Genomic DNA, 72089 nt, shown 5'->3' on the forward strand with positions numbered 1-72089 from the left:
CCTGCATGTGTTGAGTGTTGTAAAATTACCATACTCATTAGTATGGTAGTTTATACCATATATATATAAATATATATATACCATTATAGTTTCAAATACTTACTGAAATTTTTCCAAAAGAGAGAGCAGTGGGAGATGGCAATCTGCAGGTACCAACCGACGACCACCAACTGCAAAGCCCCAAAATTCAAAAACTTGCAGTTTATGCTCAGCCAACTTTTTGGACAATTTTGGATTTTTACTGTAGCTTTTTATTTATTTATTTATTTTATTTATTTATTTAAGCTAATTTGCTTTGTTTTGTTAACTTCAAAAGTAAAACTATTTTAAATATCTTCAGGTTCAGGATAGGTGAAGTAAAAGGTTAAAATAAATCCTATTTCAGGCTGTTAAGTATAATAAAAACACTGTCAAATGAACTTTTTTTTGCTCTTTTTGACCATAGATGGTCAAGATGTTATAAAACATGACAAATAACAATTTCTGGGGTCAGAATTGTATTGAAAAATGTGTCCATTTGTCTCTGCAAGTTGGTTACGTCAAAAGTTATGCCACTTTAAATCATATTTAGATTTTTCTGGTTTGGTGCAAAGGGTTAAAAATTAAGCATTTTGGACATTATTTCAGCTTGGTACCCAATTTAATCTTATAATAGACACTTGAATGATAAAGAAATAATATGTTGTGGGAAAAAAATCATCCCATGCGCTTGAGAAAACGAAAAAATAGTTGATCCTCTACACATCTTTGGCCATTTTTTTGCTATTTTTGTCCAGAAATAAGGTCAATATGTTGTCAAATGTCAAAAATAACCATTCCATTAAATTCTTGGGGTCAGAATTGTATGGGAAAATGTGTTCATTTGTCTCTGTATGTTGTTTACCTCTAATGTTATGCCACTTTCTATTTCACTTTTAGATTTTTCGGGTTCCGGTCGGGTGCAGCAAAGGGTTAAAAAATAACCCTTTGGGACATTATTTCAGCTTGGTAGTCAATTTAATCTTATAATAGATACTTGATGATAAAGAAATAATATGTTGTGGAAAAAAAATCACCCCATGCGCTTGAGAAAACGAAAAAATAGTTGATCCTCTACACATCTTTGGCCATTTTTTGCTATTTTTGTCAAGAAATAAGGTCAATATGTTGTCAAATGTCAAAAATAACCATTCCATTAAATTCCTTGGGTCAGAATTGTATGGGAAAATGTGTTCATTTGTCTCTGTATTTTGTTTACTTCTAATGTTATGCCTCTTTCTCGATTTTTCGGGTTCCGGTCGGGTGCAGCAAAGGGTTAAAAAAGAACCCTTTGGGACATTATTTCAGCTTGGCACCTGGCAGATTATGAAAATAAACACTTTAAGGATTTTAAAAAATCAGGTGGCATAAAAAAAGCCGGGGGGTGCGCGTGGACCCCTATTTCCGTCTAGACTACTGAGTGAGTGTGTGCATTTCAACCTGTGCCTCTAGAAGAACACGTATGTGAACCACATCACTGACCCACAAGCTGACTAGAAGCTGAAGACTCAACTGCATTCACTTTACACTTCTGTTTAATGTGGTAAACTACGTGACATCTAGCACTCATTAGATTTAGAATTAGAATTAGTAGAAATAGATGAATAGCTGTTAACATTTTATTGTGATGCTCCCAAACAGACATTCAGCTGACTAAAAATGTGCAATCTACTGTACACACCAGCTAACTCTAATCAGAGAATTAGTAAACTGTTAGGTTAGGGTTTGGTTTAGCAGAAGAAAATTAGATTTTTACTTGCAGAGTGACTGGTATTCAGATCTGGGTAGATTACTTACAAACTGTAGGTAATTACTCATTTACTCATTTTAATTCATGTAATCTGGCAACTTTTTTAGATTACTTTTAGATCACTTTTTATCAAACTCGTTCTAAACAAAACATTGATACAAAAAAGGAAAGAGAAAGAAAATATATATTCCATGTTTTGATGTCAACATCATTGTTGATAGTGAATAGTGAGTTCATAAAAAAACTAAAAATGAATTCAATTATTAAAATGCCAGATAAAATCAATTTAAAGACCTGACAGTGTGAGATTTAAGGGGTGACAAAAATGTTTGGGTGTCTCTGCATTAAACTCAAATAAATAAACATGAAAACAACAACGACACGGCCAAAGTCTTCCAGGTTTAATCAAAAGAAAATATATGAATAATTGACTGCCGTCATGTGAATAACGTAGTCTTGTAATCCATAAAAGGAATTATGATTACAAGCATTTTAAAAATATGAAATATATACTCTAAGTAGTACATATTCTAAACTTTTGGAATCTGATCACATGTAATCATTACTTCCCCAAGTGTGAGCAGATATTAAGCAGACAGAGTTTCTGACGATCAGTATAAAGTGTAGGTCTGCATTCTTAGACATAATTCTGCCATCCTCTAGTTATATCTTCTGTAAGTGATAACAGTAACCAAGGCACTGATGTGTGTGTGTGTGTGTGTGTACCATTTAAAGGGAATTTCCCCTCACCTAATAACCATCACATCAAATGAAATGATCATCAACTCTTGTCTGAGGCAGGAATGCCTGGGTGTTCCTCCAGGGCTGAATAAACAGAGTGTTATGTCATCTATGTAGTCCTGGTTTCCTGCAGTGCTGTCGCTCCTGACTCTCACGTGGTGTGTTTCTCTGCTGATAGGAGAGTTCAGAAGGTTTGTAATGAGATGATTAGCAGTAGTGGAGCAGCTGTGGCAGAGCGGCACACATGAGAAGCCAGCAGGCATGTGAGCTCACACACTTCCCCCGTCCCGACCCATCAAAGCCAGACAGCAGATGTTCTCAGCGCTGCTTGGGAAGTCCTGCTGGCACCACTTGGGGCAGAGGGCAGGGGAAGCACACACTCCTGCAGGAGATACTCCTGAAATAAAGACGGCACGCTCATCACTGTCTTACGCAGCAGCTGTTATAGAGGCGAGGGGAAACAGGAGGCCAAGAGAGAAATCCCTTTGTCAAGAAGAGCCAGTGAGTCTAAGGGGAAACTGATCTGGCACAGCAAAAGCTTGAAAAGCACAGAGAAATGCTCATGAAGAACCACTTCTCAATATTATTAACTCGTCGTTATCTTTAGGTTACGTCCCAAAACCATTCAAGCTGGCTGTTATTAAGCATCTTATTAAGAAACCAAAACTAGAACCTAGTGAACTAGTAAATTATAGGCCTATTTCAAATCTTCCATTTATGTCTAAAATTTGAGAAAAAGTTGTGTCTGCTCAATTGAGCTCCTTCCTGCATAAAAATGATCTGTATGAAGATTTTCAGTCAGGTTTCAGGCCCCACCATAGCACAGAAACTGCACTTGTTAAAATTACAAGTATTCAAGGGCAGGCTCTAAGATGGTTTAGATCCTACCTGTCCGATCACTACCATTTTGTTTACTTAAATGGGGAGTCATCTCATTTATCATCAGTAAAATATGGAGTGCCACAAGGATCCGTCCTAGGTCCCCTTCTATTTTCAATATACATGTTGCCCCTTGGTAATATTATTAGAAAATACGGAATTAGCTTCCACTGTTATGCTGATGATACTTAGCTATATATCTCAACGAGACCAGATGAAACTTCCCAATTATCTAAGCTAACAGACTGTGTTAAAAATGTAAAAGATTTGATGACCAATAATTTTCTCCTATTAAATTCGGATAAGACAGAGATATTAATTATTGGACCAAAAAACACTACACAGAATCTTGTAGATTACAATCTGCAACTAGACGGATGTACTGTTACTTCCTCTACAGTCAGAAATCTGGGTTTTATATTAGACAGCAACTTGTCTTTTGAAAATCATATTTCCCATGTTACAAAAACTGCATTCTTCCATCTTAGAAACATTGGCAAGCTACGAAACATGTTATCTGTTTCTGATGCAGAAAAGCTAGTTCATGCATTCATGACCTCTGGACAGCACGCCAAATATGCATACCATACCTCAGCTAATTATATGTAAGCATGAACTCATGAATAGGCAGTTGTTGGTGACCTGCCAAAACATTAGACTGTAGGAGGAACCAGATCTGAACATCCTGACCCGCGTGGGACTCACAAACAAGCCTCATTCACATCACTGACACAGTTAAGGCATTCATTCATCTATGTTTAAAGTCAGTATTATCTGCTGTCCTTAATGCACACACACACACAAACACACACACACACACACACACACACATTTACATATGCATGTAGTACAAATACATACATAACTTAAATCGAGTGATTACTGCTCAATAATAAATGTGTCTATAAGCATTTTTATCTACTTACATTAGTTTGCTTATGATTTAGTTCATGTTTTAAGGTTATAAGTGGCAGAAGATCATATGTCTGGACAGGGAACATGATGAACAGCTCAGCAGTCGTCTGGTGTTGTGAGAGTGTGTGAGCTCACACACTTCTGTGTGCAGTAACAACTCTTTGAATTTACTCAAAAATAACAAATCTACTAGTCACATTTATTTGGTTGTTAAGCTGTAATAAATTCAACTCTTTTAGTGAAAACATCAAAGATGTCCGTTAAAATGATTTGAAATAGCATGGAGCATTGGAGTCAGATTATTAGTCATTAAAACAGACAGCTACTTCTTTTTGAGAGTATCTATTATCAAATGATAGGACAAAGAATTAGTCCACAGAAAAAAAACAAGTCTATTTATTTTATGTGAAAATGATCCATCTGTTAAAAATAAATAGTAGCAGTTTAATGATGGATAATTGAGAGAGAAGAAGATCAGTCTGTACAGAATAGACAATACACCCTCTTAATATAAGAGTTCAGTCTAGATGGGACTTTTGTGGAAGTTTAAGTTTGTTGTAAATCAGAGTAGATATCATTGACAACTGAAATCCATGGTCTCTGTCAAATATGAAATGCTTTATCAACATCACAAAATGACTTAAAAAATATTTTATTAATCAATGTGTACAGCATAAAAAAAAACATTAGATGATGAAGCACAAGCTAACAATGTGGCTTGCATCATAAATATTCAGTAAAAGGCATGCCAACAGATGGTTTTCTGTAAAACTGCTTTGAAACTCCAATGAAGTGTGACAATCTCAATACTGTCTTACAGTTTTATCAGTCAGTAATATGTCTCCATTATTTAAAATGACTCAAACACATTTGTCTTGAAAACAGTTTGCTGCATTTCTGTGACCTCAGTATACAGCAGATGAATATGCTTCTCTTTACTAGACTGTTCAGTGGACTATCTACAACAATCTTTTGGAAAAGTACAGTTATGGCACAAACTATAGATAATACAGATAATATTAGCAAAAAAATACATTACATTATTTTGCATGTTCAAACAACTAAAATCTGCTCACGTTTTATTGCTTATTAATATAAACATTCACAAAGAAAAAAATGGTCACTGATTTCCTACAAAACTGCTTTAAATAAAATATTTTACTTTGGCAAAATAGCTTTTTAAAACATTTATTTGAACATTTTTAAAAACAAAAGTTTAATCTTAAACCTTTACAGTTTTAAACATGGTGAAATAATTCATTCATAGTGTGTTCAGTTATTCCCTCATTTTGGTGAAGTCTTCTTCACATGTGCCACTGAGAGAGTCTGTTCCTCAACAGAGCACAGTCATCATGAACAGAAGGGGCAGTGAATTCCTCCCGTGAGGTCGTTGATAATGCCAGACATCACCAGACTCTTGAGGAAAGCCGTCTCGGTCTGAACATTATGCGTGACTTCCTTCAGCATGGATGACATGAGTCTGTGGTCGTAGTAATGCAGAGGAGCGTGCGTCTGGCTGAGGTTATAGCCAAAGCCTGCTAAACTCACCTCATCACACAGGTATGTTGCCAGATTGAGCGCAGACACCCCTAACGTAGGGACATTCTGGAGAGGAAACCCAATTTAAGAATTGATTTTAAACACACAAACACAAACACACACACACACACTAGATGCTATGAAATATTTCATATGCAAAAAAATTACAGATTTGAAGATGGAAATATATATATATAAAAAAATGAAAAGTAAATAAACTCTGTCAAAACTAAAACCACCAGATTACAACTTTTCAGTCTTTCATTAAACTAATTCTTTCACACAGCGGAATAATATTTCATTCATTCATATTCAGTAATGAAAGATTACTGTTTGTTGATCAGAGATGCTTTACAGCACGGCTTGAAAACGGAAAAAATTAAAATAATAAATTCAACCAGTTCACTCCGAGCAGAATCTACATTTTTATCTTTCTGTTCCCGCGTCCTGCAACAGACTATTATTCTGATAGCGGCTGCTTCTGAAACTGATCTGTCATTACAGCAACAGTTACTCACAATCACTTCATCTTTGGTGATTTTGAAAGTATGAGAACGTTTTGCAGCAGTGCTTTACATTGAGTTCACTTCCACCATAATAACCACAGTCTATATTCCACCGGATGCTAATGCCAAGCTTGCTTTAAACGGACTTCATGCAGCCATTAGTAAACAACAGAATGCTCACCCGGATGATTCTTTTATTGTTGCGGGTGATTTTAATCATTGCAGATTATAGGCAGTGCTCCACAAATTCCACCAGCATTATTCCTGCCACACAAGAGGAGACAAAACTCTGGATCATGTTTACACAAAAATTGATGGAGCTTACATCGCGACCCCCCCCAACCCCACCTTGGACAGTCTGATCACCTTTGTTTGCTTCTCACCCCTAAGTATTCACCCCTCATCAACCGTGTGAAGCCATCAGTGAGGACCATCAAAGTGTGGCCAACTGGAGCAGACTCTGTACTTCAGGACTGATTTCAATACACTGACTGGAGTATGTTTGCTTCTCAGGCTGCCTGTGGCTCTCACAATGACATTGATATACATACCTCCTCTGTATTGAATTACATCAACATCACCATTGACAGTGTAACAACAGAAAAACAGATCACAAAATACATCAGAAGCCATTAATAAACAAAGAGGTGCGACTTCTGCGGAAACCCTGCTTTCAGGTCAGATGACGCTCAGGCCTACAGTAAATCCAGGGCTAACCTGAAAAGTGGCATCAAAAAGGCCAAGTACTGCTACAAGCTGAAGGTAGAGGAACACTTTTCCAACTCTCACCCCCAATGCATGTGACAGGGCATCCAGGTCATCGGTGATTACAAGTCAAGCAACTCCACTCCAACGGTCACAGACGTCTCCTTCCTTAATGACCTAAATGACTTTTATACTCACTTCAACAACGACAGCAAGGAGACGGCCACCAAAATCACACACTCAGCAGACCACCAACCTCTCAAACACACCTCCACAGATGTCCACACTGCACTGAGCCGGATCAACGCATGCAAGGCTGCTGGCCCTGATGGCATTCCTGGACGTGTGCTTAGGGCATGTGCAGAGCAGCTTGCAGGGGTCTTCACAGACATTTCCATCCTGTCCCTCACCCAAGCAACTGTGCCAACAAGCTTTAAGTCCACATCCATTGTGCCAGTACTGAAACACTCCTCCCCTATGTGCGTAAATGACTACATGGACAATAACAACATGTATGTTAGGATGTTGTTTGTTGACTTCAGCTCAGCATTTAACACTGCCAACTAACGTAGGGACATTCTGGAGAGGAAACCCAATTTAAGAATTGATTTTAAACACACACACACAAACACACACACACACACACACACACACACTAGATGCTATGAAATATTTCACATGCAAAAAAATTACAGATTTGAAGATGGAAATATATATATAAAAAAATGAAAAGTAAATAAACTCTGTCAAAACTAAAACCACCAGATTACAACTTTTCAGTCTTTCATTAAACTAATTCTTTCACACAGCGGAATAATTTTTCATTCATTCATATTCAGTAATGAAAGATTACTGTTTGTTGATCAGAGATGCTTTACAGCACGGCTTGAAAACGGAAAAAAATAAAATAATAAATTCAACCAGTTCACTCCGAGCAGAATCTACATTTTTATCTTTCTGTTCCCGCGTCCTGCAACAGACTATTATTCTGATAGCGGCTGCTTCTGAAACTGATCTGTCATTACAGCAACAGTTACTCACAATCACTTCATCTTTGGTGATTTTGAAAGTATGAGAACGTTTTGCAGCAGTGCTTTACATTGAGTTCACTTCCACCATAATAACCACAGTCTATATTCCACCGGATGCTAATGCCAAGCTTGCTTTAAACGGACTTCATGCAGCCATTAGTAAACAACAGAATGCTCACCCGGATGATTCTTTTATTGTTGCGGGTGATTTTAATCATTGCAGATTAAAGGCAGTGCTCCCCAAATTCCACCAGCATTATTCCTGCCACACAAGAGGAGACAAAACTCTGGATCATGTTTACACAAAAATTGATGGAGCTTACATCGCGACCCCCCCCAACCCCACCTTGGACAGTCTGATCACCTTTGTTTGCTTCTCACCCCTAAGTATTCACCCCTCATCAACCGTGTGAAGCCATCAGTGAGGACCATCAAAGTGTGGCCAACTGGAGCAGACTCTGTACTTCAGGACTGATTTCAATACACTGACTGGAGTATGTTTGCTTCTCAGGCTGCCTGTGGCTCTCACAATGACATTGATATACATACCTCCTCTGTATTGAATTACATCAACATCACCATTGACAGTGTAACAACAGAAAAACATATCACAAAATACATCAGAAGCCATTAATAAACAAAGAGGTGCGACTTCTGCGGAAACCCTGCTTTCAGGTCAGATGACGCTCAGGCCTACAGTTAATCCAGGGCTAACCTGAAAAGTGGCATCAAAAAGGCCAAGTACTGCTACAAGCTGAAGGTAGAGGAACACTTTTCCAACTCTCACCCCCAATGCATGTGACAGGGCATCCAGGTCATCGGTGACTACAAGTCAAGCAACTCCACTCCAACGGTCACGGACGTCTCCTTCCTTAATGACCTAAATGACTTTTATACTCACTTCAACAACGCCAGCAAGGAGACGGCCACCAAAATCACACACTCAGCAGACCACCAACCTCTCAAACACACCTCCACAGATGTCCACACTGCACTGAGCCGGATCAACGCATGCAAGGCTGCTGGCCCTGATGGCATTCCTGGACGTGTGCTTAGGGCATGTGCAGAGCAGCTTGCAGGGGTCTTCAAAGACATTTCCATCCTGTCCCTCACCCAAGCAACTGTGCCAACAAGCTTTAAGTCCACATCCATTGTGCCAGTACTGAAACACTCCTCCCCTATGTGCGTAAATGACTACATGGACAATAACAACATGTTAGGATGTTGTTTGTTGACTTCAGCTCAGCATTTAACACTGTCATTCCCTCCAAGCTGACCAATACCGTTGGAGACCTGGACCTCAGCAACTGGATTATGGACTTTCTGACCAACAGACGTCAGCATGTTAGGTCAGGCCATGCCCACTCCACCACCATCACACTCAACACTAGCGTACCACAGGGCTGTGCGCTAAACCCATTTCATTACTCCCTTTAGACCCACAACTGTAACCCTGTGCCTGGATCAAACTCTATCATTAAGTTTGCAGATGACACCACGGTGATTGGACAATGATGAGACTGCCTACAGGGAAGGGCTACAGCACCTGGCCACATGGTGTGCTGACAACAACCTACTCCTTAACACTATTAAGACAAAGGAGCTCATTGTGGACTTCAGGAAGAAGAAAGGAAACACACATAACCCCATCCACATTAACGGGATGATTGTTGAACATGTCTCCAGCTTCAGGTTCCTGTCAACCACCATCTCGGAGGACCTGTCCTGGGCCACAAACATCTCCAGCCTGGTCAAGAAGGCTCACCAGCGCCTCTTCTTCCTCAGGACACTGAAGAAGAACCAGCTGTCTTCATCCATCCTCGTGAACTTACACCAGTGTGCGATCGAGAGCATCCTGACCAGTTGCATCACAGTCTGGTATGGGAACTGCTCAGTGGCTGACCACAAGGCACTGCAGAGGGTGGTGAAAACTGCCCAACACATCACAGGGATACCACTTCCTGCTATTGAGAACATCCAGAGGAAACGCTGTCTACGTCAAGCTCGAAGCATTCTCAAGGACTCCTCTGACTATGAACTGTGTCTAACTTCCTGCCCTCTGGGAGGTCCTTCAGGAGACTCCGGACAAGGACCACAAGATTCAGGAACAGCTTTTTCCCTACAGCTGTCACCTTACTGAACTCCCCTCAACACCCCCCCCCCACACACACACACACCACACACATACACTTCTCACCCCTCCTCATCACTACATCTGATTTAATTACAATTTTGCAATCCATTTGCATACTGAAATATTTTCTATGCATTTTACTGTCCATTGCACTAGTGCAAATGATGTTCATATGTTCATAGTCTCTGCTTATAGTTAACATACACTTACATAATCGATCTGTATTGTATATGCATAGTACATCTATCTGTATGTCATGCCGATAGTACAAACCCGATTCCAAAAAAGTAGGGACACTGTACAAATTGTGAATAAAACATTTCAGATTTCAATATTTTATGCAAAATACAACAAATAATAAATGTTTAATCTGAGAAAATGTATAATTTTAAGGGAAAAACAACAGGAAAAAGAATATACGTTTGGTAAAGGTTATTCTCCGTGTGTGAATATAAGAGTTACTAGTGTTTGAGCAAAGAAGTAAAGAAGATGTTTTTCTGTTTTGTTTTTTGAATCGGGTATTTTTCAAGTGAACTCATTCCCTCTTGGTTATACGCAGCCAGCGAGGTATGCGTATTGAAATCAATACCAAAGGACGGGTGTGCAGAAAGTGTCAAGGACATGGATATGGCTTTGGGAGAGCCACTTGTGGAAAGAGTTCTTGGCGTTAAATGGTGTGTATCCTCTGATGAATTCCAGTTCAGAGTGATCATCAAGGAACACCCAAACACCAGAAGAAGAGTGCTCTCTACAGTAGCATCCATCTACGATCCATTGGGGTTCGTAGCTCCTTTTATTCTCCGTGGAAAGCAGATTCAACAACAACTGTGTCGAGACAAAGCAACTTGGGATGAGCCACTCCCAAGAGCTAAGAGCAAAGTGGGAAATTTGGCTACATGATCTTCTAAATTTATCTAATGTAAGGATCAGAAGGTGCTTTATCCCAGGTAACTTTAAAGATGTCAAGCAGTACGAACTTCACCACTTCTCGGACGCAAGTGTCATGGGTTATGGTGAATGTACTTACCTCAGAGCAATCGATGTCAAGGGAGATGTTCACTGCACACTAGTCATGGGAAAAGCACAGGTTGCTCCTACCAAGGTAACCACAGTGCCACGGCTTGAGCTATCAGCTGCAGTTGTAGCAGCAAGAACAAGTGTTATGCTGAGAAATGAGCTTGAAATAGAGGGTCTTCAAGAACATTTTTGGACTGACTCAAAGGTTGTCCTCGGCTATATAAACAATGATGCAAAACGGTTTCATGTGTTTGTAGTGAACAGAATCCAAAGAAACCAGTCTACTACAGATCCTGCACAATGGCACTTTGTAAAATCTGAAGATAATCCTGCGGATCATGCATCAAGAGGTCTCTCCGCAGATCAGCTTGTTGCTTCAAATTGGTTTACTGGCCCTGATTTTTTTATGGGAAACAGAGCTACCCAGAGGAGATGTTATGGTGGGAGAAGTCTATGATGATGATCCGGAACTTCGAAAGGCCCTGGTACTCAACACCAAGGTGAGAGAGGAGAGGTCATTGTTAGACCGCCTAACAAAGTTCTCTGACTGGAAAAGAGCTGTCAAGGCTATTGCTCTTCTAAAGCGCCATGCTAAGCAGATCAAGGGCATCAAAGATAAAGTAAGTGGAGCTACAAGTATTGAGGAAAGGAAGGAAGCAGAGCTTTTTATAATTAAGTTGGTTCAGAGGAAAGCATTCAGCAGTGAAATCAGAGGTATAGAACAAGGCAAGGAAGTAAAACCCAAAGACAAAGTAAACAAACTACACAAACTGAGTCCGTTTGTAGATGAGCATGGTGTGCTTTGGTTTGGAGGACGTTTGACAAGATCTGTTCTTCATCCACATGTCAAGCATCCTGCCATTGTGCCAAATAAGTGTCATGTATCATCGTTGCTTATTAAGCATTACCATGAAAGGGTGTATCATCAATGAAGAGGAATAACTGCCAATGAATTACGATCCAATGGAGAATGGGTCATAGGATGCAGTAATGGAGTTGCCTCACATATTTACAAGTGCACAACATGCAGAAAGTACAGAAGGAGCACACAAGATCCAAAAATGGCGTATTTGCCAGAAGAAAGAATGGAAATGACACCTCCTTTCACATATTGTGGCATAGATTGCTTTGGACCGTTCTATGTGAAGGAAGCAAGAAAGGAACTAAAGAAATACAGTCTTCTTTTCACTTGTATGTGCTCTAGAGCCATACATATTGAAATTCTTGATGACCTCACTACAGATGCCTTTATCAATGCATTGCGTGGATTCATTGCGATAGGCGGAATTGTAAGACAGCTGAGATGTGATCAAGGCACTAACTTCGTAGGTGCAAGAGGAGAGTTCTTGAATGCAATGAAGAATTTGGATCATGAACGGTTGAAGGAACATGGATGTGAGTTCGTAATTAACTTCCCTTCATCGAGCTATATGGGAGGCATATGGGAGAGACAAATAAGGACTATCAGAAGTGTTTTAACTGCAATCCTTGATCAGTTTGCTAAACGACTTGACAGTGCCTCGCTCAGAAACTTTCTGTATGAAGTGATGGCTATTATAAATAGCAGACCTCTGACAACCGAGCATTTAAATGACCCAACAAGCCTTGAACCTCTCACCCCCAATCATATTCTTATGATGAAGTCTAACATAATATTCCCACCTCCAGGTGAATTTGTGAGTCAGGATCTATACTTACGCAAGAGATGGCGTCAGGTGCAGTTTTTGGCAAACAAATTTTGGTCAAGGTGGAAGAAGGAGTATCTCCTTAATCTTCAGCAAAGACAAATATGGCAGAAAGAGAAGAGAAATGCAAAGGTTAATGACATTGTCATCCTGCAGGAGGACAGTTCTCCACGTCACCAATGGAGATTGGCAAGAGTGACAGAGGTGTATCCGAGCACTGATGGAAAGGTTTGAAAGGTGGAACTATTAATTAGTGACTCGACCTTAGGCAGCCAGGGAAAACGAATTTCCAAGCCAGTCTACCTTGATAGGCCTGTGCAAAAGACAGTTTTGCTGCTTGAAGCAGTATAAAGGTTACAGTTGCCATTCCATGAATACAGTATTTTATGTTAATGTAAGGTTTAAGGCATACTACATGGTTGAAATTAAGGTATGAAAAGGTTTAAATTGTTAGGTGAAATGACAAAATAGTAATTTGGTGGGAGTATAACTGCCATACATATTGTTTCTGTTATTGAACATGTTTTGTTATATTGTTAACTAGGAACTAAAGTACAATTGCGTTGCACGCGAACACTTTTTTACGGTGCAACAGGAAAAAGAATATAGGTTTGGTAAAGGTTATTCTCCGTGTGTGAATATAAGAGTTACTAGTGTTTGAGCAAAGAAGTAAAGAAGATTTTTTTCTGTTTTGTTTTTTGAATCAGGTATTTTTCAAGTGAACTCATTCCCTCTTGGTTATACGCAGCCAGCGAGGTATGCGTATTACGTTTGATGGATGACATGAGTCTGTGGTCGTAGTAATGCAGAGGAGCGTGCGTCTGGCTGAGGTTATAGCCAAAGCCTGCTAAACTCACCTCATCACACAGGTATGTTGCCAGATTGAGCGCAGACACCCCTAACGTAGGGACATTCTGGAGAGGTTAACCCAATTTAAGAATTGATTTTAAACACACACACACAAACACACACACACACACACACACTAGATGCTATGAAATATTTCATATGCAAAAAAATTACAGATTTGAAGATGGAAATATATATATAAAAAAATGAAAAGTAAATAAACTCTGTCAAAACTAAAACCACCAGATTACAACTTTTCAGTCTTTCATTAAACTAATTCTTTCACACAGCGGAATAATTTTTCATTCATTCATATTCAGTAATGAAAGATTACTGTTTGTTGATCAGAGATGCTTTACAGCACGACTTGAAAACGGACCTAACATGCACAACTGTAACCCTGTGCCTGGATCAAACTCTATCATTAAGTTTGCAGATGACACCACGGTGATTGGACAATGATGAGACTGCCTACAGGGAAGAGCTACAGCACCTGGCCACATGGTGTGCTGACAACAACTTGCTCCTTAACACTATTAAGACAAAGGAGCTCATTGTGGACTTCAGGAAGAAGAAAGGAAACACACATAACCCCATCCACATTAACGGGATGATTGTTGAACATGTCTCCAGCTTCAGGTTCCTGTCAACCACCATCTCGGAGGACCTGTCCTGGGCCACAAACATCTCCAGCCTGGTCAAGAAGGCTCACCAGCGCCTCTTCTTCCTCAGGACACTGAAGAAGAACCAGCTGTCTTCATCCATCCTCGTGAACTTACACCAGTGTGCAATCGAGAGCATCCTGACCAGTTGCATCACAGTCTGGTATGGGAACTGCTCAGTGGCTGACCACAAGGCACTGCAGAGGGTGGTGAAAACTGCCCAACACATCACAGGGATACCACTTCCTGCTATTGAGAACATCCAGAGGAAACGCTGTCTACGTCAAGCTCGCAGCATTCTCAAGGACTCCTCTGACTATGAACTGTGTCTAACTTCCTGCCCTCTGGGAGGTCCTTCAGGAGACTCCGGACAAGGACCACAAGATTCAGGAACAGCTTTTTCCCTACAGCTGTCACCTTACTGAACTCCCCTCAACACCCCCCCCCCACACACACACACACACACACCACACACATACACTTCTCACCCCTCCACATCATTACATCTGATTTAGTTACAATTTTGCAATCCATTTGCATACTGAAATATTTTCTATGCATTTTACTGTCCATTGCACTAGTGCAAATGATGTTCATATGTTCATAGTCTCTGCTTATAGTTAACATACACTTACATAATCGATCTGTATTGTATATGCATAGTACATCTATCTGTATGTCATGCCGATAGTACAAACCCGATTCCAAAAAAGTAGGGACACTGTACAAATTGTGAATAAAACATTTCAGATTTCAATATTTTATGCAAAATACAACATAGATGACATATCAAATGTTTAATCTGAGAAAATGTATAATTTTAAGGGAAAAACAACAGGAAAAAGAATATACGTTTGGTAAAGGTTATTCTCCGTGTGTGAATATAAGAGTTACTAGTGTTTGAGCAAAGAAGTAAAGAAGATGTTTTTCTGTTTTGTTTTTTGAATCGGGTATTTTTCAAGTGAACTCATTCCCTCTTGGTTATACGCAGCCAGCGAGGTATGCGTATTGAAATCAATACCAAAGGACGGGTGTGCAGAAAGTGTCAAGGACATGGATATGGCTTTGGGAGAGCCACTTGTGGAAAGAGTTCTTGGCATTAAATTGTGTGTATCCTCTGATGAATTCCAGTTCAGAGTGATCATCAAGGAACACCCAAACACCAGAAGAAGAGTGCTCTCTACAGTAGCATCCATCTACGATCCATTGGGGTTCGTAGCTCCTTTTATTCTCTGTGGAAAGCAGATCCTACAACAACTGTGTCGAGACAAAGTAACTTGGGATGAGCCACTCCCAAGAGCTAAGAGCAAAGTGGGAAATTTGGCTACATGATCTTCTAAATGTATCTAATGTAAGGATCAGAAGGTGCTTTATCCCAGATAACTTTAAAGATGTCAAGCAGTACGAACTTCACCACTTCTCGGACGCAAGTGTCATGGGTTATGGTGAATGTACTTACCTCAGAGCAATCGATGTCAAGGGAGATGTTCACTGCACACTAGTCATGGGAAAAGCACAGGTTGCTCCTACCAAGGTAACCACAGTGCCACGGCTTGAGCTATCAGCTGCAGTTGTAGCAGCAAGAACAAGTGTTATGCTGAGAAATGAGCTTGAAATAGAGGGTCTTCAAGAACATTTTTGGACTGACTCAAAGGTTGTCCTCGGCTATATAAACAATGATGCAAAACGGTTTCATGTGTTTGTAGTGAACAGAATCCAAAGAATCCAGTCTACTACAGATCCTGCACAATGGCACTTTGTAAAATCTGAAGATAATCCTGCGGATCATGCATCAAGAGGTCTCTCCATAGATATTCGGTCCGTTCAGGAGCGCCCAAGATGGCTGCCACATGTGTTTGGGTAGCAAGATGTGCTCCCTGCAATCTGATAAGAATCTTTCTTTAGGATAACCATCCGTTTGAGCTTCTGAAACTTAGTTTTCCTACATACTTAACTGGAACAGTTTGGAACATCCTTTTAAAGGGACAATAAGTAACTTTTTAGGTATTTTATTATCAAAAATCAATATTTTTATTCATAAATATGCCCTCAATGGTGTACAAATACCTATGCCAATGTTTAAACTAATCCTTGTAAATGAAGAATTTATTATCTTTATATACATGGGACGGGTAGGTCGACGGAGGCTTCCATGTAGTTCCGCCATCTTGCAAAACTATAATAGCAGAGAGGGACAAAAAGTACTAAGCCAACGCGTTTCCACAGCGCGTTTTCGGTCAGAGCCAGAAACGCAGGTGCAGAGCAGTGAGAGGCGCTTGAAACTGCACAGGCAAGTATAAAAGTCTGGATTGCATTCTTATTATGGACCATACATATGCCGCACCACAGGAGAAGAAAACATAGTCGCCAAAACAGTCAAAAATAGAACGTAAAAGGAAACGTGACCGTAGATTACAGAAAACAAGAGTTAATGTCGGGGAAGCTTTTTCTAGGTGGAAAGAGCTAATGCTTGATAAAGATTTCAAAAGAGACGCTGAAGTGGCCAGTTTTCTTCTCGACAGGTAAGTCAGTGTTACAATCTATATTATAATATTTTTTTTATATCTAACAATGCATATAATTCAGAAAATATAACGATTAAATTAGACATAACTACTAATTACAATATTTCATGTTTTCCACAGTCAGTAATTCATACTGTAACATTCGTTTGTTAGTTGTCATGTTGCAGTTTGTTTGAAATAACACACCTGTTCACCTGAAGGAAAACTCGACGAAGTGCTATTAGAAGACATCATGTCAAAGCTTTTTGGTACATATCGCCTACCGTAGATGCAACGCGCATTTGAAAAAGCGAGGCGCTGGAGAGCAAAATTAGTTTGAATGCAAAATACAATTTCACCACTAGATGGGAGTAATTCCTCCTTAGTGTCCCTTTAAAAAATGGAAGAAAAGAAACCCATATTTAAGTATTCCATGGATTTCCTGAAAGGCCTCAAGCAATCAGCTCCTCCACCAAGCTCTCAACTAAGAAAGCTCTTATATAATGAAGGACTCGCACAGACACCAGTCAGGAAAAGAGGATGCAGAGGAGGTAAGAAGACTTTGCACAAAATTAAGACCATTGTTGGTAGAAGATTTGATTACAAAACATCATGCTTGCTTGGATTGAGAAAAAGAGATGCACTCAAATCCAGTTTAATACAAGTCAGAGTAGAGCATAAAAGGTCAACTAATCATGCTATGCTTCCAACTCTTTTAATGACGAACCCTAGATCTCTTGTAAATAAGATTGATGAGATTCAAGCTATTTTGATGGAAAATGATGTTCACATAGCTGCAATTTCTGAGTCCTGGTTCACCCCCCACATGCCAGAGGATTTATTGGGTATCGATGGATACACTTTATTTTCTAAATGTAGAACCACACGTCGAGGTGGAGGAGTTGCATTGTACATCAAAGAAAGTGTCCCATCTTACCCTTTAACCTGTATTAGTGTTCCCGATCACCTTGAATGTCTGTGGTAAAGGTGAGACCATCGAGGCTCCCACGACACATATCTGCTATTGCTGTGTGCGTTAGTGTATTCACCGCCTCAATCACCATATCAAGAAGAACTCATTGACCATTTAATAACATCATCTGATCTGCTGTGCACAAAGTACCCTGATATTGGCCTCATTATACTTGGAGATTTTAATCATCTCAGAATCCAGGACATCTGTTTGGATAATAAACTCTGCCAGGTTGTCCAGAATAACACTAGAGGTGATGCAATACTTGATATGATCATCACTAATATGAAATCAGTGTACAAGAAACCGGAAATTCTCCCCCCAGTCAGCTCATCAGATCATAATTGTGTTTTGTGGAGTCCTAAAGTACATGTAAGACCACCTCAGTGCATTAAGCAAGTAATTCGACCCATGCATGGGTCCAGTTTGAATGAGTTTGGTAGATGGATTCCTACTCAATCATGGCAGCAGGTAAATGAAGCTACAGGTACCAATGAAAAGGCTAACGCTTTTTATAGTACCATCATGCCTGAAATTGACCGTCATTTTCCTACGAAGACAGTAAAAATGTATCCCTCAGATAAACAATGGATTACTCCAAAAATTAAGCATTTAATCTGCCTGAGACAAAAAGCTTTCAAGATTCGGAAATCAAGCACTCTATCAAAATTATACAGGAACAAAGTCCAAAAGGAAATAAGCGCTGCAAAAAAACACTACTATAAATCAAGGGTAGAAGGTACAATCAAAGGGAGTCCGAGGGCTTGGCACAGGAAATTAAATATATGTGCGGATCTGTGAAAAAGGTGGATCGAATTGAAGTCCCGGGAATTAACCCCCAAGATTTTGTAACAACTGCTAATGTGAACACAAAGTTGGTCAAGGTGTCTCAATCCCTCCAGCCTCTCAAGTATGCAGACCTACCGTCTTATCTTCCATCTCCACCATTGCCCACCATTCCAGAATGGGAAGTGTACAGAAAATGATCTTCCCTAAATTGTCACAAATCCCCTGGCCCTGACATGATTCCCCCAAGAATATTGAAGGAGTTTGAATGTGAAATCAGCAATCCTATTTGTGACATTATTAACAGCTCCCTTGTAGAAGGTGTAGTTCCCATACAATGGAAAGAGGCCATTGTCATTCCCATACCAAAATCTTCTCCTCCGAATATTGAGGAACTAAGACCGATCTCACTAATATCCCAATTGTCAAAAATTTGTGAAAAATTTATTGAGCAATGGATCGTGAATGATATCACACCAAACCTAGATCCTATGCAGTTCGGTAGTCGACATAATCATTCCACAACACATAATTTAGTTAGCCTGATGGACTTTGTGTATAAAGCTTGTGATGAACCAGGTTCAGTGTGCACATTAGTTACAACAGATTTTGCAAAAGCTTTTGATGCTGTCGACCACACAGTAGCAATAAAGTGCCTCCTGGATCTAGGAGCGAGACCTAGTCTAATTCCATGGATCAGTAATTTTATGTCTAATCGCCGTCAAAGAGTGCGTTACCATGGATGTTTATCTGATTGGGAGTATCCTTCATGTGGAGTTGCCTAAGGAACCATATTGGGACCCATAATCTTCCTAGCACTGATTAACAATGCTCTTCAAGATCAAATAAATCACTGGAAATACATGGATGACATGACTATGGCCCAAAGGTGGACAGTTCAACAGCCCTGCTTACATTAAATAACCTTGGCATTTGGGTTGAGGACCATAAAATGAAACTCAACTCAAAAAAATGTAATGTCTTACATGTCTCCCGTATGAAACACTTGCCAACTTGGCCACAACTTTCTATAGATCAGAATATTCTAAACATCTGTGACTCTGTTAAGATCTTAGGAGTAACCATTCAGAGTGACTTAAAATGGGACGGACAAGTGGACCACATGTTGTCCTCAGCTAATAGAAAGCTTTTTGCTTTTCGTCGGCTAAAGAAATTTGGAGTTCATGATCAAGAACTGGTTACCATCTATACTGGGTACGTACGTCCAGTGTTAGAGTATGCAGTCCCAGTTTGGCAGAATTCCTTGACCACTGATCAAATTAAAAGGTTGGAAAGAGTGCAGAAACGTGTTTGTAAAATCATACTGGGACGAAGGTACGAAGGATATTCTGATGCCCTCTCTTTTCTTGGATTGAGTACACTAGCAGAGAGACGAGTCCAATTGAGCCTTGATTTTGCTAGGAAGCTATATAAGTCTAGCTTTAGAGATTGGCTACCACCACTCAGGGAGCAGCTGACTGGACGCCAGATGAGGAACTCTGCTAAACTGACAACCCCCAGATGCCGAACGGAACAATTCAGGAGATCACCTATTCCATATATGTGTAGACTCTTAAATGATTATGGATTTTAAATGGACTTCGCATACCTTTATTAAGTATTTTATTCTTCTTTTTCTTTTAATCTTGTATTTTAACTTGAGTAAATATGCTTTGACAATTCACTGTAACAGCAAAATGATTCAGTGTTCCCCTACGACAAACGTCTTTGGGTACCTGTAATGAAGCTGATAAAGTCAATAAACAAACAATAATCATCATCAGCTTGTTGCTTCAAATTGGTTTACTGGCCCTGATTTTTTTATGGGAAACAGAGCTACCCAGAGGAGATGTTATGGTGGGAGAAGTCTATGATGATGATCCGGAACTTCGAAAGGCCCTGGTACTCAACACCAAGGTGAGAGAGGAGAGGTCATTGTTAGACCGCCTAACAAAGTTCTCTGACTGGAAAAGAGCTGTCAAGGCTATTGCTCTTCTAAAGCGCCATTCTAAGCAGATCAAGGGCATCAAAGATAAAGTAAGTGGAGCTACAAGTATTGAGGAAAGGAAGGAAGCAGAGCTTTTTATAATTAAGTTGGTTCAGAGGAAAGCATTCAGCAGTGAAATCAGAGGTATAGAACAAGGCAAGGAAGTAAAACCCAAAGACAAAGTAAACAAACTACACAAACTGAGTCCGTTTGTAGATGAGCATGGTGTGCTTTGGGTTGGAGGACGTTTGACAAGATCTGTTCTTCATCCACATGTCAAGCATCCTGCCATTGTGCCAAATAAGTGTCATGTATCATCGTTGCTTATTAAGCATTACCATGAAAGGGTGTATCATCAATGAAGAGGAATAACTGCCAATGAATTACGATCCAATGGAGAATGGGTCATAGGATGCAGCAGTGGAGTTGCCTCACATATTTACAAGTGCACAACATGCAGAAAGTACAGAAGGAGCACACAAGATCCAAAAATGGCGGATTTGCCAGAAGAAAGAATGGAAATGACACCTCCTTTCACATATTGTGGCATAGATTGCTTTGGACCGTTCTATGTGAAGGAAGCAAGAAAGGAACTAAAGAAATACAGTCTTCTTTTCACTTGTATGTGCTCTAGAGCCATAAATATTGAAATTCTTGATGACCTCACTACAGATGCCTTTATCAATGCATTGCGTGGATTCATTGCGATAGGCGGAATTGTAAGACAGCTGAGATGTGATCAAGGCAATAACTTCGTAGGTGCAAGAGGAGAGTTCTTGAATGCAATGAAGAATTTGGATCATGAACGGTTGAAGGAACATGGATGTGAGTTCGTAATTAACTTCCCTTCATCGAGCTATATGGGAGGCATATGGGAGAGACAAATAAGGACTATCAGAAGTGTTTTAACTGCAATCCTTGATCAGTTTGCTAAACGACTTGACAGTGCCTCGCTCAGAAACTTTCTGTATGAAGTGATGGCTATTATAAATAGCAGACCTCTGACAACCGAGCATTTAAATGACCCAACAAGCCTTGAACCTCTCACGCCCAATCATATTCTTATGATGAAGTCTAACATAATATTCCCACCTCCAGGTGAATTTGTGAGTCAGGATCTATACTTACGCAAGAGATGGCGTCAGGTGCAGTTTTTGGCAAACAAATTTTGGTCAAGGTGGAAGAAGGAGTATCCTTAATCTTCAGCAAAGACAAATATGGCAGAAAGAGAAGAGAAATCCGAAGGTTAAGGACATTGTCATCCTGCAGGAGGACAGTTCTCCACGTAACCAATGGAGATTGGCAAGAGTGACAGAGGTGTATCCGAGCACTGATGGAAAGGTTCGAAAGGTGGAACTATTAATTAGTGACTCGACCTTAGGCAGCCAGGGAAAACGAATTTCCAAGCCAGTCTACCTTGATAGGCCTGTGCAAAAGACAGTTTTGCTGCTTGAAGCAGTATAAAGGTTACAGTTGCCATTCCATGAATACAGTATTTTATGTTAATGTAAGGTTTAAGGCATACTACATGGTTGAAATTAAGGTATGAAAAGGTTTAAATTGTGAGGTGAAATGACAAAATAGTAATTTGGTAGGAGTATAACTGCCATACATATTGTTTCTGTTATTGAACATGTTTTGTTATATTGTTAACTAGGAACTAAAGTACAATTGCGTTGCACGCGAACACTTTTTTACGGTGCAACAGGAAAAAGAATATACGTTTGGTAAAGGTTATTCTCCATGTGTGAATATAAGAGTTACTAGTGTTAGAGCAAAGAAGTAAAGAAGATGTTTTTCTGTTTTGTTTTTTGAATCAGGTATTTTTCAAGTGAACTCATTCCCTCTTGGTTATACGCAGCCAGCGAGGTATGCGTATTACGTTTGTATTTCCCGAGTGTATTTGCATTTATTTCTTTATGGTTTATGTGAACGTGTTTCTTTTACATTGTCATACTGTAGTTTGACGTTGGAATTCATTGACGATTAATAAGATGGCAGAGAGAAGGATGACAAGGGAAATAATTCCATCCGTAACCAGATCCACGGTCTCGTTTATTTCCTGGAGGGAGTGATAACCCGGATCCTTCTTCTACACAGCCATGATGTTGTAATTGATGCAGTATGTGGTCTGGCATTGTCATGTTGCAAAATGCAAGGTCTTCCCTGAAAGAGATGATGTCTGGATGGGAGCATATGTGGATCTAGAACTTGGATGTACCTTTCAGCATTGATGGTGCCTTGCCAGATGTGTAAGCTGCCCATGCCACACTCACACATGCAACCCCATACATCAGAGATGCAGACTTCTGAATTGAGCGCTCACAACAACTTGGGTTGTCCTTGTCCTCTTTAGTCCAGATGACATGGTGTCCCAGTTTTCCAAAAAGAACTTCAAATTTTGATTTATCTGACCACAGAACAGTTTTCCACCTTGCCAAATGAGCCTTGGTCCAGAGAATACGCCTGTTCTTCTGGATCATGTTTAGATATGGCTTCTTTTTTGCCCTATAGAGTTTTAGCTGGCAATGGTAGATCATATAGCCCAATTATCAATTTCTAATTTTTTTATTAAATTGTATTCATGCTAATTACAAATGAAGTTCCATTAAACATATTTTGTAAGCCTACATAGGGATTTTTGATAAAAGCATCTGCTAAATGACTAAATGGAAATGTACATGACACCCATGTCTGGTTGTTGCCCAAAAAGATGGGTTACATTTAAATATTTGTATGCTTTTAGCCTGACCCTGGAGTTGGTTCACCCTCCGTCTATGACTCTAACAGTCTGTCACAGGCAATTCCACTCACATATTTCATCAGTTAATTTCTTAAATTAACCTTTGACTATGTTCTGTCCTGCCATCCAGTGTTGAATTTAAAAAAAATTTGGCCTGATGACAAAGTTACTTGCCGACCCCTGGTGTAGGATAATATGCTGCTAAAGCTGAATGTTTACAAACATTATGAAAAAGTCATTAGTTTTTCTCCACAACAAATCCTTCAAAGTTAAGGCTATGCATTTAAGCTATAAAAACGTCAATCCAAAAACAAATTACTTGAAGGTGAAACTGAAGCCTACCTCTGTAATTCGGCATGAATCCAAATGTTTCCATATTCACACTGTATCTGGATGCTATAATATGAACAGGGTTCCCATTCCTTGATGAACTTCAAATTCAAGGACCTTTCAAGGACTTTCCAGGTCCAATACCCTCAAATTCAAGAACTTAATGTAGGGACACATTTCAAGTGAGAGAGAGGTTACATTGTGTTATCTTGTAAGATACATTGATTTTTCATGTTTTCATGAGTTTTCATGAGTTTTCACTATGCAAAAAAAAAAAAAAGAGATCTGATATTCTATTTGTTGTATTTCTGTTTTGCATAAAACTGAAGAATATTCGGTACATCCTATACTGTCTTCTAAAATGATCTGAGATTAATTTTTGCATGGATTTTATTGAAAAGAGCTTAAGCTCATGTAACCAGACGTTTTAAGATATATGAACATGCTTTTAAGTTTTTCTTGCTTCATGGGTTTACATTATCTTAACCAGCAAAGCAATGCAACATTGATTTCTGGGTGTGTCTATGAAACATAAAGGTACCATCCTAGTAGTTTTGTGTGCGCATGAACCATATTTTGACCATATTTTAGTTTTATATTTTAGTGGGTGTGGGCGGGGCAGGGCTGGGGTGTGGTTTACTGGTGGTTAAAGTATTTCCCAAAGTTGTGCAATGATCATTTCCCAAATATCAAAACTGAAAATATGTAATTCCCATACCTAAAATACATATTTTACAGTCACTGTTATGCATATTGATCATAAACACAGCTAAGGCTGATTTATACTTCTGCTTCGGACCTACACCGTAGCCTTCAACTCAGGTTGAGAATGAGGAGAAATGACTGATGAGACCATGCTGGAGTATTTGCTGCTCAAAAGATCCTGAACTCATTGACAAATATCTGATCTTGTAAGATGTGCTCACTTTACACAGAGCGCGTGTAATCACAATTCGAAAGGGGAAATAAACAACGCAAACACTCATTCAAAAATATTTAAAAACACCACATCCTGAGAGCGGCTCCCTGATGGGCCAATGTATATACAATATTAGAAAGACTGGACATGAAAATCACGGAGCAAAACACATGTTGCGGGAGCAGGCAATAATGGTCAGAGATTCAGTCGAGGGAGATTAAGAAATCAGCCTAATCCTGGACATTTTGGGCAAATAAGTAATACCATCTGGATGCACTTTTGTAGGTCCAAAAAGAGGACATATCCAGGGAAAAAGGGACGCATGGTCACCCTATGATTAGAAGTATTTTCCTTTGTGAAAACTGTTTATCAAACTGTTGTGTAAAATCAATATAACAGCACTCTTGCTGGTGAGATATTGCTAACTTACATCATATGATTTATATAAAAAGGTGATTTTTTTGTCTTCATTTCTAGAATTCTAGACTAATATAACTGCATTCTAACAGATTCCATCATGCAGTCAGTCGTCCTGTATCATGTTCATCAGACACTGTAAGATGATGGAACGAGGTTTTGCGTTAAATATGTTCAACATTTGAACACGTAAAACCTAAATATATCCCCCTATAAAAGAAATGAAAAGCATCCCACCTGGTCCCAGTCCGAGAGTCGCTCTTTTACACTGGGATAGTGAAGCAGATCCAAAGCTGTCTCTCTAATAATCTCTGGATTCAGCAGACGGTACTGGGAGGCCTTGAGAGGGAGACTCCCTGGAACATTCTGCCAGAAATTCATCCAGTCCCACAGCGACTGAAATTGGAAAAGTTAAATGTGACATTCAGATATACTGCCCTGATCAAGTAAATCATCTGCCTGATGCACACTCACAACGGACGTCTTGGTAATCATGGCACGAAGCCAGTGGAAGTCAACAGACTTATAGATCACAGCCACAAATCTAAGATTTGAATCCATGTCTTCCCAGACCTTCGGGGAGCCCTCAGGATAACTCATCCTGATGGAGGTGCGGTTCCCAACGTCTGCACTGAAACCTCGCACAGGACCGCTGTTCAATCTGCACAAAAACAACAGTCCTGTATATATATATATATATATATATATATATGCAAACTCACATGCACACGCTTTAGGTAAAATCAGACAAAGCAGAGCAGATTCTCACCTGATGATGGTATCAAACTGGTTAAAAAGAGGTCCGAGTCCTAGTCCTTTCAGTATTCCTCCATTTCCAATCACTAGACATCGACGACAGTCCCTTGCTCCACGTCTCTCCTCAGAGGAGGCTGGTAGGAGGTCCAGAATCTCCTGAAGATAGGTCTCCATGTTCAGGAAACCAAACGGTAAGGGATACTGGAATATTTGTTCATTCAGATGAGTGTTGTCCAAGAAGGGCTCTAGCACTGGTGTGGAGCTGTAATGTTCAGCCACCATTCTCTGCCGGGCAAAAGAAGGTCTGCATTCTTGGGCCAGTATGTCTCGGACATAGGACTGGACACGCTGTAAGTGAAAATACACTGCTTAATGCATACACACGTTAACCCTACTGAAAAATGAGTTTTGAGCAATTTAACGGCATCAGCCAACATAGAAAATTAATTTCATGCTTTGGCAATCATGGACAGGCGCTAGTCTGGTTTAGATCCTACCTGATATTGCTTAAAAGGGGTCATATAATGCAATTAAAAACAAGAACAAACAACAAAACAGCAATGCATTTTATGAACGACTGGTTCATAGGTTTCCTGAACCTAAGAGAGGAGATCATTCTGACTTTACTACGACAATCTGCTGCTTCTGAATCAACTACTGTAATTATGCTTTGTTATTAGTTTAAGTATTTGCATTTGAATATCCCCATGTTAAGAAATAGGTGATAAAATGTATTGTGTAAAATTAGTGTGGTCAAGGTAAATTTTTCATATTCTTATTTGACGTTTAATATCTCATGAAAGAAATAAGGTAAGAAAAATTCTACTTGTGCAGTTTCATATGCGTTATAAATTCACGAGTAAAATCAGATATAAATGACGAAATTATAGTCTTTTGGGACAGAAGAATTTTTAATCAGAAGAATATGCTCTAAATATTGTTGTCATATTTGATCATGTTTTATGAAGTTACAAGCGAAATGGTGACATCAATATAAATACATCCCGACCTTGGTACACTTCAGTTTAGAGGGACTGCTCAGCGCTCCTTAAGAGTTAATCCAAATGATCACAGTCATTATTTCGCTGAAATTCTAAGCTTTAAAATGATACCTATTTGTGTTATTCTATTCAGGGGTTGCGTTGTAATTCGTTTTTTTTTTTTTTATGTGGAAGTGTGTGGAAGGTGTTAAGCTAAGAGTGTGCACTTTAAGCCCTGAGTCCAGATATATATTGGCCTAACTATAAATAAAAATAGTATTCAAAAAACTTTGAGACTTTTATTTGGCTGCTACTATGGGCTCAAGTGCTAAAACATATTTTCTAAATACAACCAAATTACAAGCAATAGCAGAAAAAAAATACAATAGAACAGACAAATTAGAGCTTGGCAGGTTTTTTTCAGTAGGTCTTTTTTGCAAGTAATTTAATTATCAAATTAAAATGACACTGCATAGTCTTAACTGTAAATATTAAATATAGATTATCATTATTAAGGTTACAAAAGTTATTCAGCCTCACCTTGTGCCTTTGGAAGTTTTTAAAAACATGAGAATGAAATGAGATTAAAAGATTTCACATGTTTGTGGTAAGGCACAGACATATACATTGCCTATTTTTAATATATATATTGATGTTTAACTTGTCACATCGAAACATTGTTGACATTTGATCAACTGATCATTACATCCCTATTGTTTAAGTGCTATGGTAAGACTTAAGACACAGTTATATCATAATAAGTTTATATAGCGCATATCTTCACTTCTGACATGGGTTTGCTAATGTAACTGTGGTTTGATATTAGACACTCATTCAAGCGCTCATTCACTGCAGTTCAACATAAACTTGCATATAGTAAAAACAAACAGATCTGCATTCAATCATTAAACTTCTGGCAGTCACTAAAACACCTGCATAATAAGTTTATTTTTAGAAATACTCCATGCTATATTTTTGAAAACAGAAATTAGAAAGAGCAAGGAATCAAATGTTTTCTTATTTCTATGATTTTCCATGCATTAGTGTGCACTTCTAACAGAGCTGAACTTCTGATCTTGACACCAAAGCAGGCACTGTGCACAAACTGCATACTGTGTGACCTCCAGTATTACACTGTGCTGTTAGCTTAGGCTTCATCAGAGCAGACACGACTCGTCCTCTCGCCCTTCAAACAGGAACTGACAGCGTGCCTGCAATTCTCCAGAGAGGACTATATACTGAGCTCCTGGTCACATCCTTCAGTTCACTGAACTTCACCATCATCATTTATCAAGACAATAAAAAGAACTAAAGAAGTCAATCAGAAAAAGCAGTTATTTTAGGGATTTTTAGATTTTGGCAGATTTCGTTATGTAATTTTCAACACTGTAGAATAAAGTCATAAAAACTATAAAATATCACTCATATCATATCAGTTAATAATTAAACTCATGTATAGGCACATAAAAATTTTTTGAGAAGCTATCTGAACTCTAACAGTCGAAAGGAAGCACAGTTTTAGGAGTTCATGATTTCTATCACAGGAAATGGGAAGTCGTGGCCTAATGGTTAGAGAGTCAGACTCGCAATCGAAGGGTTGTGAGTTCGAGTCTCAGGCCGGCAGGAATTGTGGGTGGGGGGAGTGCATGTACAGTTCTCTCTCCACCTTCAATACCACAATTTAGGTGCCCTTGAGCAAGGCATCGAACCCCCAACTGCGCCGCAGCAGAAATGATGCCCACTGCTCTGTGTGTGTGCACTTCGGATGGGTTAAATGCAGAGCACGAATTCTGAGTATTGACCATACTTGGCTGAATGTCATGTCACATGATCAGGTTGGAAGAGACGGATTAGATGTGGGTTTCTCAGAATAGGCTTGGTCACAAGTTCAGCACAACTCTATTAGCAACAACAGAACTTGAAATCATAATGTTCTGCTTTTATGTGCCAGCAAACAGAGTCTGAATTTGGCACCATGAATACCAGACAGTCAGACAGAAGTCAACAGAAGCTAAGTTCATGATGATCCCGGACATGGTGCAGATACTTCCTGAATCTGATGTAAAGACAATGTAAAAGACAGACAGATTCACCTTTCTATAGACGGGGTCCACCGGCACCTCCACAGGCTTTGGGTCCGAGTGAAAGACAGGCAGTTTCAAAAGAGCCAGCGAAATCAACACCAAGCTCAGAAGAGGAATCAGCAGCCTTCTGCTGGAGTAAAAAAAGGGTCTGTTACTAAATGTGCACAAACTTACAGCATCAGTGACATGACACTCTCAGGTGAATTCCTCCTAGTATTCTCCTGTCCTGTGTTTACCTGGGTTGACACTGCCTCTGTCTGACGGCTCTCCACATGGTAGCAGAGCATTCAATCCTCTCTTCACATCTGCTGCCTTCAAACAGTGGTGCACGCTTCCGCATGTGGTTGTCTGCACCATAAAAGCAGAAAAAAAAACAAGTTGTTTACTTAAAATAGCACACAGTGCAGTACTGAAACAAATACTGAATACAAGGCTGCATTCTCTCAGTCCTGTTAGCAAACTGTTCAATTCAGCAGTTCCTCTTTAATCAGAAGACATATTATAGTGCTCTTCAGAGCAAGTCTGTTTGATCTGTTACCAAAGAAGCATTTTGGGTTGCAATAATGAGAATTCTTTCCTGAAAGTTATGAAATAAAACTAAACAAATTTTCCAATAGAGGTTTACGGGCATTTTTGATCAACAGGTAAGCATATTAATAAAATATTATTTTATGCAAATGAGATTAGACTGTATCATTTTTATTAAAGGGGATACTGAAATTATTCTGTCCCAGCCACTGTTATTTTCTTACAAGAGTATCCTACTGAACCAGGATAATATAATATAATATAATATAATATAATATAATATAATATAATATACACATTTTAAAAATAATTTAAATGTTACATAATCTATTGGTCATTTACATTTACCAATTTTACTCAATGAAAGAACTATTCATGAAGGAATAATTATATATATATATATATATATATATATATATATATATATATATATATATATATATATATATATATATATATATATATATATATACAGTATACACATTTTTTCTTTTTTTTTTTTACAAAACATAGACATCTGGCATTTCTAGAGGAGGAGTGCAGTGAGACGTTCAGAGGTATTAAAGCTCTTCTATCGAGATGAATGAGTTCTGAAGGTGTGAGAAGGGGACTTCTGCTTTATCATTTCATTGCTGACATCAGTTCACACACCACTGTCTTATGAAATACAAAAGATGAAAGTGAAAAAGTGAAAGTGACATTCAGCCAAGTATGGCGACCCATAATCAGAATTTGTGCTCTGCATTTAACCCATCTGAAATGCACACACACAGAGCAGTGAACACACACACACACACTGTGAGCACACACCCAGAGCAGTGGGCATTTATTTATGCTGCGGTGCCCTGGGAGCAGTTGGGGGTTCGATGCCTTGCTCAAGGTCACCTAAGTCGTGGTATTGTAGGTGGAGAGAGAGCTGTTCATGCACTACCCCCACCCACAATTCCGTCCAGCCCAAGACTCGAACTCAAAACCTTTCGATTGAGAGTCCGACGCTCTAACCATTAGGCCACGACTTCCCCAGATGAAGATGAAGCAGAAGATGCTCTGAATTCCTCACATCATAAGCAGGTTGCAACATCACAATGACTATACATTCCCCCCATCCATGATTTTAATAATTATTAAGAAATAATATTCATTTTCTTGTGTTTCTTTAGAGGAGTGTATTCATTTATGCCAAGTACTGTATATAGACCCTTAACAGTTTTTCTCAAATGCTAAAACACATTTCACAAACGTTTCCTCCATGTTCCCCAATGTCTAAACACAACACCCTTTTCTAAAGCTACATAAACACCTTCTCACTTCAAAACTCAAACTTTCACACCAAAAGAGCAGCTCGAAGCTTCCAAAAATGCAAACACTATACACGTCATTACACACAACAGCAAAACAATTGAAAACACAATGCTCAATTTGTGAGAAGGTTCTTTGTTTCATAATAATATTTTTAAAAACTTTACAGTAATGGGTCTTCGTAGATCTCTGCAGAGGATTAGGCATTTAGATTTGGGAGTTTCATATGAAGAGTATAAATCTATAGTAATTTCTGCATGTACACTACTATAACACATCGATGCAAAAACAGAATCTATTGCACACAACAGTACTCGCACAAAACATGATCAGGGTGTGAAGTTTTTTATTTACTTTATTCACACCACAATCACTATGCGGCATAATGTCGCTGAGCTGCATCAGGCCACATCACCTCATCCACATCGCAGGCTATATGGCCTCTTGCCAGGCACAGCGGGAAAAACGCCCTGGAATGGCGAATCCATCCTTTGAAGGCCTCCACTGGGATGTCAACACAGGCCAGCTCAATTTCCCTTAGGAGGTTCTCTCTAGTTTATGGTTGTCTGTCATAAACCTTCCATCTCCACGATGAGAAGAACTCCTCTATAGGGTTCAGGAAAGGGGAGTAAGGTGGCAGACAGATGTTCAAAAAGTGGTTACTTGTTGGTGGTGAACCACTCTCTTATTTGGTTTATTTTGTGGAAGCGTACATTGTCCCAAATGATCACATAAATGTGATGTGCGGGCCCAGGATGGTGTTGTTGGCGGTCCAGGAGGATGTCTTTTAGCTCCTCTAGGAAGGTGAGGAGACGTTGGGTGTTGACCCAAGGACAGCATGCCGGTGGACAAGCCCCTCCAAACCCATGGCCGCACAAAGAGTAGTATTCCTTTGTTTGTTTTATTTTTCAACAGTTTTTATATATGTGAGAGTGTGTTTTATGTTGAATGTGAATGTATCTGCATAATTACCATCTGTTTGAGTGCAAATCATCCCAAATCAGCTCGCTATGACTGTATGATCATGGCTATCAAAGTGAACACGTCTATATGAATAGAGAGAGTGGATTATTTACTTTATGGCACATTTTTGTTATTACCATCTGTATAAGTGGCCATCAGCACATCAGCACTCATTTGCATAAGTCATTGTAAAAGCTGCATTTCTAGCAATCTCAGGATTTTCTGTAATTGGCAAACAAAGTTAAATCTTTTTTAATTTTTCTTATTATTCTTATTGTATTTTTCTAGTGCTCAAATAAATCACTTATATGATGTCTAAGTTTCTGTCTAGTGTTTTATAATTGAAAATAAACAGTGGTATGTTTAATGACTAAATAGTTTGTAGAAGCCTTCAATACTGTTGGGAAATATATTTTCTTATATTGGGGGGCGGGGGGTCTAGACATAGCCTCAGAAAAATATTTGCATTGCAAATATTAAGGGGTAATCCAGAGAGAATAAACAGTCCAAGCAGGGGTCGATACCAGAAAAAACCAAACCAAACATAAACAAACAAGGTCAAAGGGCAAGAGCACGACAAGATGACAGACATGAATTAACAAGGACTCCGTGACACATACTAAGACAGACCGGGTTAAATACACAAGGAGAGACAAACGCTAAAGGGAATTAGACCGAGTGTAATGATTAGTAACTAGTGACAGCTGGGTGCAAATTAAGCAGAGGACGTGAGGAATGATTAATAAAGTGACAGACACCGTAGGGAAGGAGGACACCTAGTGGATTCCCAGGGAATACAACCCAGACACTGTGACAATACCCCCCCTCTACGGAGCGGCTCCCAGACGCTCCACGACAAGACTACAAATTAGAGACCAGGAGGGAGGCGGACAGGTGGAGGCTCAGGGGGAGGGATGGAGAGGGCAAGAAAAGAAACATGGGAAACAGACACCAGAAGTGTAAAACAGGGAGACCAGGAGGGAGGTGGACGGGAGGAGGATCAGGGGAGGGACGGAGGACCAGGCTAACAGAGGGGAACCGACACAACAGAAAACGAAAAACACAAAACATGAAGGACATCACGTGGCGCCCACCAGGGCGGAGCAGAATACCACCACAACCGTTTGGTCAGGGCGGAAGCCCCCCAGGGCGCAGCAGAAGACCCCCACAGCCATGTGGTCAGAACGAGAGCCCCCCAGGGCAGAGCAGAAGACCACCACAACCGTGTGGTCAGGGCGGACGCTCCCCAGGGTGGAGCAGAAGACCACCACAACCGTGTGGACAGGCCGGAAGCCCTCCAGGGCGGAGCAGAAGACCACCACAACCGTGTGGTCAGGGCGGACACTCCCCAGGGTGGAGCAGAAGACCACCACAACCGTGTGGTTGGGACGGATGCCCTCCAGGCCGGAACAGACGAACACCACTTCCTTGTGGTTGAGGCCAGAGTCCCCCAGGGCGGAGCAGAAGACCACCGCATCCTTGTGGTCAAGGCGGAAGCCCTCTAGGGCGGAGCAGAAGACCATCACATCCTTGTGGTCGAGGCTGAATGCCCCCCCCCAAACAAGGGCACATGGCAAGAGCACGACAAGATGACAGACATGAATTAACAAGGACTCCATGACACATACTAAGACAGACCGGGTTAAATACACAAGGAGAGACAAACGCTAATGGGAATTAGACCGAGTGTAATGATTAGTAACTTGTGACAGCTGGGTGCAAATTAAGCAGAGGACGTGAGGAATGATTAATAAAGTGACAGACACCGTGAGGAAGGAGGACACCTAGTGGATTCCCAGGGAATACAACCCAGACACTGTGACAGTTAAGCAATGGACTGATATTCATTTAGAGGTCTTTTTGAGTTCATTTGGTGCATCTACATCTATAAAAGACAGTTCCTGTGCCATTCCTTGACATAAGGATGTTCAGTGGAGACAAGAGTTTAAGTTGAGTTTGAGTAAGAGTTGAGTTTCAGTCTGGTTTTGCTAGGTGGGAGGAAGTCAATCCAAAGATCTTGTTTACTCTCATGGGTTTACATGTGACGGTCAGGCTGTGCATCTCATTTGACCATCAACCTTGATTATTTGCCCCAAATTTGACAATCTCTTTTCCGAGTTGAAATTTTCAATGATTGTTCTAATGGTGTTAATGTTGAAAGCTGTTCTGTGAAAGAGTTGATTGGTTAGTGGACTTGCTTCTGACTTGTGAAATTAGGAATTGATCTACAACATCCTGTTGCCTTTCTGAGGAATTCAGCTCCTCATGTTTATACCATGGTCCTGATCAGACCTTTGTCTTGTCTGGTTCGGGTCTGCTATGCTACAGTTACACACCTAGTTAAGGGTCTTTCTCACGGTCACACATCTGGTTAAGGGTCTATCTCACGGTAGTACACCTAGTTGAGGGTCTTTCTCGCGGTCACACATCTAGTTGACTAGTTGAGGGTCTTTCTCGTGGTCACACACCTAGTTAAACGTACAGTATGGGATTTTTGGCCATCAGGGGTCACTCAATCAAAATAATAACATAAGACGTACTTTGATGATGTCGGGAAAGAGCCTAGGCTCATGGGAGTTGTTGTTCATTGGAACACGCGCTCTGTCGCTCCCTATCATTCACCACTCATTCTAACTTGGTATTTTGACAATCACTTCTTTTCGAACGGAGAGATATATGAATTATAAGACCCCTATCAAATCAATATTCTATCTAGCTAGTAGTAATATATGTAAAAAAAAAAAACACGGTCACCTTTCGTTAATAAATACGTTTATACTATGATATCGAACAAGATAGTGAATTGCATTTGAAGCTACTTTATCCAGCTAGATATAGAACAAATGTAGATTTACATTATACTATACATGAGAGCTAGTGCGTCTGCGTTTTAAACAAGACATCATCGTTTCACAAAATATACGGATAGATACAGTTAGCTAAATGGATGCATACCTGTTTATCAGAATGCAAGCGAGTTCGGCATCTCTCTGTAGTTTCAGCTTGTCACGAAACTCTATCTTGAAAATGCAACTCCAATATTTACCCGTGTCTTGTTTCTTATCTTGTCCCAAAACCTTCTCAGGTCATTAATTTCACCCGTACGTTTGCGCTTCACAGAACATGCAGGCAAAATATAATCATGATCCATAACTAAGTTATTGATTGAGGTATAAATACGAATATAAACAATATAAATATAAAATATAATAGTCTCAATCAAGGCTAGCTACTACTTTTTCTTCTTCGTCTCGTCTTTGCTTCTGTTCACCTTTGTATTTGGCGGTTCCACAGGAAGTTAGATAAAATAGAGGGGTCAACGTTTATATGATGCCATAGACGGGGCACAAATGGAAATTAAGAAACGTGCCGTGTCTTCTAATTAAACTATAATTTTCTCCGGATTTGAAAGTTCGTGGACACTGTCGGGATAATGTAAGTACACAACTAAAAATGCAACTCCAATATTTACCCGTGTCTTGTTTCTTATCTTGTCCCAAAACCTTATTAGGTCATTAATTTCACCCGTACGTTTGTGCTTCACAGAACGTGCAGGCAAAGCATAATCATGATCCATAACTAAGTTATTGATTGAGGTATAAATACGAATATAAACAATACAAATATAAAATATAATAGTCTCGATCAAGGCTAACTACTACTTTTTCTTCTTCGTCTCGTCTTTGTTTCTGTTCACCTTTGTATTTGCCAGTTCCACAGGAAGTTAGATAAACTAGAGGGGTCAAAGTTTATATGACGCCATAGACGGGCGACAAAACGGAAATAAAGAATCGTGCTGTGTCTTCTAATTAAACTAAAATTTTCTACGGATTTGAAAGTTCGTGGAAACTGTCGGGATAATGTAAGTACACAACTAAAAAATATATAACATAGATATAGTGATTTCTGCTATTTTTAAAGCAGAAAAATTACATATTGCGCCTTTAAGGGTCTTTCTCACGATCACACATCTGGTTAAGGATCTTTCTCACGGTCACATGCCTAGTTAAGGGTCTTTCTCATGGTCACACGCCTAGTTAAGGATCTTTCTCACAGTCACACACCTAGTTGAGGGTCTTTCTCACGATCACACATCTGGTTAAGGATCTTTCTCACGGTCACACGCCTAGTTAAAGGGGGGGTGAAATGCTATTTCATGCATACTGAGTTTTTTATATTTGATAATATTTGTACCGAATATTCGGCCACCGTAAATGTTCGGCCGAAAATGGCCTTTTCGGTTTTCGGCCGATAGACTTTTATCACCGAAACAACACGGCCGAAACCGCGACCTGCACGTGCACCTGCATAGCGCAGACCACGAGCTCCCCGCCGCGACATTCACTTCACACCAGTGAGAACATTCTCTCTCTTCTTATTCCTTTATCCGCAACACTAAAGCGTCTCCTAACAAAGAGATTAAGACAGGCCACGAAGTGAAAACAAAGAAAAGTACAGTCTTATAGAGTCAGTTAGCACACGTCTCACTGAGATCTTTTCGGATCCTCTGCACTTCATCGCGAATGTGCTTGATCCGCGTTATAAAGACTATTACTTGGATGCGGAAATAAGGCAGCGCGCACGAGAAATGATCCAGGCCGCGCTGGATGCGGAGAACACGCGTGGAGGCGGAGAAGCGCCAAGTGCAGGAGACAGACCAGAGCGCAGAAAAAAAGACTCGTCTCTGTCTAAAGTCCCCATCCCCAGAAGTGATAACAGTCTTGCCTACTGGAGAAGTAATGCACTTTCTAGTCCTACAGAGAAAAATTTCAAATGCACTTCACCTAAATGCACTTTGTTTTTATTAGAGAACAGTTCATTTTAAAACCTTTCTGCAGGCCAGTAGGCCTGTACATTATTATTTAATATACACATGAGTGGGATCAATTTTTAGTTTGAATTTTATTTTATACTGTGCATTGTTGCAATGTGCTTAATAAATATTTGCATAATTTGTAATTATGTTTTTTTTTTATAAGTTATGTAATTGTAATTATCTTTGAAACTTTAATATTAATTTATACAATTTCAATGTCTTAATTTTAGTAAAGTTAGTACACGGTCATAGCAATAAATGCAATGGTACTAATAATTGGCATAATTTCTTTCGGTGTTTCGGTTTCGGTTTTCGGCCTTGGTTTTCTCTTTTTCGGTTTCGGCCAAGAATTTTCATTTCGGTGCATCCCTAGTTTTTTACACTGTTAAAGAGTTGGATTCCCATGCTAAACATGGACAAAGTTTCAAAAATTAAGTTGTACGTTTGAAGGAGTATTTTTGTTCCAAAAAAACCTCTTCCGGTTTGTCACAAGTTTCGGAAAGTTTTTTTTCGAGTATGGCTCGACTTTAGATGGAGCGGAATTTCCTTATATGGGTCCTAAGGCACTTCTGCCGGAAGAGCGCGCGCTCCCGTATAGCAGAGCACTGAGAGGCTGAGCACACTGATCAGAGCGAGAGCGTCGCGAAAAGTCACAGAAGTGTGTTTTTGGTTGCCAGGGCAAGACAATCCTGCACAGATTACCAAAAGAGAAACAGCATTAAGGGACCAGTGGATGGAGTTTATTTTTACAGAGCATCAACGGAGTTGTGCAAGTGTTTTTGTTTGTTCCCTGCATTTCGGATTGCACATTGTTTATTTTTTAAGGATAATGCAGTCCCAACGAAAAAGGGTCACGATCGTGTGTTGGAACCGCAGGCGGTGAGTAAAAGTGCTTCAAATATCTCTGTTGTTAACTTAGCTATCAGCGCGTAAGCACATCAAGTAAACAACATGCAATGTTGTCATCAAACTGCAACTTTCCACATGTACAGCTTAAAAAAAAAAAAAAGACGACATAAAGTGGAACTTAGTCATTTTCCAAAACCGCTAAGCAAATATATACAGTTTCAGTACATACCACATAGAGACGCCTTTGCTGATGCTGCTCTTGTTAAATTTCAGCCTCTGGATCTGTGTCACAGCTTCCAAACGCTCTCAACACAAAAGCTTACTGGCGCTCGTGATTCTTTAGCTCCGCCCACACGTCACGCCTCTAGGCGCTCGTGTTTTTCCGGGAAAAATCGGTACAGACTATCTTTCTCTTATAAATATAATAAAAATAAAGTCTTTTTGGAGTCATGAAGGATGCAGTACTACTCTATAGGTACTCAAGATTAACAGGATATTGAGTGAAAACGAGCATTTCACCCCCCCTTTACTGGTCTTTCTCACGGTCATACATCTGGTTAAAAGTCTTTCTCACAGTCACAAGCCTAGTTAAGGATCTTTCTCACGGTCACACACCTAGTTGAGGGTCTTTCTTGCGGTCACACACCAAGTTGAGGGTCTTTCTCACTGTCACACATCTGGTTAAGGATCTTTCTCACGATCACACACCTAGTTAAATATATTTCTCATGGTATCACGACTACTTAAGGATCTTTCTCACGGTCGCACACCTATTTAAGGGTCTTTCTCACAGTAACAAACCTAGTTAAGGGTCATTCTCATGGTCTCTGAGACGGAGACGGTGAGCTCCATGCGATCAGCGGGAGCTCAGTGTTTATATATCCACTGAGAGCAGCCTCACCTCAGCTAGACCTTCACCTTCTCATATGTGCCGCTGGCTTTGATGTCTCTTTAGTGGTTAAACAAAAAGTAGTGCCCTAATGGTCAGAGAGACGGACTCCCAATGGAAAGGTTGTGAGTTCGAGTCCCGGGCCGGCAGGAATTGTGGGTGGGGGGAGAGCATGTACAGTGCTTTCTCCACCTTCAATACCATGACTTAGGTGCCCTTAAGCAAGGCATCGAACCCCCAACCGCTCCCAGGGCGCCCCAGCATTAATGGCTGCCCACTGCTGCGGGTGTGTGTTCACAGTGTGTGTGTGTTCACTGCTCTGTGTGTGTGCACTTCGGATGGGTTAAATGCAGAGCACAAATTCTGAGTCACCATACTTGGCTGAATGTCACGTCACTTTCACTTTCACTTTAAAATATAATTAGTTTTGGTACTTTACACTGCGGTGGAAATGCAGAAAACAACAGATCTGGGGGGGGGGAGGGGGGAGTTCCAAGGGAAAAAAGTTCCTGGTAAAAATATTCTGGGTAACTTGGGTGGAAACGCGGCACTAGTTGAGGGTCTTTCTCACAGTCACACACATAGTTGAGGGTCTTTCTCACAGTCACACACCTAGTTGAGGGTCTTTCTCACAGTCACACACCTAGTTGAGGGTCTTTCTCATGGTCTAACACCTAGTTGAGGGTCTTTCTCACAGTCACACACCTAGTTGAGGGTCTTTACTTACTGTCACATGCCTAAATAAAGGTCTTTCTCACCGTCGCGCGCCTAGTTGAGGGTCTTTCTCACGGTTGCACGCCTAGTTGTGGGTCTTTCTCATGGTTGTGCGCCTAGTTGAGGGTCTTTCTCATGGTCACACGCCTACTTAAGGGTCTTTCTCACTGTTGCATGCCTAGTTGAGGGTCTTTCTCATGGTCGCACACCTAGGTGAGGCTCTTTCTCTAAGTCACACACCTAGTTGAGGGTCTTTTGCCTAATTGAGGGTCTATCTCATGGCCGTGCCTACTTGAAGGTCTTTCGCCTAGTTGAGGGTCATTCTCACGGTCGCGCCTAGTTGATGATCTTTTTCACGGTGGCGCGCCTAGTTAAGTGTCTTTCTCACAGTCGCATGCCTAGTTGAGGGTTTTTCTCATGGTCACACGCCTAGATAAGGGTCTTTCTCATGATCACATGCCTAGATGAGGGTCTTTCTCACAGTCACACACCTATTTGAGGGTCTTTCTCACGATCACACATCTGGTTAAGGATCTTTCTCACGGTCACACGCCTAGTTAAAGGGGGGGTGAAATGCTATTTCATGCATACTGAGTTTTTATATTTAATAATATTTGTACCGAATATTCGGCCACCGTAAATGTTCGGCCGAAAATGGCCTTTTCGGTTTTCGGGCGATAGACTTTTATCACCGAAACAACACGGCCGAAACCGCGACCTGCACGTGCACCTGCATAGCGCAGACCACGAGCTCCCCGCCGCGACATTCACTTCACACCAGTGAGAACATTCTCTCTCTTCTTATTCCTTTATCCGCAACACTAAAGCGTCTCCTAACAAAGAGATTAAGACAGGCCACGAAGTGAAAACAAAGAAAAGTACAGTCTTATAGAGTCAGTTAGCACATGTCTCACTGAGATCTTTTCGGATCCTCTGCACTTCATCACGAATGTGCTTGATCCGCGTTATAAAGACTATTACTTGGATGCGGAAATAAGGCAGCACGCACGAGAAATGATCCAGGCCGCGCTGGATGCGGAGAACACGCGTGGAGGCGGAGAAGCGCCAAGTGCAGGAGACAGACAAGAGCGCAGAAAAAAAGACTCGTCTCTGTCTAAAGTCCCCATCCCCAGAAGTGATAACAGTCTTGCCTACTGGAGAAGTAATGCACTTTCTAGTCCTACAGAGAAAAATTTCAAATGCACTTCACCTAAATGCACTTTGTTTTTATTAGAGAACAGTTCATTTTAAAACCTTTCTGCAGGCCAGTAGGCCTGTACATTATTATTTAATATACACATGAGTGGGATCAATTTTAGTTAGAATTTTATTTTATACTGTGCATTGTTGCAATGTGCTTAATAAATATTTGCATAATTTGTAATTATGTTTTTTTTTTTATAAGTTATGTAATTGTAATTATCTTTGAAACTTTAATATTAATTTATACAATTTCAATGTCTTAATTTTAGTAAAGTTAGTACACGGTCATAGCAATAAATGCAATGGTACTAATAATTGGCATAATTTCTTTCGGTGTTTCGGTTTCGGTTTTCGGCCTTGGTTTTCTCTTTTTCGGTTTCGGCCAAGAATTTTCATTTCGGTGCATCCCTAGTTTTTTACACTGTTAAAGAGTTGGATTCCCATGCTAAACATGGACAAAGTTTCAAAAATTAAGTTGTACGTTTGAAGGAGTATTTTTGTTCCAAAAAAACCTCTTCCGGTTTGTCACAAGTTTCGGAAAGTTTTTTTTCGAGTATGGCTCGACGTTAGATGGAGCGGAATTTCCTTATATGGGTCCTAAGCCACTTCTGCCGGAAGAGCGCGCGCTCCCGTATAGCAGAGCACTGAGAGGCTGAGCACACTGATCAGAGCGAGAGCGTCGCGAAAAGTCACAAAAGAAGTGTGTTTTTGGTTGCCAGGGCAAGACAATCCTGCACAGATTACCAAAAGAGAAACAGCATTAAGGGACCAGTGGATGGAGTTTATTTTTACAGAGCATTAACGGAGTTGTGCAAGTGTTTTTGTTTGTTCCCTGCATTTCGGATTGCACACACCTAGTTGAGGGTCTTTACTTACTGTCACATGCCTAAATAAAGGTCTTTCTCACCGTCGCGCGCCTAGTTGAGGGTCTTTCTCACGGTCGCACGCCTAGTTGTGGGTCTTTCTCATGGTTGTGCGCCTAGTTGAGGGTCTTTCTCATGGTTGCGCGCCTAGTTAAGTGTCTTTCTCACAGTCGCATGCCTAGTTGAGGGTTTTTCTCATGGTCACACGCCTAGATAAGGGTCTTTCTCATGATCACATGCCTAGATGAGGGTCTTTCTCATGGTCACACACCTAGTTGAGGGTCTTTCTCACGGTCGCACGCATGCTTTAGGGTCTTTTGCCTAGTTGAGGTTTTTTCTCACCGTCACACTCCAATTTAAGGGTCTTTCTCATGGTCACACACCTAGTTGAGGGTCTTTCTCATAGTCACACTCCTAGTTGAAGGTCTTTCTCACAGTCACACACCAAGTTGAGGGTCTTTCTCACGGTTGCACCTAATTGAGGGTCTTTCTCAAAGTCACACACCTACATGAGGGTCTTTCTCACAGTTGCACGCCTAGTTGAGAATCTTTCTCAAGGTCGCGCGACTAGTTGAGGGTATTTCTCATGCTTGCATGCATAGTTGAGGGTCTTTCTGAGGGCCTTTCTCACAGTCGCTCCTAGTTGAGAGTCTTTCGTCTAGTTGAGGGTCTTTCTCACGGTCCCACGCCTAGTTGAGGGTCTTTCTCACGGTCACACACCTAGTTGAGGGTCTTTCTCTCAGTCACACATCTAATTGAGGCTTTTTCTCAGTAACACATATAGTTGAGGCTCTTTCTCACAGTCTTTCTCTCAGTCACACACCAAGTTGAGGGTCTATCTCATAGTCACACTCCTAGTTGAGGGTCTTTCTCACAGTCACACACCAACATAAGGGTCTTTCTCACAGTTACATGCCTAGTTGAGGGTCTTTCTCACGGTCCCACGCCTAGTTGAGGGTCTTTCTCACGGTCACACACCTAGTTGAGGGTCTTTCTCTCAGTCACACATCTAATTGAGGCTTTTTCTCAGTAACACATATAGTTGAGGCTCTTTCTCACAGTCTTTCTCTCAGTCACACACCAAGTTGAGGGTCTATCTCATAGTCACACTCCTAGTTGAGGGTCTTTCTCACAGTCACACACCAACATAAGGGTCTTTCTCACAGTTACATGCCTAGTTGAGGGTCTTTCTCACGGTTGCACGCCTAGTTGAGGGTCTTTCTCAGAGTTGCATGCCTAGATAAGGGTCTTTCTCACTGTCACACACCTAGATGAGGGTCTTTCTCATGGTCGCACACCTAGATGAGGCTCTTTCTCTCAGTCACACAACTAGTTGAGGGTCTTTTGCCTAGTTGAGGGTCTTTCTCACGGTTGCACGCCTAGTTGAGGGTCTTTCTTTCGGTCGCGCACCTAGTTGTGATTCTTTTTCACAGTCACACACCTATAAGAGGCTCTTTCTCTCAGTCACACACCTAGTTGGGGGAACTTTTTTTTCCTAATTGAGGGTCTTTCTCACGGCCGCACTTCTAGTTGAGGGTCTTTCTCACGGTTGCGCGGCTAGTTGAGGGTCTTTCTCATGGTCGCATGCCTAGTTGAGGGTCTTTCTTTCAGTCACGCACCTAGTTGAGGCTCTTTCTCTCAGTCACACATCTAGTTGAGGCTTTTCTCTTGGTCACGCACCTAGTTGAGGCTCTTTCTCACAGTCACACATCTAGTCTTTCTCACGGTCTCACGCCTATTTGAGGGTCTTTCACATAGTCGCACACCTAATTGAGGGTTTTTCTCACGGTCGCACACCTAGTTGAGGGCAGGGTTCGAAATGACTTGGGACTCTTGGGGGGTCCCAAAAATGTAATTAATTAGCAAACAAATGTATGATCAAAAAAGAGAGAGGTAATCGAAGCCCTCGCCCTGCTGCAAATATCTAGATACTTACATCCCCAGCCCACCCATATAGACACAGGGTAAAATGAAATTCTGAAAAACTATCTATCACTTCTTCTTGCTTTACTCCTTCCAATACGTCCCGAAAACAATTTCACCTGATGATTTGAGTAGCTCTTTTTGTAAAGTTCTAGGATGATTTGTGTAATTTTGTAGGGCAGGCCTAGTGCCTCTGCATAGAAAATAATAATCAAAATACAAGCATATATTAATGCAATAGAACAAAAATACATGTGAAATAAAGCAGTGCTTTTGGTTTTTCAGGTAAATTAAGTGTATTAGGTTACAGAAATCGAATAATCAAATGTAAAATAACACTGCATTCAATGTATACATTAAATAAGATTCATATAATTAATATAGTTCATCTTTAGCTACAAAAGTGTATTTTCTCTTTCTCTTTTGTCGTTTGATTAACTTTGGTGACACAAACAGCTTCAGATATATTGGGTTGCTGTCCCTTTAAGACGAATGCATGTATCTTATACCGGTAATGACACGCATCCGTTTTCTTTCTCTGGCTGCGTTTACGGGGAAACTCACTGAGACGGGCACTTTGATTTATTTTTTCGAACACATCGTTCTATTATTATTATATATATATTTTTTTTTTTTAAGAAAGAAAAGGGAATTCGGTTCTCACGAACTTCTGTCTGCGACTGCGTGGCTCTGTGCGCCGACAGACAGACCAGTCTACACTTGGATGTTTAACATAAAGCCTACAGATACAGCAAAGACAACGTCGGCAGTATTGACGGCAAAAAATAGGCTACAGCATATTTCGTTCTGCATTGACAGGAAGTTTTTTATAAGCCGAATTTGATGAGAATTTGATTCAGCTGCAGATACCATAGAGAGTGAAAGAAACACTAGGCGGGAGGCGCTGAAAAGCGCGCTGTTTTATTTCCCCGAACAGCCATGTTATTATCACATAAGCACAATTTACTTTTGAAAAAAGTCGGTGATCTTTCCTTTTCCTATTTTCCTCTCCATGCGCAGGATTCCAAATTAAGAAAAATAATATTCGCTTCCTATATTGCTCACCAAGCTCTTATTTGCAGTCATGCTCAAATCACATTCACTTTAATCAACTCACAGACTATAATTAAGTCCTGGTTATCTTTCGTAATCACTGACTGGACAAACGTTAGGTTGTCAAGCTAGCTTTGAATAACTAGTCTAGCTGCTCGTTCTGCTGTTTGCTGGCAGATCATTTGGCTTCATACACATAAGTTACAGCTAGCAAGAAACGTTGACAAACGTACTCTTCTACATTACACTGGGTATAGTTAATGCAACTTTTGATATAGATACTCGAACTCCTAATATTTTACTATAAGCAATGATGGAGATATAAACACAATCGAAGCACTTACAGGATTTTCATTCAGAATTTCACTCTTTTTGATGTCTCTTTTTGCCGCGTTCATCATAGTATGTGTCTGCGGGAGCACCACAACAATCTGTGACGCTGTAAATAACTCATCGGCTGATAGCTGCACCGATTGCTGCCTCGCGCTAAGAAATCAATTAATTATCTTTATAAATACAAAACGTCACGAAATATAATTTTCACAATCATTTTTAATGTTAAAATATATTTGTCGGGGACCCCCCAAAATCCAAAAAATAATTCTTATGGGGGGTCCCTAACGACTTATGGAGGGTCCGCAGACCCCCCTCATTTCGAACCCTAAATGGTCAGCTGCAAAAACATGTTCTGAAACACACAAAGTAAATGAAATTCACAAGTAAAGTAAATACAATTATATTATTAAATGAAATAAATAAATACAAATATATATTAGTTTTTGTTTGTTGTTGTTTTTTTTTTTTTGGGGGGGGGGGGGCAAGAGCTTTGACACAATTCGAACACTGACTAAAACTATGCAGCAACAAATTGAAACATCCAGAAGACGTCAAAGACGTTCAACTTTCATTTAGAACTATTTTTCAACCATGACGGGACGTGTCGGACGGACGCCTTTTCAACGGTCTTTAAACGTAAATTAATATTTATTATAAAGTAAGCGGAGTGTTTTCACCGCAGCAGGAGAATCCCGCTCTGCTCCAGCGCCTCCTCCTCACACACACACACACACACACACACACACACACACACACACACACACACACACACACACAATGATCACATGCACATGATTACAGAAAGATGTACGCTCTCTTCCCGAACACACGATATAAAAGAAACGGTGTCAGTTTAATAAGCCCAGTTGGCATAACCACAATGGAAGCCCAAATGCAATATGATATATATTTGTAATAACTGAAAATCGTTCAGTGTGTAAAGCATATTATTAATTATTAAGAAACAGTACCTGCATGCCCCAGAGAGAGAGATTGTATGTTTGTATTTCTCTCGATGAGTGCAGAGTTGATGGTATGTGCTGCTGCAGGCTCGCAGCGCGCAAGAACAATACACAATACAACAAGCTTGGAGTAGGGCGGATCTCTGTGCCACTTCCGATCTGAGCGTGCTGTCCGGACGCAGACCCGCAGCCCTGGAATAACACCGACACCGAGTTAATCAGCTGGAGTGAGGCATGTGTGCGCGGACTTCTGAAGCGTTCATATTATTCAAATTCCGTGTGGTTCTTGCTGAAAGCAGGTGATTAATAAGAGCTTATATTTCATATCATACAGAATCTTGCAAAGCAGCTTCACAGTGATAAACAGGAAAGTAACTGTTTATGTTGCAAAAATGTATTCAAATCCGTTCAAGTTTTGTTCTCATCCAAGGCCACTGCAGTCAAATCAGTAATTGTGTTCTGTGCCCCAGTGAAGCAAGCCAAAGGAAACAGTATGAAGAACACCAAACTCCGATCGGATGACAGAAAAAATAAAATAAAAATCTTTGGAAGAAACCCGATTTAGTTGGGCACCGGTTGTCTTCTGATCAAATGATCAAACACAGTGATTTATGAATACAGGTTGCAGAATGAATCAGATTTGTGAATAGATGGACATGACTCATTTTCATATTCAAGAGAAGCTGTACCAAAGGCAGCACTAACATAAAGTCACAACCATGATCAGAATGAAATGGACTGAACCCTGTCCGAAATTCCTCGCAGATATCTTTCCAAGAAGGAACAAAGTTGTGAAGATACCAGTTTTTCTTTTTTTTTCTTTTTTTTTTTTTAATAGAAAAGAGAGATTTGGAATTGAACTGTAGTGGGAAAAAAAATTCTCAATCGAGTTGCATTTCAGAAGTGGAAAAATTTTGCTCAGAAATTGCTAGTAAATTTCAGTTAATTACAAAGGAATGGCAAAAAAACTGAATTAAACATAATATTTTAAAGTAAAGAGACTAATATATATTTTTGTAAAATGTACTCCAATAAACTTTCTTAGCCCAGCCCGAGCCTTATTTATGCCAGGGTCATGCAGATGTTGGCAGTAATCACATTTAAGTGGGTTTGCCAACCACCCACCATTAACCCTTGTGTGTTGTTCAAATTCACTACCCTTTCGTTATGTTCAGGATGAAAACATCTACTCAATTAAACTGCTGTAAAAATGTATCGGATAATTCAATATTATTATTATTATTATATATTTTTTTTTTTCCATAAATCTATTAATCAACCTCAGTCCTGTTCAAAACTACCATATGTTAAAAAAAAATTACAACTCTTTAATTGCCAAGTTCATAAATGATGTCACTGGTTTGGGGGAAAAACACAGACAATTACTTATTTACAAAATAAAGAGTGATTGTGGCTGGATATTTTATTATTATTATTATTATTATTATTATTATTATTATTATTATTATTATTATTTTAACCTTTTATCCCAATCCTGGGCATGTCAAAGAGTATTAACAACATTACTTTGATGCATTGATAGTTTTTGTCCAGCATTAGATTGACATTTTTCTCCCTCATTTACTGTTTGTGGCTATTTTTGCCCCGTTGACTTCCATTATAACAAAACATTTTGATTGCAAAGCCATGACAACATAAAATCATGTATTCTTGATTGTTTGTTGTTGTCCCTGTTGGGAAGAGGTAAAATTGTTTAGGCCTATGCAAAAAAGATTAGTTTTTTAAGCTGGCTTGAACATGGAGCTATATGGAGTATAACAGCATATTATATTGTGTGGGTATGTGTGTTTGTGTTTGTGTGTGTGAGAGAGAGAAAGAGAGAGAGAGAGTGTGTGTGTGTGTGTGTGTGTGTGTGTGTGAAAGAGAGAGCTTTGCACACTTACCTTGATGTATTTGAGAAAATAAAAATTTACACCTCAGCTCTCTACATGGTGTAAACAATAACAATGTTTATTTATGCACCTGCTGCCTTGTAATGGTGGTGACAAGTACAGACTAAACCAAAGCAAAGTACGTGGATTTAAACACTTGCATGCCATCCTGCTGGTCATTTGATGGTGAGAAAGAGCAGCAAGCAACACGAGAAAGGGCTTGACTTGTACCAAAGTTTTAGAAATGATTATGCAGCTTGAACCCTCCAGCATAAAAAAAAAGTGTAGCACTGAAGGATTTTAAGGATTTAAACAGCTTTACCATCAAGAAAAGACATGCATTTCACACATAGGCCATCTGTACTTTTCACCATCAAAAGGCAGCAGGTGCATAAATACACTTACTTAGTTTTTATTTATTCTGTGTAGTGCTGAGAGCTGAGATGCATATTTAGATATTTTCAGATACATCAAGGTAAGTGCACAAAGGTCTCTCTTTCTCTCTCACACACACACACACACTCTGCTTAGTGTACATTTAAATATATGAACTTTATATCAATTGTCCCAAAATCATAACTGTGACAAACAATGTCTATACTATTGTAAAATGTTTACATCTGACAATGTCTTTATACAGTGTGTGCATATAAATACATAGAGAGAGTGAATGTGTCTTGTAATATATACATAAACATACATTATACATTTTATAGTTTTTTGATGCCTTGTATTGATCTTGTAATTTTTTTTTATCAACAATTTTTTATCTTAAAAATCTATTTTATACACCATCATTTTAGTTTCTATAACGTGTGAATATATCCTTTATCATATTCTACAACAAAAACAATCAGAGCACCTTGTTATCACTAGTTTTATTTTGATTTCCCAAGTTGCCGCTAATCCCGCTTGCATTGCTAATACTCTATTCACACACATTACCATTGCTTATAATGTTATGATCGAGGCTCTGGACTCTAAGCATAACTTGTTTTTCTATAACAAACTATAAAATATTTTCTATAAAAATGTTAATGTCCTTTCAGTGACAAATGGTTTGATTTATATTTAATATAAGTTATAAATTGAGATTTAGGCTACAATAAATATTTTAACTGCTTCTATGTAAAAGGAACACTGCTGTAAAAAGCGACTTATTAGTTTAAAGTGTTTGCAAACCAAATGTTATTGCACCTTTTTTCATATAGCAGTAAGCCTACTTTTAAATGAAAAAAAAAAAATGTAACAATGCAATTAAATGAGAATAATTCCAGACTATGATGCAATTAATCACAATTCAAATATTTTTTAAAATATTTTTTAAGAAATTGGCGGAATGTTTCACTAGATAAGATCCTTATTTCTCAGCTGGGGTTGTGTAGAGCTCTTTGAAGCTGCAGTTTGGACCTTCAAATTGTTGTCCACCAAATCGAAGTCCAATATATGGAAAAAATCTCGGAATGTTTTCCTCAAATAGCTTAATTTATTTGGAACTATGGATAGAAAGAAAGAAAGAAAGAAAGAAAGACATGAACATCTTGGATGACATGGGGGTGAGTTAATTATCAGGAATTTATTACAAACCGATTCCAAAAAAGTTGGGACACTGTACAAATTGAGAGTAAAAAAGGAATGGAATAATTTACAAATCTCATAAACTTGTATTTTATTCACAATAGAATATAGATAACATATCAAATGTTAAAAGTGAGACATTTTGAAATGTCATGCCAAATATCGTCTTTTTTTGGATTTCGTGAGAGCTACACATTCCATAAAAGTTGGGACCAGTAGCGATAAGAGGCCGGAAAAGTTAAATGTACATATAAGGAATAGCTGGAGGACCAATTTGAAATGTATTAGGTCAATTGTGAACATGATTGGGTATAAAAAGAGTCTCAGTGTCTCTCAGAAGTCAAGATGGGCAGAGGATCACCAATTCCCCCAACGCTGCAGCGAAAAATAGTGGAGCAATATCAGAAAGGAGTTTCTCAGAGAAAAATTGAAAAGAGTTTGAAGTTATCATCATCTACAGTGCATGATATCATCCAAAGATTCAGAAAATCTGGAACAATCTCTGTGTGTAAGGGTCAATGCCAGAAAACCATACTGTATGCCGTGATCTTCAGCTCTTAGACAGCACTGCATCACATACAGGAATGATACTGTAATGGAAATCACAACATGGGCTCAGGAATACTTCCAGAAAACATTGTCAGTGAACACAATCCACTGTGCCATTCACCATTACCGGCTAAAACTCTATAGGTAAAAAAAGAAGCCATAACTAAACATGATCCAGAAGCGCAGGTGTTTTCTCTGGGCCAAGGCTCATTTAAAATGGACTGTGGCAAAGTGGAAAACTGTTGTGGTCTGATGAATCAAAATGTGAAGTTCTTTTTGTAAAACTGGGACGCCATCTCATCCGGACTAAAGAGGACAAGGACAACCCAAGTTGTTATCAGCGCTCAGTTCAGAAGCCTGCATCTCTGATGGTATGGGGTTGCATGAGTGTGTGTGGCATGGACAGCTTACACATCTGGAAAGATGAGCACCATCAATGCTGAAAGGTTATCCAAGTTCTAGAACAACATATGCTCACATCCAGACATCGTCTCTTTCAGGGAAGACCTTGCATTTTCCAACATGACAATGCCAGACCACATACTGCATCAATTACAACATCATGGCTGCGTAGAAGAAGGATCTGGGTACTGAAATGACCAGCCTGCAGTCCAGATCTTTCACCCATAGAAAACATTTGGAGCATCATAAAGAGGAAGATGTGACAAAGAAGACCTAAGACAGTTGAGCAAGTAGAAGCCTGTATTAGACAAGAATGGGACAACATTCCTATTCCTAAACTTGATCAACTTGTCTCCTCAGTTCCCAGACGTTTGCAGACTGTTATAAAAAGAAGAGGGAATGCCACACAGTGGTAAACATGGCCTTGTTCAAACTTTTTTGAGATGTGTTGATGCCATGAAATTTAAAGTCAACTTATTTTCCCTTAAAATTATATATTTTCTCAGTTTAAATGTTTGATATGTCACTTATGTTGTATCCTGAATAAAATACAAAAATTTGAAACTTCCACATCATTGCATTCTGTTTTTATTCACAATTTGTACAATGTCCCAACTTTTTTGGGGGTTGTATTCTGGTTTCGTATTCTGGAAGTTGACTTTAGGAAGTACAGTTCTTTAAAATGTACCTTCCCCTTTTTCAAGGGACCATAAGTACTGGACAACAGACTCAAAAGCTGTTTCGTGGACAGATGTGGGCTATTCCGTCATTATTTGTACATCAGTTAAGCAGGTTCAAGGTCTGGAGTTAATTGTAAGTGTTGTATTTGGAGACTGTTGCTGTGAAGCACATCATGCGTTCAAAGATCTCTCCATACAAGAGAAACAGATGATTGTTAGGATTCAGAAACTAAACAGATCCAGAGAGAAAGAGAGAGAGAGCAAGTATAAGAGATATAACATTTGGGGAAAAAAAGCAACTCAGGAGTTTTTGAAGGAAGAAAAGTGGATTATTTTGCAATGGCTGTGTCAATCTCCTGATCTCAACCTGATTGAGCAGCATTTCACTCTCTGAAGACAAAACTAAAGACAGAAAGAGTCACAAACACACAACAACTGAAATCAGCTGCAGTAAGAAACTCTGATGATGTCCATGAGTCCAGACGTAAGACAGTCATTGCCTGCAAAGGATCCTCAACAGAATATTAAAAATCAACATTTTATTGATGATTATATTTATTTGCCAATTACATTTGAGCCCCTGAAAATGAGAGGACTGTGTATAAAAATGTTTTCTTTTTTATGGTATATTTTTGTGCACACCTTGAATTAAATCTTAAAGTCTGCACTTCAGTTTAATCTTGATTGTTTCATATAAATTCTATTCTGGTGGCGTACAGAGCCAAAATTATAAAACTTGTGCCAGTGTTCAAATATATATGGACAGAACTGTATATACTAAAAGATGCTGAAAATCCAGTTAAATAAATAACGGCATGTTTCCAATGAAATAAATCCATGGATGAATACAATCATATTAAATGTACAAATATATCAATGCCTGTTTAAAAACAGTAATATTAATCTGTGCAAAGTTTGTTGTATTCTGTATGAAGTCAATTGATTTATCATTACTACTGCTGATGTATACAGGACGCTTTTATACGGCACTTGTCTGAGACATGGGTGAGGGGCTTGGAAAGTCTTTTTGTTTAATATCCTTCATCGCTTCACTAATCCACTAATCTGATCTGACTCCAGTGACAGAGGCAATATAAGGAAACTGCACTCAGAAGCAGGTATGAATTACCTTTATTAATCCTCATATCCAAGCTGAGGTGATGGAGATCAGAGGCGGACGGTAGTGGAGGATTTTTACTTTACTCAAGTAAATTAAAAAGGTATCTTTAGCTTATCAGAGTGTTTTTTTCTTTGGAAAACTTTACTTTACTACATTTCATAAATAAAAGTTGTTTGTTTTAACTTTAATACTTAAGAACAACCCTTATGAAACAAGAATATATTGCAATATATTAGGCATATATTCTTATATATATTTATTTTTATATTATCTTATATATTATCATTTTTATATTTTGCAATATATTATATAATATATGTATCATCAATATATTATTAAATGTATTCAAATATATAAAATATTAGAAAATAAAAAGGGAAAATAATAAATTACAATATATCACAATATATTTTCCTTTCGTAAGGGAATAAAATGTAGTACTTTTTTGTACTCAAGTAAATCTTTGAATTCCTTTTACTTAAGGAAAAGTAAGAAGTAATAGATTTCTAATGTGATTAAGTATTACATGATATTTAATATGAATTGTAGTGCAGTAAAAAGTACAATATCATTCTTTGAATGTTGTGAAGTAAACAATGAGATGCATTTTTTTTTTCTAAAGAAAAACACTTTGATAAAGTACAGACACTTGAAAAATACCTTTAAAGCAGATTAAAAATACTTCTTTACTGTCTGCCTCTGATTGACATCATGAAAGATGTGCATGAAAGCATTAGTCTAATCTGATATGAGCAATATGATCTGATATGAATCTCCCTCTATACACTCACACCTTTGATCTTTGAGGTTCACTTCATAAGGCAATCATATTGATTAAACATTTACAGTCATGGTCAGACTTGGTAGACCCTTGGCAAATACGAGCAGAGCAGGCTGTGAAAATAAACCTACATTGCTTATCTTTATGAACTTTAAATAAATGTTTTTCTCCAATACACGTTGTCCACAATTATTAGCAAACCTAGAAATTCTTAAGTATTTCCCCATTAATATTTACATCTATTAGCACAAGCTGACTAAGATCATGAACTTGTTTAGCCATGATTTCTTGTTTCACAGGATTATACATATAAGAAACACCATATTCTCCTAGGGCCATATTCTCTTAATCATTCACCACAATGAGGAAATACAAAGAATATAGCTCTGAAGTGCAGTAAAAGTTTGTTGAGCTTCAAAACAGAAAGTGGCTGTAAGAAAATAGCTGAAGAACATCCCGTTCAGATAGATGGCATCAGATTCTAACAAATACCAACAGATTGAAAATCTTATCAAAAACAAACATCAGAATCAACCTTCTCTCTCTCATCATGTGCTCTCTAACCTCACCAGTCATTAGATTCAGAGATGACCTGAACAAATCATGAAGTTTAAAGTTAATTATTAGAAAGAATAGCTCAACACAAGTTCACAATTAACATATATTGTTTAAATTGTTACTTCCTTGAGTTATTACTTTGGAATAAATGTAAATCTCTTAAAAACACTAACTTAATGAGAATACTGATTACACTGTAAATGTAAAAATATATTAATTTTTTTTTTTCTTTTTTCTGATGGTGTACTGTAAGTGATGTTTATTTAACCAAGAAAACTGGGACATAATTTTACATTTGATAAAAAAAAAAAAATACATTTCAGAACACCACCGAACACCAATAATATATATATATATATATATATATATATATATATATATATATATTAGGGAATATATAGGGAATCTCTGAACTTTTCATAGTTATTTAATGAATTTTTGAGAAATGGACAATTCATTTTGTTTTTCCCTTCTCCCTTTTTATGATTTGTTACTGTATGTAACTGGTGATTTTAGAGCTATCTGGGAAAAATGTACAATTTATATTTATTTCTGTAAAAGTGTAGAAAGAAACATATATCAGCCAATCATGGTTAAAAGTGTACATCCGAGTGGCACCAGTGTTACATTAGCTTCATTAGTGTAAGAAAAGAGAAAAATCGAATCAAGTCCCAGCATTCAACTTGATTCTGAATAGTAAAAGATAATGGTGTTTAGGACACTGTGAGAAAAGCTTAGACTAACTGTGTGTTACAATGCTCATAAATAATAATAATAATTCCTTACATTTATACAGTGGTTTTCTGGGCTCTCCAAGCACAGTACACAGAGGGGGAATGTCCTGGTCCACCACACACAGTTTACTGGAGGAGAGGAGACAGTCAGTGTATGGGACGCTCAGGGGTCAGGGGTCAGGGGTCATGATGGTCAGAGGACAATGGCTGAATCTGGCCTGGATGCCAGGGTTATAAACCTACTCTTTCCTGAAGGACATCCTGGGATTGTTAAAGACCACAGTGAGTCAGGACCTCGGTTAAATGTCTCATCCAGAGGACGGTGGTATTTGTCCCCGTCACTACACGGGGGTCTTGGGCAGCAGGCTGATAAATGGCTGTTTTGGAAATGGACCTTGAAACAGTTTTTTACATCATTACATCACAGCAGATTAAAACCAGTGACACATCACATGCTTGATGACCCACATCAGACTTTTTTCCCTCTTTACAGCATACAGTACAGATTAACACATCACAAAATTACTTTTAAAATAATTGATTGTATTAATTAGGAAAAAGAAAGACACACTGATGAGGAAAGAACTAACAATGTACCTGACGTCTTAAATATCCAAGACATGCTAACACACAGTTCCCTTTCCAAGGGAACTTCGACAATACGTCAACGACGCTATGGGGAACGCCTCAGGTGTGACAGGTGTCTGAAATCAAATATCAACTTACAGCAATCATGCTGACCGGCGACAGCCGTGAATCATCAGCTTGAATGATGAGCGTGCGACCTGGATACAAAAAGGGCGCCTTGAAACCATGACAATATCCTTTTCGTCTTCAGGGACTGTTTTGTCTGATTTAAACGTCTGCTTACAGCGAAGAAATGAAACGCACATCTAAGGCAAGTCCTAAAGTTTTGTGAAATGTGCTGACCCGTGCCCAAGATATTTGTCGCCGGGTGACACTCACGAGATGTGTGTGTACTGTTTGGGTGAAGAGCACGCACAGGATGCTCTTGAGGGTCCTGTGCAAATTGTGAGCGTTTTCCTATGAGAACGCTCTGGTCTCGTCGGGCTCTCTTCTCGAGGGAAGAGAGTTCAGCGTCTGGTCCTCGCGGATCGGGTCCCGCTCGTGCCGAGGCAGAGCGGCGACACGCTTCATGGGGCTCCCAGATGGAGCTCGCTGACAGTCTCGAGAGGGGCGTTACCCTCTCAGACGCGTCATCGGCTGACGAGAGTGAGCTGCAGGTGGATGACGGAGACTTTTCTCCTACTAATACTGCAGCGAGTGCTCTTCAGGCCGGGCAAGACATGGCTGAGGAGGATGATTTAGATCCTCAACCTCGTCAGCCATCCTGCCCCGTGTACGCAGAGCTGGTGGAAGTTATGGAGCGCGCCACTGACAAACTTCAGTTGCCATGGCGGCACGCTCAGGGAGAGATCGTTCGGGTTGTTTGGATGATCGGTTTCTCCCTGAACATAGACCACCAGCTCAGCAGAGCCTTCCATTCCTTCCTGATCTCCATTCAGAGATCGAGAGGGCATGGAAGAAACCGTACTCTGCCCGTATTCATTGACATCAGCGGGGCAACTTCGCTGATGTTGAGGGGATCGGTGAGTACGGTTATGTGTCGATGCCGCCCGTTGAAGAGACGTTTGCGAACTATCTCGTTTCTGGGCGGGTGTCGACACTAAAAGCTCCGACTCTGCCATCCAAGCCCCTTAAAGCCACGGCTCGCTTGAATGGCAGAGCGTACATGGCAGCAGGTCAGGCTGGTGCTGCCCTTCATACCATGGCAGTGCTCCAAGCCAACCAAGCTGACCTGCTGCAGGATCTCGACCAGGGGGCAGGGCTGTCCCCTGAGGCAGTCGCTGAGTTGCGCCGGACCACAGATTTGTCCCTCCGGGCCACTAAACAGACTGCTGCCGCGATCGGCCGATCGATGGCGGCGATGGTGGCCACAGAGAGGCATCTGTGGCTCAACTTGGCTGATATCGGGGAGAAAGAAAAATCCCTTCTCCTTGTTTCCCCAGTTTCGCCTGCTAAACTTTTTGGCACCTCCGTTGAGGCGGTGGTTGGAAAGTTTAGGGAGGTGAAGGCGCGCTCAGCTGCATTTAAGACCTGTATATTCTGTGTGTATAACTAACACTGATTGTATTTCTCTACAGACCCTGTTCCCTGTATAGACCTAGGGGGTCATTCTTAGAGGAGCAATTAAAGTATGGACTTTAGGGCCCTGAAGCCTCCCCCAGTTGGTGGCTAGAACGAATTAGGAAGAAGCTCAAAGAAGATTTGGCTTCTGTGCTGAGTATGTGATGGCCTTCCTGTCATTACATTTTATATGCGTGGTGGGCCACCGCTCATTTCTGTTTAGCCTCAGGGCTATTAGCCACCCAGAGGGTAGAGTAGTTGGTCTTCCTAAAAAAAAAAAAAAAAAAAAAAAACATTTTTGCTTTAGGTTTAGACTGACGCTGGCGCTTCAGATAGATCTTCAGATATATGTCCTGCCTATCGGTTTGTGACATTGGTATCCTGAGTACTCGCTCCCCTGAGCTCTGTTGGGTTTCAGTAGGTTGAGTGTTTACACAGCCTCTCAATCAAGTAGGCTGTGGCTCCTCCGAGCCCTCAGGTAGATCTATGCTTGTAGGTCGGCCCTCATCTGGGCCGCCTCTGTAGCTGGCCTAGGCTATGCTAGGGATATTGGAGGCGTGTTGCTAAGTATAGCTGCCACATTCATTATGTGTTAGGCTTCCTCCCCTTGATTTCAGCCTCCTCCCTTAAATGGGAGTTGTTGGCCAAGGCCCGCCCCTTTCTCTGCATTCAGGGGTGAAGAGTAATGCAGGGTGGTAGCTGAGGTAGGATCAGTCTAGCAGGGTTAGGCCATCTTTCGCTCTGCGAAGTGAGAGTTTGTCAGACCCTGCTGAACAGAGATGTTTTTGGGCCTCTAGAGCTGGCTCCACTCAGCCCGTTGAGCTAATCGCTCGACCGATGGGTTGAAGTGGGTTGGCTTGCAATTTAGCCCCCCCGCTCCCCTAGGCTGGGCGCAGGACAAATCCCTGTCACCCTTTGGAGCCACTTGCAGGCCTGCTCCCTGTCTAACATTGCAGGGGCATATGGTTGTTACTCCCCCGCTAACTCAGGGTAGTTTTGAGTAGTCCATTCTCAGCTCTGTATGTATCTACCTCACAACACGAAGGCTCCGGTTGAGCAGGGAGTTCTAAACTACATTTCATTCCGGTTTTTGAACTCCGCTCCCTTTGAAGCCAGAGCATTGCCATGGGCTGACACCTATGCATTTAGTAGGTAGGCCCCTAATGGGGCCTCCACTAGGCAGAATGGCGTATGTTGTACTCCCCTGCTATAAGGGTATTGCTATTTGCTGAGTACACTGCCTCTGGTAATGTGATTAGGTACCGGGATGCTGTAGCAACAGCTTTCTGCCGCGAAGGCTGCACAGTTGGGTAGTAGGTCCCAGCAGGCCTCCTTGAAGGAATAGCCCCCAATAGGGCTCCTAGGCCAGCTCACCTTCGGTGGTTGGCCCTGGTAGTTCGGGCAGAAGGTTCACTGCTGATTAGTAAGCCTTAACAGGCCTCCTCTGAGGTGGGTCGCAACATTGTGGAACATACACTTGGACAAAACTATAGGAAAAGTTTTTAATAGTATGGTTCCAGCAGTGTTCGTTAAAGTAGCAGAATAGACTCGCTATCAGCTAGCAGGCTCGACCAGGCCTCCCTGTTAGGCGAGTCCCCAGCAGCAGTTACATCCAGCTGATTAGACTGTTTCAGGTAGTAGTCCTCTTCAGGCCTCCCTGAAGGTGGGCTCCCACATTTTTTGGTGGTCAGGTAGTAGGCTTTACTAGGCCTCCCTGAGGGTTTAATCCCACATACTGTGGTTACTAGGTGGCAGGCCCCACAGGCCTCCCTGGAGTTGAATTCCCGCTTCTTTGAACTGTCAGGTAGTAGGCCTCATAAGGCCTCCCTGAAGGCAAAGCCCCAAAGACAGTCAACTGGACTGCCAGTCTGGCTCACTATCAGCTATGGTTTTCAGGTAGTAGGCCTCTCCAGGATTCCCCGATGTTGAGCTCCCACATACTGTGGTTGTCAGGTAGTAGGCCTCACCAGGCCTCCCTGGAGTTGAGTTCCAAATGACTTTCAGTTTCCACTTAAGGTGGTTATCTGGTAACAGGTAGTAGGCCTCTCTAGGCCTCTCTGTAGGTGAACTCCCACATATTGTGGTTATCAGATAGTAGGCTTCACCAGGCCTCTCTGAAGGTGAGCTCCCACATACTGTGGTTGTCAGGTAGTAGGCCTCACCAGGCCTCCCTGGAGTTGAGTTCCAAATTTCTTTCAGTTTCCACTTAAGGTGGTTATCTGGTAACAGGTATTAGGCCTCTCCAGGCCTCTCTGTAGGTGAGCTCCCACATACTGTGGTTGTCAGGTAGTAGGCCTCTCCAGGTCTCCCTGGGAGTAGTTTCACGGTGATGCTGGGTTTTGTAAGCTAGTGGCCACTTACTTTCAGTTTAGCAGTCCTTATCAGGCAGCTACCGGAGGTGAGTTTGCGCCCTGGCTCGGCTCAAGTTTTTATTCTCTGCTACGGGTTCCCTCCTGGAACCTTTTTATCCTGCTACAGCCTGGTTGCCTACCAGGTAGATCTTATGCTCCCCTAACTGAGGGTCAATGTGAGTATGTGGTCTCCTGAGTCTGGTCAGTCGGTCGTAGGCCTCTCATGAGGCCTCCCAGTTAGATCAGTCCTTAGGCCCTCACAGGCCTCCTCAGTGTTTTTTGAAACACAAACACTGGGTAGATCCGTGGATCGAGTAGAGAAACTCCCCTCGCTGGCAAGGGTTGTAAAGCACTATGCTGAGTCATACTCTCCAGGATATCCCGTCTCTGAGATCCTAAAGGCAAGTGTCCAGAGGCTCTGTCTTCGGACAGACAGGAAGTGGCCAGTCTGTAGTGTCTTATGTAGTGACACCAGGTCAGGCCTGCCTGGTGGCATTTCAGGTGGTACATTCCCCTGAATAGTGACTGGCTGGGGTTCCCTCGGGTTCCCTAGACACATTCCCTAGAAGGGACCCCTTCTAAGAAGTTGAAGTTGTGGTCCTAGGCCCTTGAGCAGGCCCAGGTAGACCTTTCACTAAACTATGTTTATGGAGGTTTTATGTGGTATCATATAGCTTGGGCTATTCAGGGGTGAAGAGTAATGCAGGGTGGTAGCTGAGGTAGGATCAGTCTGGCAGGGTTAGGCCATCTTTCGCTCTGCGAAGTGAGAGTTTGTCAGACCCTGCTGAACAGAGATGTTTTTGGGCCTCTAGAGCTGGCTCCACTCAGCCCGTTGAGCTAATCGCTCGACCGATGGGTTGAAGTGGGTTGGCTTGCAATTTAGCCCCCCCGCTCCCCTAGGCTGGGCGCAGGACAAATCCCTGTCACCCTTTGGAGCCACTTGCAGGCCTGCTCCCTGTCTAACATTGCAGGGGCATATGGTTGTTACTCCCCCGCTAACTCAGGGTAGTTTTGAGTAGTCCATTCTCAGCTCTGTATGTATCTACCTCACAACACGAAGGCTCCGGTTGAGCAGGGAGTTCTAAACTACATTTCATTCCGGTTTTTGAACTCCGCTCCCTTTGAAGCCAGAGCATTGCCATGGGCTGACACCTATGCATTTAGTAGGTAGGCCCCTAATGGGGCCTCCACTAGGCAGAATGGCGTATGTTGTACTCCCCTGCTATAAGGGTATTGCTATTTGCTGAGTACACTGCCTCTGGTAATGTGATTAGGTACCGGGATGCTGTAGCAACAGCTTTCTGCCGCGAAGGCTGCACAGTTGGGTAGTAGGTCCCAGCAGGCCTCCTTGAAGGAATAGCCCCCAATAGGGCTCCTAGGCCAGCTCACCTTCGGTGGTTGGCCCTGGTAGTTCGGGCAGAAGGTTCACTGCTGATTAGTAAGCCTTAACAGGCCTCCTCTGAGGTGGGTCGCAACATTGTGGAACATACACTTGGACAAAACTATAGGAAAAGTTTTTAATAGTATGGTGCCAGCAGTGTTCGTTAAAGTAGCAGAATAGACTCGCTATCAGCTAGCAGGCTCGACCAGGCCTCCCTGTTAGGCGAGTCCCCAGCAGCAGTTACATCCAGCTGATTAGACTGTTTCAGGTAGTAGTCCTCTTCAGGCCTCCCTGAAGGTGGGCTCCCACATTTTTTGGTGGTCAGGTAGTAGGCTTTACTAGGCCTCCCTGAGGGTTTAATCCCACATACTGTGGTTACTAGGTGGCAGGCCCCACAGGCCTCCCTGGAGTTGAATTCCCGCTTCTTTGAACTGTCAGGTAGTAGGCCTCATAAGGCCTCCCTGAAGGCAAAGCCCCAAAGACAGTCAACTGGACTGCCAGTCTGGCTCACTATCAGCTATGGTTTTCAGGTAGTAGGCCTCTCCAGGATTCCCCGATGTTGAGCTCCCACATACTGTGGTTGTCAGGTAGTAGGCCTCACCAGGCCTCCCTGGAGTTGAGTTCCAAATGACTTTCAGTTTCCACTTAAGGTGGTTATCTGGTAACAGGTAGTAGGCCTCTCTAGGCCTCTCTGTAGGTGAACTCCCACATATTGTGGTTATCAGATAGTAGGCTTCACCAGGCCTCTCTGAAGGTGAGCTCCCACATACTGTGGTTGTCAGGTAGTAGGCCTCACCAGGCCTCCCTGGAGTTGAGTTCCAAATTTCTTTCAGTTTCCACTTAAGGTGGTTATCTGGTAACAGGTATTAGGCCTCTCCAGGCCTCTCTGTAGGTGAGCTCCCACATACTGTGGTTGTCAGGTAGTAGGCCTCTCCAGGTCTCCCTGGGAGTAGTTTCACGGTGATGCTGGGTTTTGTAAGCTAGTGGCCACTTACTTTCAGTTTAGCAGTCCTTATCAGGCAGCTACCGGAGGTGAGTTTGCGCCCTGGCTCGGCTCAAGTTTTTATTCTCTGCTACGGGTTCCCTCCTGGAACCTTTTTATCCTGCTACAGCCTGGTTGCCTACCAGGTAGATCTTATGCTCCCCTAACTGAGGGTCAATGTGAGTATGTGGTCTCCTGAGTCTGGTCAGTCGGTCGTAGGCCTCTCATGAGGCCTCCCAGTTAGATCAGTCCTTAGGCCCTCACAGGCCTCCTCAGTGTTTTTTGAAACACAAACACTGGGTAGATCCGTGGATCGAGTAGAGAAACTCCCCTCGCTGGCAAGGGTTGTAAAGCACTATGCTGAGTCATACTCTCCAGGATATCCCGTCTCTGAGATCCTAAAGGCAAGTGTCCAGAGGCTCTGTCTTCGGACAGACAGGAAGTGGCCAGTCTGTAGTGTCTTATGTAGTGACACCAGGTCAGGCCTGCCTGGTGGCATTTCAGGTGGTACATTCCCCTGAATAGTGACTGGCTGGGGTTCCCTCGGGTTCCCTAGACACATTCCCTAGAAGGGACCCCTTCTAAGAAGTTGAAGTTGTGGTCCTAGGCCCTTGAGCAGGCCCAGGTAGACCTTTCACTAAACTATGTTTATGGAGGTTTTATGTGGTATCATATAGCTTGGGCTATGACCGTAGGGAGTGCTGTCACTGACAGCCCTCTGTGACCTGAGGGTGAGTGGTTCTAGCGTTCATTGAATTGCTGGTTCTGACAGTTGTCACTGCCATTGGGCATGCACTCCCTTTAGCATGGCGGCATGGGTATTTCGTTCCCCATAGCGTCGTTGACGTATTGTCGAAGTTCCCTTCGAAAGGGAACGTCTCAGGTTACAAATGTAACCTTGGTTCCCTGAGAACAGGGAACGAGACAATACGTCTCCCAGCCATGCCTCAGGGTCTGCCTGCCAAACAGTCCCTTCAGACGAAAGGATATTGTCATGGTTTCAAGGCGCCCTTTTTATATCCAGGTCGCACGCTCATCATTCAAGCTGATGATTCACGACTGTCGCCGGTCAGCATGATTGCTGTGAGTTGATATTTGATTTCAGACACCTGTCACACCTGAGGCGTTCCCCATAGCGTCGTTGACGTATTGTCACGTTCCCTGTTCTCAGGGAACCAAGGTTACATTTGTAACCTGAGACGTTTTATGTAAAACGTAACTTTATATTTACTCGTTCATTAGGAATCTGTCTCTCACAGGGTGTATCATGACAGCCGATGTACATGTACCCCACGATCACAAACTCTAAAACTGATTCAAGGGGTCATCGGATCAATCAATCACCTTTATTTATATAGTGCTTTAAACAAAATACATTGCGCCAAAGCACTGAACAACATTCATTTGGAAAACAGTGTCTCAATACCCCCCATGACACCCCCCCCATGACAGTAAGGCAAATAGAAATAACGTGTCAGATGTAGTCTGGAACAATTTTGAAGAATAAAGCAGAGATGAATGTAGTTTCTCTTTACAAGATGTTTACTAGACTGGACTGTTTCCTTTCAGTGTATTTTCTACAGCAACGGCTCCATCTGTTGGTAGAGTATTGCACTGATAAATCAAAATATTACAGATATACAACATTAAAGGTAAAAGATATAACAATTAAATAAAATTAAAAATGACCCCATTATTTACTCTCCCTCAAGCCATCCTAGGTGTATATGACTTTCTTCTTTCACATGAATACAGTCGGAGGTATGTAAAAAAATGTCCTGGCTCTTCCCAGCTTTATAATGGCAGTGAGTAGTGGTCAAGATTTTGAAGTCATTATAAATAGTGATCGACATGGCTCTGGGAGGTTGATAAAGGCCTTCTGAATTGAATTGAACCGCTGCTTTATCAGCTGTAATCTCTAGCTTCTGTTAACTGATTTATGTATGTTCATAAGAGAGTAGAGTTCATCGTATGACATCGGCATAGCGTAAGCTCTCGACAGAAGTGATGAACGCAGAAGTGTAGAGGAGAAACAAACAAACAAACACTGGAATTAGTTCAAACTAGTACGATTAGTACAAAACAGGGATTTGTAAAGAAAATTGTCAGAGGATTTCAAAATGATCCAAGAGGAGACTGGTTTTCCTTTGCTGTAAACAAAACTTGGTTTTCGTGAGACTAGTATATTCTCACCACATCTTACTTCATCCGCTGAACTCCACTTTCATGTACGTGCGTACAACAGTTAGCAGAAGCTAGAGAATACAGTTTAAAAGATTTAAAAAATATTGATATTATTCTTATACAGATTTACCCCAGGAGGCCTTTATTAACCTCCAGACATCATGTGGACCAATTTTTTTATATATTTATTTTTATAAAATGGATGTACTTTATTGGACTTAAATTGGTCAGCTGAATATCAACAGCCAATCACTGCCATTATAAAGCTTGGAAAAGACAGGACATAAAAAAAAAAAACTATATATATATATATATATATATATATATATATATATATATATATATATATACACCCAGGAAGGTTTACGGGTGAGGAAATTGTTTGTTTATCTATTTATTTAATGTGTGAAATATCACTTAGATTTTAACATGCAATGTGTTCTTGTCAATCCACCAGTTAACATTTAAAAATATGGGCCAATTTTATCTTTGAATAGAACAAAAACAGCAGATGGGCTCAGGGGCGCTGGACTGGGGGTAAAACAGGGCCCCAAAGGAAGAGAGGGCCCTTGGAAAGTCTGGAATATATATTTTCAAGGGGAGGGGGGCACATTAGGACTGCCTTTGCATAGGGCCCGGGATCTTGTTACAGTGCCCCTGGAATTTTGGAATGGGAGAAATATGCCAATTTTCCGGGTAACAGCAGTGCACAAAGCAGTGCAGCACCTGACTTTGAGGCATGCAGTACGCATAATTATTCAGTGAAATAATAACCTTTTAAAGTTTGATCATCACATTAAGCCATACCTCAATTCTTATCTTTACAACCCCAAATTTAGGACTTCTTGAAATAATAATTAAGACTTTCTTTCTTTCTGCGATGTAGCTACTGGGGTGCCTCAGGGCTCGGTGCTTGGACCACTTCTCTTCTCTGTCTGCATGGCATCACTAGGTTTTATCATTCACAAACATGGCTTTTCATATAGCTGCTACGTCATTGCTATGCTGATGACACTCAACTCTACTTCTCATTCCATCCTGATGATCCGATGATAACTGCTTGCATCTCAGCTTGTCTAACAGACATTTCTTGCTGGATGAAGGATCACCACCTTCAACTCAACCTTTCAAAGACAGAACTGCTTGGGGTTTCAACAAACCCATCACTTCATCACTTTTTCTTTATCCAGCTTTAGGCGAAACAACCATAACTTCTTCCAGAACAGACAGTCAAGATATAGGAATGGGGCCCTTTACATTTGCACACATTTACCTGGATCAACCTTGAGTTACCTTCATCTGTTGTGATGCTTGCTGCTGCACAACGGTGCCATATTGTTGTGTCCAGTGTTATAAAGGCTTTCTTTCATGTTGTAGACCACAAAAGTGAAATCCCACATGGAAATGTCAGAGCGATGTGGTGTGGCTTAGATTTACCATGCTATCATTTTTATCCCATCCAGTGTGTGGTTACAGTATTCACGTTTAAAAATGTGATGTATTAGAGTAGATTGGACACTAGGTGGTGCTGTGGAGTATTTATTATTATTATTATTTTACTGTGCAGTTGCCTACACACTCCAAAGGCTGTCTAATTCTAAACTTTAAAATACATTTATTTTTAAATTTATTTATTTTACATTTATATGCCACACAACTCCTTATCCCACAAAACTCCACAAACCCAAGCACACAGTGGAAGCGAAACAATTCAGTAATTGCTGATAAACTTGACAAATTACAAAGAACCGGCAAGTAACATTGAATTAAACATGACATTTTAAAGTACCAAGACTAATATAGTATATTCTTGTAAGAGCATTCTTTATTTATTTACAGCTTTGTATAAACACTTCCAACACACTAGGATCCTTTAGGGCAGCTTTAGAGTGTGATGCAATGAACTTCTCTTTTAACAGCCTTAATGTTCCTGCTTTTATCATGTTGTTTTAAATATGCATGAGGATATTATACAGTATTGTTCAAAATAATAGCAGTACAATGTGACTAACCAGAATAATCAAGGTTTTTAGTATATTTTTTATTGCTACGTGGCAAACAAGTTACCAGTAGGTTCAGTAGATTGTCAGAAAACAAACAAGACCCAGCATTCATGATATGCACGCTCTTAAGGCTGTGCAATTGGGCAATTAGTTGAAAGGGGTGTGTTCAAAAAAATAGCAGTGTCTACCTTTGACTGTACAAACTCAAAACTATTTTGTACAAACATTTTTTTTTTTCTGGGATTTAGCAATCCTGTGAATCACTAAACTAATATTTAGTTGTATGACCACAGTTTTTTAAAACTGCTTGACATCTGTGTGGCATGGAGTCAACCAACTTGTGGCACCTCTCAGCTGTTATTCCACTCCATGATTCTTTAACAACATTCCACAATTCATTCACATTTCTTGGTTTTGCTTCAGAAACAGCATTTTTGATATCACCCCACAAGTTCTCAATTGGATTAAGGTCTGGAGATTGGGCTGGCCACTCCATAACATTAATTTTGTTGGTTTGGAACCAAGACTTTGCCCGTTTACTAGTGTGTTTTGGGTCATTGTCTTGTTGAAACAACCATTTCAAGGGCATGTCCTCTTCAGCATAGGGCAACATGACCTCTTCAAGTATTTTAACATATGCAAACTGATCCATGATCCCTGGTATGCGATAAATAGGCTCAACACCATAGTAGGAGAAACATGCCCATATCATGATGCTTGCACCTCCATGCTTCACTGTCTTCACTGTGTACTGTGGCTTGAATTCAGAGTTTGGGGGTCGTCTCACAAACTGCCTGTGGCCCTTGGACCCAAAAAGAACAATTTTACTCTCATCGGTCCACAAAATGTTCCTCCATTTCTCTTTAGGCCAGTTGATGTGTTCTTTGGCAAATTGTAACCTCTTCTGCACATGCCTTTTTTTTAACAGAGGGACTTTGCGGGGGATTCTTGAAAATAGATTAGCTTCACACAGACGTCTTGACGAGGTGATCATTGGCTGAGCCTTTGCCATTCTGGTTATTCTTCTATCCATTTTGATGGTTGTCTTCCGTTTTCTTCCACGTCTCTCTGGTTTTGCTCTCCATTTTAAGGCATTGGAGATCATTTTAGCTGAACAGCCTATCATTTTTTGCACCTCTTTATAGGTTTTCCCCTCTCTAATCAACTTTTTAATCAAAGTACGCTGTTCTTCTGAACAATGTCTTGAACGACCCATTTTCCTCAGCTTTCAAATGCATGTTCAACAAGTGTTGGCTTCATCCTTAAATAGGGGCCACCTGATTCACACCTGTTTCTTCACAAAATTGATGACCTCAGTGATTGAATGCCACACTGCTATTTTTTTGAACACACCCCTTTCAACTAATTCAACTAATTGCCCAATTGCACAGCCTTAAGAGCGTGCATATCATGAATGCTGGGTCTCATTTGTTTTCTGAGAATCTACTGAACCTACTGGTAACTTGTTTGCCACGTAGCAATAAAAAAATATACGAAAAACCTTGATTATTCTGGTTAGTCACATTGTACTGCTATTATTTTGAACAATACTGTAAATACAACATTCTTATCTTTATCTCTGTTGTATTCTTTTAACAGCCACAACCTCACATAGTTTCCACATCAGCCGGTTTGGAGAGACCTGACCTGTCTGGAGGGAGCTGCTGCACTCACTCACTTCATTCACAGTGAAATCGTTGACTTGATTTCAGATTATTACACAGATACAATTTAAACTGAACTCGGCTGAATGATGACATCACTGACTTCAATGATGAACTGCATTATTGAAACACTGTTTTCCTGATTAATGTTGTTCAGTTGCTTTGACACAATCTGTTTTGTTGACTTGACTGTACTCAGCTGTGTTGAAGCTGTTGAAGTGGCTTTGTAAATATCTGAACAGAAAACCACCAAATTGTCAATATAGGTTATTTGAATATATTGCTTTTCAATAAGGCCCATCATATATAGCTTTATTATGCAATTAATTCACATATAAAGTGTATTACTGGTAAAAGCAGCGTTGTGGCAAATTTGAGTCTCATTCTCAAAAATCAATTTGATCATCTTATGATGTTATGTTTGTGGGTCTATTGTCCAGTCTTCAGGTTATCGTGTGTTGTCGTATCATCTCTGTTGTCTGTGTTAGCTTCAGTTGTGATGATCGTCTCTTCCACAGTCCGTATCACAGAAAACCTAGAGCTGCCATTAGAACCATCACCAACAATCACCGTTGTGTTTGCACTGATTTTGTCCTGTGGTTTCTCTTGTAAAGTGTCTTCATCAGTCTTCTGGTTCTCTGGGCTGCTCTCTCTCAGAGTCTCCTGTAATTGACTCACGCAGGCTTTATTTGAGTTTTTATCTAAAGCGGTTTTGGTGAGATCTGTGGGAGACGCAGCGCCGGAGCTCCAGCATTCAGATAACTGATCAGCGGTGCTCGACGACTCCTTGTCCTCCACACACACCTCCTGTCCTGCTTTAGTCTCCACAGCACTACCAGCCTTATAGAAGCCCAGCAGTGTCACACTTTTCTTGCGTTTGCTGAGGTTGGGGACTTTGCCGTTCACCGCTCCAGCTTCTTTGAACATGTTGCGGATGTTGTATTCCTCCTGAGGTTTTTTGGAAGTGTCTTTAAGCCCCGTCCTGCTGTCTGAGAGAGTTGTGTCATTCGATGTGTTCCCAGGCTTTGTTGTAGGAAGATTCATCGAACCCTGCAGGCTGTTCCTCTTCTCCATGTGAGTGACACGAAATCTGTCAATTTAGGCAAGTATACAGACGGTATTTAGCTTGGCAATATTCTTTAAACTTGCATGTGCATAATGCACATCTTAATTATATTCTACAATTAATACCTTCCATCCATGGATAATATAGTGGCACTTTATTTTACAGTCCTGTCGCTCATGTACATACTATGTACGTATTATAGTAATAATAATCAATAGCTAGGTAATAACTAGGTACTAACCCTGAACCTAAGATTACACCATGTAATTACCCGATATTACCAGTACTTTCTTAGGTAGGTATACTGTAAATAACTGTAAGTGCACATACTGTAAAATCAAGTTCAACCGATAATATTCTGTAATACTTAAACTGCTGTAAACAGTGACACACAGTCAAAAGACTGGACACACATTTCTCATTATCCTAAAATGCTCATGATCATGAAGGATAATCTTTAAATGCTTGAAATGTCTATGAATTTTATTATCAAAATCGGGATCAATGTTCATGAAATGCCTTTTTATTATTATTTTGTATTGTTCTCTGAGGTCCACTTATAATGTTATTTTTTAACATCAACAAATATATCACAATTTAGAAGTAATAGGCTATTTTCTGTGGTGTTTTGATCCCCTCATCAGAAGGCTATCTATTAAAAAAAAAAAAAAGTTAACAAGTTGACTGTTGACTGTTGTTGACTGTTCATTGTTTGGTTTCTGTGTAGACCAGGGGCCTGTACCATGAAGCCGGATTATTTGGCTAGCCAGGTAAGTTTCAGGTTAGTTTGCACCAATCCTGGGTTTTAGGTACCATGTAAGTGGCTTGGCTTTTAGCTGTGTTTATTACCATATTAACTTACACTCCACAGCTAACCTGCTCTGGGGCAGGCTATGTTCTGGGTTAGAGATCTCAAACTGAAGTTGGACCAATCAGATGTGAGAGAAGTGACACATGTCTGACACAGTCACTCCAGTTTATCTTGCTCCAAATTAAAGGTCACTATTGCTAAAAAACAAAACAAAAAAAAAAAAAAAAAAAGAAAAACCAACAAAAAAATTATAATTACTGAGTCTTTTTATGATTTATATAATTATTGTGATTCATATTATTATTTATCTTTTACACACAAGCAATTTTACTTTAACAGTTATTATAAATCGTTTATTTTAAATAGTAATGTATACAGATAAGATACAGATCAAAAGATTGCACTATTTAAAAAATAAAAAATCTGACTTTACATGTTCTAGTCTCTATCACTATATATTTTCAAATGTGTAAACTAAGTTAACGAGTTTCACTTGTGACTTCACTGATAAAGCAAGATAATTTATTGTATTTGTCCTCCTTCATATATAATATGACGTTTCAATTTGTTATATTCATCAATATCTTAACCTTTAGCAAAACCTTTAACCTTCAGTTTTGAATCTCACTGGGTCTCTCGCGGGAAGTAAATCAAACGTGCTTTGTATTGCAAGGCCATGATTGGCTGTTCACCAGTGATGTCACACATTCATGTGCACGTGCTCCACAAACTCAGGATCAAAGCCTGAGTTGACAAAGAAAGTTGATGATCAGCATCATGTTGCCAGCAAAGCCGGACCGGAGAGGTTTGGTTTGTCAACTCAAAACTAATCCTGTAACTCTGAATTTGTTCAGCTACCATCATGGTACAGGCCCCTCTCATTATTGACATAACAGGAGCTAATTGTTGGGCGGGGCTAAACAGGCAGTGATGTAGAATCGGTGGGCGGGGCTAATCAGGCAGTGATGTAGAATCGGTGGGCGGGGCTAATCAGGCAGTGATGTAGAATCGGTGGGCGGGGCTAAACAGGTAGTGATGTAGACTCGGTGGGCGGGGCTAATCAGGCAGTGATGTAGAATCGGTGGGCGGGGCTAAACAAGCAGTGTTGTAGAAATGGTGGGCGGGGCTAAACAAGCAGAGTTGTAGAATCGGTGGGTGGGGCTAATCTGTTTTAATATAGCAATATCTTTGTTGTACAAACATACCCTAAATAACATCCTGGGTTCTCATGTGGTTAGCATTTAGGTTTATTATTTAGATCTGTTAAAGACTTAATGTTTGTTTTCTATGTGCTGTGTTTGACACATGATGACTGTAGTATTGTTCTGAAGAGCAGGGCAGTAGTGAAGAATGATGAAGAACCTCACCTGCCCACAGAAAACACGGTCTGCTCTCCCGTCCGGGCTCTGCTTCGAGACACTCGGCTCCTGCGGCGAGTTTTTAATACGTGGCTCTGCATACAGTGAACACACGAGCTGATCTCTCCTCCCAGATGAACTGTGTGATGGTGAAGGGGAAGACCACCGACGCTATCTTTGTGCCGCAAGCTGCTGAGAAGAAGAGTACTTCTGATACATCTACACCCATTCAGAGACCAGTGTGCACACTCGTTCACACACAAACATGCCTTTGCTTGTCCTACATCCCTCTGGGACCAATGCTGAACTCAGTACTCAATACAAACCTGGCTTTTTATACTCGACATTCTACTTGAATACATTACAACTAAAATATTTGCAAACAAACTGAAAGATCCTAAATAATCTCAGTGTGTGTCATATAAAAAAAACAACATAAATGCAGACCTAACAAAACATGTTTATGAATTGGTGTTTTTCCAAAATACATATTTAAAGAGTCTCAAAAATAACGATCATACCGTGGATCGTGAAGTTCGCAAACATTTTGGCCAACCAGCATCTCTTTGAAAGCCTCCATATTGGCTGTAACAGAAATTAACAGCAGTTTCAACCACGGAAATCATTGAAATGCAGTGCACTTGTAAATACTGCAGAACAGGACAGAAAGAGTGAATGATCTCTACCTTCATTCTCAATGATGCATTTCAGGATTTGTTCCACTGTGTCTTGACTGTCTTCTGATTCATCTGAGGAAAAAAATGAACAGTTTTCTAATTTGATAGAACATTTCAATTATGGTAATGATCTTGGTGCAAACAGTTTCTTCCATTATTTCTGTAAATAGCTTTATAATTTCAGCCATCGCAATGTTTTATTAAAGTCAAATGATGTTCTGTGTGTCAGTACTTGAGGGAGTGAACCTCATTTAGTGCACTGCAGGGTCAGAAACCACTGAATAAGTGTTATTCTAATATCCCAGTTATCCATAAATGTCTGCTCAGCATTATGATGGGAAAAAACTCAAAGGTCAGTGGAAAAACTGTGCTTATTTTGGGATCCTATGACTAGATTATACAAGCGTATACTGTATATAAAAAAAGTGATTCTGAGGGATTTCTTGGTATTTTGCCAAGGAATCTGAAGACAAATAAAAACCTCCATGGGATACAGATGAAGAATATAAAAAGCTCAGAAAAGATGATCTTGTTTTCTTCAATCTCTCAACATTAGAGACGTGTGTGCCTCAGCAGTTTTAGGGAACCTTGAAAAATGTCACGCCGTTCCCCTCGAGCTGAACCTGCGGACAGAGGTGGAAAGTACAAGTCCTCCTCGTGTTTTGTTCTGATCACTTGGATTGGCTAATTAGCACAGATCTTCAGCCTGGAGATAGAACTAATTAGTGGAATAAACATGACCCCTGGACAGTCCACCTCTGCCAGCTGTGCATGTGTCAGTCTGCAGACTACTGTACATTTGGATTTACAGTTAATCTAATTCTCGTATTGATTCATTTTTTTTTAAACAGAGGTTGAAATGACTTGCCATCTTTCTCCGCCTCCAGTTTGTCTTCACAGTTTTCCTCGTCCTCCTCCAGCTCGCAGCGGTAGCCCTTCTTCTTCAGACAGTGACAGATCAGGAATCCCAGAAGACCCGTGATGAAGAAGAGGAACACCAGCAGGAAGATCATGTATGCTGGAGGAGGATCTTCCACGTCGAGCGTGTCCTGGTCCGTCATCACTGTGTGTGTGTGTTCTTCACCCAGCCGGCTGCTTCAAACACGTTAATGAGCACACGAGCTAAAGCGGCTCCACTCCAGCGCTGAGCAGCTCGGGTCTGTCACACCGTCCGACTCTCTTGGCTCCTACAGATAATCATTCACTGAGCTCCATCAGCGTTATCTTTCTGTGCAGGCGTGCTGAGAGGATCTCGACCCACACCCTCTGACACACACACACACACACACACGATTCACGATTCATCAACAACCGCCAACTTACAGTACAGTGCTTTTTTGGAAGTATAAAAACTAAGCTCAAGATTCAAGTCAGGTTTACCTGCATAGGGTTTTTACAATGCATACTTGTGTAAAGACAGATAAAGTCTTAATGCCTTCAGTGAATAAGCCGAAGGCAACAAAACCAGCTTGTGGAGAGTAAGCAGACTCAGACCTCATGTAGTAAAGCTGGTCAAGCTCTCGGCAAGGGCGTCAAAAACAATTGCATACATGTATCGAACTGTTTGAAACCTGGACAAATGAATGAATCTGTTATACATAGCTACTTAAATCTCCACCCAATCACATGTGCTTTCACCAAAACAGCAGTTTAAGTGATGTGTTTGACTGATATTGGGTTTGACAGTTTGTTCCACTATTGCAGTTTCAGTCTGTATTCCTGTCACTTTCTATGATCCTCATCAAGCCTCCGGTACTGGTTCATTTGTGGCCATTTAAGGCCTGTTTCACAGCACACAGCAACATTTCTGCTGTTGTATTGTGTGTTTGCAATAATAATGGCTATTAGCATTCCTTGGTCAG

At 40.5% G+C, this 72089-nt stretch overlaps 2 protein-coding genes across 16 annotated transcripts in view; both read right to left on the reverse strand.

Moving 5' to 3' along the window:
* Positions 1 to 5653: 5653 nt before the first annotated feature.
* On the reverse strand, positions 5654 to 31699 carry LOC113114353 (lactosylceramide alpha-2,3-sialyltransferase-like). The gene is made up of 9 exons (XM_026281264.1): positions 31153 to 31699; positions 29147 to 29258; positions 28920 to 29040; positions 25860 to 26194; positions 25565 to 25751; positions 25328 to 25486; positions 13690 to 13834; positions 12934 to 13001; positions 5654 to 5908 (listed from the first exon to the last, which is right to left on the reverse strand). Exons 2-9 carry the CDS (start codon positions 29248 to 29250, stop codon positions 5654 to 5656), a joined length of 1374 nt encoding a protein of 457 aa, XP_026137049.1. The 5' UTR covers positions 29251 to 29258; positions 31153 to 31699.
* Positions 31700 to 66604: 34905 nt separating this feature from the next.
* The window catches only part of rell2 (RELT like 2), a 7189-nt gene continuing 1704 nt past the window's right edge, over positions 66605 to 72089 (reverse strand). For 4 of the 15 annotated variants that reach the window (XM_026279769.1, XM_026279766.1, XM_026279768.1 and 1 more), the window contains 5 exons: positions 71096 to 71493; positions 70237 to 70299; positions 70072 to 70135; positions 69560 to 69742; positions 66605 to 67405 (listed from right to left, as the gene is read on the reverse strand). In XM_026279769.1, the coding sequence (XP_026135554.1) occupies positions 66745 to 67405; positions 69560 to 69742; positions 70072 to 70135; positions 70237 to 70299; positions 71096 to 71288 (1164 nt within the window). In that variant the 5' untranslated portion in view covers positions 71289 to 71493 and the 3' untranslated portion in view covers positions 66605 to 66744. Of the gene's footprint in view, positions 67406 to 69559; positions 69743 to 70071; positions 70136 to 70236; positions 70300 to 71095 lie in introns of all 15 variants that reach the window. The other 11 variants (XM_026279772.1, XM_026279773.1, XM_026279770.1 and 8 more) reach the window with 5 other exon arrangements.

The sequence above is a fragment of the Carassius auratus genome, chromosome 14, assembly GCF_003368295.1.
Source record: "Carassius auratus strain Wakin chromosome 14, ASM336829v1, whole genome shotgun sequence".
Lineage (NCBI taxonomy): Eukaryota > Metazoa > Chordata > Actinopteri > Cypriniformes > Cyprinidae > Carassius > Carassius auratus.

Coding starts and splice junctions, on each gene's coding strand:
- LOC113114353 (XM_026281264.1), bottom strand. CDS start 29,250: ATGCGGAAGCGTGCACCACTGTTTGAAGGCAGCAGATGTGAAGAGAGG. Junction 29,041..29,146: donor CAGAGGCAGTGTCAACCCAG/GTAAACACAGGA, acceptor TTTTTACTCCAG/CAGAAGGCTGCTGATTCCTC. Junction 13,835..25,327: donor GACTCTCGGACTGGGACCAG/GTGGGATGCTTT, acceptor TAACCTCTCCAG/AATGTCCCTACGTTAGGGGT.